Below are 72,089 nucleotides of genomic sequence, written 5' to 3'. Positions count from 1 at the left end.
TCCTTTCTTGACCGATTGGCTATTGGGGACTATGAACTGTGGAAAGATACAAATGATCTTAAATCTGTTAGGGGTTCTAAAAGGTGGCAAGTGCAAGGCACAGAGGCTTTGCATCGTGCATGTCTCATCCCGAACCACATGTTGTTTTTGAATTTGACTATTTCACAAACCACCTGCTTTGGATTGGCTACTACTACAAAATGAAATGCTCCATCTTTTCCAGAATTGGAAGAGTACCCCGGTTGGGATAATAACACCAGTATTTCTATCAGGGAATTACAGACCCTGTTGCAGAATTCTACTTTTAACATATCCAGTTTGGATCCTAAGGGTTGGTTAGAAGCGCTGATTCTTGCCAACTTCGATTTCTGGGTTTAGCCCTGGGCTACACACAGGTTAGGGTGGATCCCCATTTTGACAGTGATCATTCTGTAACTACCTATTCCGTAGGCAAGCTGTGTCAGATTTGGCTCAAACACTCCACTTTAGCATCATTAAAGCTTCATTTGTCTAAATTGACTGAAGATGTTGATCTGAATGACTTTGTCAAGGGCCCTGCTTCTGGCAGATCCAAAAGATGGATATATGCTATTTACAACGAAGTTTGGAAACTGTCCCAGATTGAAGCTGCTTCCCGCTTAAGAGCTACAGATCAAGCAAATTTAGAAAAAGTGCTAGCAGTTGCAAATAACAGCATTAACACACTTTCTTTCCGTATTTACACATTAGATAATATTGTTTCATCTGTTGTTGATATTGTGCAAGAGGATATCTCTGTTTTGTACCATGGTCAAAATCAATTGCGTTCCATTATGCAGTTTGCATGGACTTTATAAACGTTAAAGGCAGGGAAAGTGCCTTGGGACTACATGAACACGTTCTTGATATTTGACCCTTTTAATTTGACTGACAAACAGCAAGTTATGTCTATGAAAGATGATACTTTTTTACATATTTAATAGTTAGAACCTTTGCTGTTTTCTGTGGCCAAGACAAATTCTGATGTGTGGCTTGTACATGGGCTAATAACATTACCTTTCCCTCTGTTCAAGTTCGAAGCTTGCATGAAGTACTATGCTATTGGCAGGTATGAACCTCTGGGTACCGCTTATTTCCATGAAGCTTGTTCACTACCATTTACCTATAGGTGCCTGAGGGAGGGAATGGAGGTGTATTTGAATGGTGAAGATTGCACAACAACACCTGATCACTCGTTTGTGTATAGGAATATCCAATTGCATGGCTCGTGTAATCAGAATGCGCCTAACTTGACCTGTGTCTGAAAAGGTACACCGACGCCTGCTATCACACCCATATTCACATTACTAGCAAACGGTAGTTATTTACTTTTAAATAATGAAGATTGTTGTGGGATACTGGCAGGAATTCCTTACATAGTTACGGTCTCCCAACGTGTAGATTGTTGTAAAAACGTAATGTTTCCTCCTCCACATGGGAAGCTGGATGTTTCCATCTGACCGTTGATTCCAACCTTGAAAGCAGAGTACAACAAGATGAGTCGAATAAGAGCTCTTTTGTCTCAGAAAGAGGTTGCCCTTACTTCTGCCTATGAAACATTTGTCCTTCACGTAGTAAACACCTGCACAGAAGTGCATGTCTTTTTAAATACCGATCTGCCCCTGCATTTCGGGGAGTTAATTCACACTATCTTTAATGTCTCCTCGACCACAGGGTTGGCTCACTTTTTTAAGTTGTTAGTAGTGGCCTTGTGACTTCTTTCCAAAATATATTTGGTGTGTTCCCGGCATTTTTTCTTTTTAAAAAAAATATTTTTATTTGCATTTTGTTCATAACTCAACAGTACAGTCATGTAATTAGCAGTGCTTAACCCCCTACTCCCCCGCCCACCCCTCCACAATCGGACTTTGCTGTTACGTTTCATATCATACTTGTTCAATGTCTGTAGATTCGATGTGCAGTAATCTCTTAGTGTCCCCTCCAAGACTGTCCTGGAGGTGCCCATGTAGGCTTGTAACTTAGTACTGAGCTTGCCTCCCTCACAGCCCCCCATCCAAACCATGATAATGGTGCCACCTGGTCCAGACCTTACGGAACTTCCTTGGGCACCCCCTAGCTTTATAGGTCACTCTCTCGGCAGCCATGTAAAGGTCCAAACCTCTTCTCCATTCCTCTAATTCCGGCGGTGCCGGTGACCCCCAGTGTTTCGCTATGTCTCTTTTGGCTACCACCAAAGCCAGTACCAGAAAGGTTAGGAGCGGGCGCGGTAGGTCCACGTAGTTAGTCATTCCCAACAGAGCAAGCTTGGGTTGCTGGTTAAGTGGGACCTCCAATACCTCTCTCAGTTCCAGAAAGATGTGGGTCCAATAGTTTTGCATCAAGTCGCACGTCCACATAATATGATAAAAGTCTCCGTCGTCTCGGCGACATCGGAGGCATTTAGTGTCTTCTATTTTCCCCATTCTATGGAGTCTCAACCTGTCATAATAAGTCCTGTGAAGTATATTATATTGGATAAGGCGCAACCTAGACTTAATCACCACCTCCCGGGGATTCATCAACACTATGTCCCAGTCTAAGTCATCTAATTCTCCCACCTCCTCTTCCCATATCTTTCTAAGTTTTGCCAGGTCTCCTAGCATATTGTTGGTTAAGGTTTTATAGGTGAGTGAGACCGCCTTCCCCTGGATCCGTTCCTGTAGGAGCCGACCCTCCAGTGGTGCATATTCCGGGAGCCCGGGTAAGTGTATATTTTGTGCCCGCCAAGCGTGGCGCAGCTGCGTGTATTTGAAGAGCTGTGAGTGTTGAAGCCCAAACTCTGACTTTAGGGCCAGAAAGGATTTCAATTCCCCCTTGGCAATCGCATCTCCTACGGTGGAGATTCCAATATCGTCCCATAGTTTAAATCCCCAAAGTTTGTGAAGTTCAGTCAACCACTTGTAGTGCCATAGCGGTGTCTGCCGGGTGGGTTTCTTCTCCCAGCCCGTGCGTTTTGTGGCCTTGTTCCATGCAAGTAGTGTAATAACAGTCGCAGGGAGGAGTGGCTCCCGTCCAGCACCCCCATACAGATAGGACAGTAAATTATGTGAGGACAGTTTGTGTCGTTCTAGAGCATAAGTGGGGTGGTCTGCCTGAGTATGCAGCCAATCATTAATCTGGGTCAAGTGTTCCGCCCAGTAGTAGGCTTCCAAATTAGGGAGCGAGATTCCTCCACTGTATTGGTGTCTCTGGAGAGTAGTCAATGCTATTCTAGGTTGCTTACCTAACCAGAGAAAAGCCCTCAGATCTGAGTGGATTCTAGGCAATTTCATTGCTGGGAGCGGATAGTATTCGTTCTGTAGGGCGTACAAATATTTGGGGAGAATAATCATCTTGTACATAGCCACTCGCCCTAAGAGTGTAAGTGGAAGCTGTCTCCAGCGGTCCATCTCTGCTGTGGAGTTCTGTATGATCCTCTCCAGGTTTTTCTGGAGCGATAGTTTCCTGTCAAGGTTGATGTAAATTACGAGATATTGAAAGCCCTCCGTCGTTGTAATTAGTTGCCCTGGCAATGTCGGCCAGTGTTCACGGCCCCCTGGGTCATACAGTATAGATTTATGCCAGTTTATTTTGTATCCGGAGTGTCTACCATAGCACTCCAGTTCCAGGAACAGCTCCGGGATAGTGGTGTCCGGGTTGGTAATGTATAAGAGTACATCATCTGCATAGAGGGATATTTTCTCTTGTGCGGGGTCTGTATCAGCTCTTATAAAGCCAGTGATTCCTGGATTTTGTCGGACCCTAGCCGCTGGTATCTTGATGGTAAGTGTGAAGAGGAGGGGGGACAGAGGGCATCACCTGTCGGGTCCCTCACTGGATCTGGAATTCACGTGACAATCTCCCATTCACTCTCACCCTAGCTCGTGGCATGGTATAGAGGAGCCGGACCCAAGTGTGAAACTTAGGGCCGAAGACAAATTTATGTAAGACACCCTCCAAGAATGGCCAGTGGACCGCGTCAAAGGCTTTCTCAGCGTCGAGGGAGAGAAACCAGTGCGGTAGCTCTCTTTCCCTCACTTCCTGCAACCAATTGTGGGTACGTCTAAGGTTCAGCTTGGTGGCCCTGTCTGGCAGAAAACCGGTCTGATCCCAGTGTATGAGATCCGGGTTCACCGACCTCAATCGGAGCGCCAAGATAGTCGCCAGGAGTTTCACCTTCGTGTTCAGGAGGGAAATGGGGTGGTAGGACGCACAGTCCTCTCGCGGTTTGCCCTCCTTATGTATTGGAATGATTGTCACCATGGAGAGGTCTGGAGGGAGCCTCCCCTCCTGATAGGCCCCCATGAAGAGGCTCCTCAAGTGGGAAGCCAGAAGGTCCGCAGTACACTTGAAAAATTCCGCCGGAAAACCATTTGGACCCGGTGTTTTACCAGGTCTCAGTCGAGCTATGGCCCCAGAGATGTCTTCCACTGTGATATCAGCCTCTAGTGTCTTAAGGGCCTCAGGATCTAACGAGGGAAGGTCAGTCTGCTCCATATATTGTAAAGCCTCCTCGCAAGTCCCTAAGTCTCTGGCAGTGTAGAAGCGTTCATAGTGCGTAGCAAAAGTCTCAGCAATGTGTGCATACGTACTAACAAGCATCCCTTCTGCATCTCTAATGTGGTCTACCCATCTAGCTGCCCGTTCCTTTCTACTAAGCCACGCCAGCAGTTTACCTGATTTATCCCCCACGTCATAAAGGCGGTGGAGGGTGGCCAGGGCTTGAGTCTTTGCCTCATCTGTCACTAGTTCTCTATAGTGTTTCTGTTTATCAATCAGTTTCCGAATAGTCCCAACATTTTTCGAACTTAAGTATTGTTCCTCTTAGTCCAGGATAGACCGTTCCACTGCAGCTACTTAACCGTGGAGTTTTCTCCTTTCCTCCCCCAGTCTATTCTGTATCCTGTCCCGCATTACTGGCTTCAAGGCTTCCCAAAGGGTCACCCCTGAATCAACTGACCCTTCATTTTCAGCGAAATAGACCTGCACATCTGCTCTCACACCTCTCAGCACATTTGCATTTTGGAGATCCCAAGCAGCAAGGCGCCAGGAGGTCCCCCCATTACCTCGAGTCCGTCCCAATCTCACTAACAGTGGTGAATGGTCAGAGATTCCCCTCGCCTTATATTCCGCAGTGGCTTCCACAGTCAAGTGTTGTCTGGACATGAATATGTAATCCAGTCTCGAGAAAACCTTATGCGCTGCCGAATAAAATGAATAAACAGTCTGGCTCGGGTGTAACCATCTCCAGACATCTGTGAGTCCTATGGTAGCGATCAGCTGGGCTAGGGGGGTCCAGTTCCCCCCCCTTAGACGGCGTCCCTGACCGGTCCTTCTCTATTTCCATTACATCATTAAAGTCGCCACCTACTATTTGAATGGTGTCAGCCGTGTCTAGGAGTATGTTGGCCAGTGTCTTGAGCGTGTTTGCCTGCAATTTGGGCGGCGCGCATACCGATATAAGCGTATATGTGCGTCTGTGCCATGTTCCCTGGACCCCCACATAAGTCCCCCTAGGGTCCACCCAGGTGCGTGTAATACAGAACGGGGTGGTGTTCTTTATAATGACTGCTACCCCTCTCGAATCAGTCGTGTAGCCCGCGTGTGCCAGAACTTTGTGGCGCCCCCTGGCTATGAAGGGACAGTTATTTCCCTTGAGATGAGTTTCCTGTATGAAAGTTATATCTGGGTCTAGTCTCTTAAGGTAGGAGTTCACCAAACCCCGTTTAATCTTATTACCAAGCCCGTTCACATTCCAGGTTAGGACACTAACTGTCCTGTGGTCTGTAGGTCGTGTGGCTACTGCACTCGCCATTCCCCGGTACTACTAGAACAGTGTGGATGGTATCTGGTGTAGGAGTGTAGTGTGGAGCACTAAATCACATGACTGTATTCAACCAATTGTTCCCCCCTCCCTCTCAACCAGCTTCCCCCCAACAGAACTGTACAGAAACCCCCATCCCCATCCTCCCCCTCCCCACCTTTTCCTCCCGTCCATCCCATCCGTGTAACAGTTAACTCACAGGACTTTCAGGTGGTAAAAGTCTGTCGCCCTCCCAATAGGAACTCCAACTAAACTATCTCTAAGGCTCTATATGGAGTGCCCACAGGGTCCTTTGTGTCTTGATTACCAGACTAACAGCATGACAGGATTCCCTGTGCCGTGTGGGGCGATAGAAGAGCCAATAAAGCAACAAACAGTGGGATGTGTCAACACAGGAAGGAAAGTGCTTGTAACTTGCGTTCCCCCAGAAAGATGAGCTACTGTTTCGGATATCAGTTCTATTCTTCCTCAGGATTGGGAATCTTGTGTTTCAATGTCCTGATCGTCCGACGTGCCAGTCGCACCTTGTTCCAGCTCTCAGATTGCTGTGACTAGAGGATGCAGGGATTGTTCAGTCGGTTCTTCCACATCTGACATACGGTCACTTCCCTCGCCCTCCGCCTCCGCACCTGTGTGATGTGCCAGACAGCTGAACCTGGATACCGGTACCAAATCCTCGTCTGCTGGTGTGGTTGGGTTTTGTCTCCCATGGCCAGTCGCGGGGTGATCCGGATATGGAGTCAAATGCGAATGTCTTCTCACTCGCGGATTCTGAAACCTTTGAGCCTTGGGCGTGCTCCTCCGGAAACTGGCGGCCACAATTTCGGATCGTATTCTGCGGCCTTCCTCTTCGGCCTCTCGTAGCAGGGGGTGCTCCTCCAACCACTGCCAGGCCTCCTCCGGTCGATTGAAAAAGTGGGACTTGCCTTTGAAAAGTACTTTCAGTTTTGCCGGGAAAAGCAGCATGTACGATATGTGCAGATCTCGCAACTTTACTTTCACTGAGTCGTAGGAGCGTCGCTGTTTCTGTACATCCTGGCTGTAATACGGGAAGATCATGATATTCGTGTTTTCCAATCGTAGTTCTCCCTTTTTTCTGGCTTCTCTCAGGATGAGGTCCCTGTCCGCAAAATTGAGAAAGCGTGCAATGATCGGTCGCGGTCGCGCTCCCTCCGGCGGTTTCACCAGCAGGGCCCTGTGCGTCCTTTCGATGACAAAACAGTTTGCAAATTGGGCTTGTGGAAACGTTAACGTTAGCCAGGAATGTAAGAAGGCCGCCACATTCGTCCCCTCAATGCCCTCTCTAAAGCCCACAAAGCGCAGGTTGTTGCGTCTCGCCCTATTTTCGGCATCATCCACCCTCCACAGCAGCTACCTGTGTGATGCTTGTAGTTCCGCCATATCTTTACGGAGGGTGGTGAGGGAGTCCTCTGCTTCACCGATTCGGGTCTCTGCTGTTGTCACTCTCTCATTCAAATTCCGGAAGACTTGGCGCAACAAGAGGACTTCAGAGCCCACCTTGCCTATTTTAAGTTTCAACGCCGCTCTAGAGTCTTGTATATCAGTCCTAGAGGCATGGATCGCCTCCAAATGCATGGCGGTTTCATTGCGTGTGCCAGACGCTGCCGGGATCATCTCCTTCTGTGCCCGGGTCGTGGCATAGTTATCGATGGTTTCCTGCCTCGCCGGTCTAACCACTGGGTCTCTCTTCCCCATCTCGACTTCCCACCCTGTATAAGAGTGCCTTAGGGGGGAGGGAGGGGAGCTCGCCCGAGTCACGTCCAGGCCAGTGGGCCACCTCGGGCGGGGAAGCAGGGTGGGTGGAGAGGATGAGGGACCGAATCCACACTTGGGTTTCTTTCGTGGATAGGCGGCGAGGCCGCACCACGTTCCCGATCTCAAAGCCGGCAGCGAGCTCCCGCCCTAGGTGTCAGCGGCAATGGAAGGCCTTCCGAAAGTCCAGCTCGCATGATTTCAATGGGGTACCCCCCTTGTCAGCAGTGGCAGCTCGCAGGCTCAGTGGGGGCCTTTCGTCACTATCAGGCGTGTCTCGGACAGCGGGCCTCTCCTGGAGGGGCGCAGGGCAGCCGGGGTCGAGACTCCGGGTGCACAAGTACTGCCGCAGGCTAGACCCCGAAGTGGTGTGGGCCAAGGTCTGTGCGTGGAGGGGACTCCCTTTCCAACGTATCCCCTGCCCGGCAATCGCACTCAGCCGGTATTACCTCAGGCCAGGAGCCTCAGCGGCCGCACATAGGGACCAGAACCAGGGCCACGTCGGTGCAGGTGGGGGGAGGGCCACCGGTCACTAACCGGCCCCTGCAGGCGTCCCTCAGTCCAACGGACTCACGATGTCGTGGCCCCCTCAGAGGGGGGTCGCCGCTCTTGGAAGTGCCCCCTCCGATCTGCGGTGCGCCTCGCCGGAGCGGGTCTCAGCCTCCCCGCCTCTCTCAGGCCGCAGGTCCCGGATCCCTCCGCAGGGGCGGCTCTCCCGCGGCCCCCGTACAGCCCGGAGCGGGGCCCGGGCCAGGTGTCAGATCACCGCCGGAGGCTCACCCAAGTTCCGCGGCCACAGTCAGACCCGTCCCCTCCGACAGCATTCCACAGGGGGGGGCGGGGGTCTCTCCGCTGCCAGCAGGGCCCCTCCCGTGATCCTCGGATAAGTGGAGACACCAACGGCGGCAGGTTCCGAAGCCGGGGTGGAGCTAGTCTCGGGCTGTAGGGACGCACCCGTCCGCCATCTTAGGGAAGGGGTTTTGCGCTAGCGAACTTTCTGTGGCCGATGTCAGCCCGTAGTCGACAGGAGTCCTCTAAACCCTTAGCTCCACAGGTGCAGCGTCTGGTCCGGTGGTTGATTTTCGGTGCTTTGGAAGTTTTAGTTGTGTGTTACGGCGGATTTAGTGCAGGTCACCGGGAGCTACAGAGAAGCACGTCCTATCCAGCCATGCTGTTGGCCACGCCCACCTGTTCCCGGCATTTTTTCATTCGATTTTCTCCAGCCTCTTTGATGGATTTCGGTTGATGCTCACTGTGGTTGCCGGAGTGCTTCTATTACTTTGTTTATTTCAAAATGGATGCACATCCTGTGCCACGAGACGATTTGCCCCGGCTGTTGCTGCACCACAACCGAATGCTTGATTACTATGGAGTGCTGCCTCTGACTACATTGAGTGCAGCTTATGGATTATTACTATGGAGTGCTGCCTCTGGCTACATTGAGTGCAGGTTATGGAATATCGTTTCGATTTTTCTTTTTCACATGCGTCCAGCCTGTCTTTCATTGCCTGAGCTGTGATTTCGAATGGGCCCTGGATTTGTGTCTCTATAGTACGGTGTCTCCCAACGCAGATTATGATCAACTAATGAGCCCCTTAGTTGCTCATGAATTGCTTTGTTATGGCGGCGGGTTTATGGCCTTTGCAGCGATGCATGGAGTCCTGGGACGTTGGAATACTTTTGCAGCGGCGCATGATTTCTTGGCATGCAGTTATATTGAAGCTGATCCGAGTTGTCCTCTCATGGTACAAGAGGCTCCGGTTCTTGGGGAACGTGTATGTTCATTCCCATTATTAAATTGGATGGCTGAAATGTTTGCAGATGAGAACAATGACTTCCTGTTGGAGGCTGCTGCAACGTACTTTGCATATACACTATTGGAGTGAGGTACATTTCCTACTCTCTGTTCAAGACTGACGTCACATGTTGGACTTCAGATTCTTTTTTACTATTTTTAATTTTTTGGGCCTATTGGCTTTATTGTGCCCAAACGTGATTACTAATTTGGAATACTGATTCGGAGTTTGCTCCCGTTTTTTATATTATGGCAAATTTGAACTTGATTGTTACTCTCGAACTTGAACTCTGCGTCAATGCTTTGCCCACATTTCTTATCCTTGCTCCAATCAAGGGAGGGTGTAGTGGGTCTGAGCCTTACATTCCTAGAGTGTTAAGTTAGTATGAGCTTATTAGAAGTTTAAACGCCATTTTACCTTTTGCTTTCTTTTGCACACGGCACACATGTTAGATATTGTTTCGTGTTAGGCTGAGTGTTTTTGCTTCACATGAGAATAACTTGTTTTTCTACATTGCTAGACTTGCTTCGTAAGCTTAGTCGGAACAGTGAGTGCTGAGGCCTTCAAGGTTATCAACACTGTTGCTGTTGTTCACACTGATCAGTGCACGTTCTAGACATAACACATATGCAGCTGTGGACAGCTCAGATACTAGCGCCTTTAATAATACACTGTGTAAACATGATTGAACACACTTGGATAACATTTGTATCCTGAGAGCTTGTGCAGAACTCGATGTGTTTCACTCCTGCTAATCTCTGAGGTATGGGGTCGTCTATGCAAGCCTAAGAGACCTTCTTTAGTTATAAAATAACCTACTAGCAAGGGAGGGTGAAATATAGATATATATTTAACCTGTTTCCATTTAGCATTATAACATTCTTTCTCCCTTTGTATTTTATGGAATGGTAACTATGCTGATAATCTTATTTCTTGTAATATGTCTACTTGTATTAGCTAAGATGCTCCACCTGAGATCACGGCATTAAAATAAAAATGTTACCCTTGCTCGTGTCTCCCTTACTCCCTGTTCTGGACTGGTATGAGAGTATAACGAAAGAGTGCTCATGTTTTCCACCTTACCTGAGTTATCCTAAGTTGCATGTTCTGGGTTGTCTAATCATTGACTTTGCTATAGGAGTAAGAGCTAATGAGACACTGATGCTAGTCTGGTTGGGGATGTTGGGTACTAAGGTGAGTTTTTGGTACACCCTAATTCACTAAGGTCCTGAGTCTCTGTGCACAGTTCTGTGACTGAGCAGAATCCCTGCAACAAGTGTTGGGGGGGTGTATTAGTTCTAGCTCTGTTGGCCACAAGGTGGAGTCCCATGTGATGTGCTCTTACTTAAGATCATGATTCCAGTCTTATTGGTTGTCAGCTTTAGACCGTTGGTCTTTATCCTGTGAGTGATTTCAGTCATACAGGTATTGAACTTAATGAGGTAAAGAATGAGTTGAGCATCATTGGTGTAGGTGAGGACGTTGATGGCATGAGAGCGTAGGATGCTGGCTAGAGGGATCATGTATGCGTTGAAGAGGGGTCGGCTCAGGGAGGATCATTACAGCAATTCGCAGTTGAGGTCGTAAGTGTCCGAGGTATATGGTGCCAGGCTGAATAACTGGGTCCTTACATTCAGGGAGGAACGTATCCTTCTGAGTGTGTGTCATTGGATTCCGATATTGTGTGGCCATTCAATAAGGATGGGGAAGGAGACTGTGTAAAATTCTGAAGAAAGGTGTAGGAGGATGAGGGCCGCCAAGTCTCCTCTGTCCAGAGTCAATGGGATGTCTTCCATGGCCATGAAGATGACAGGTTCCATGCTGTGGTGTTGAGGAGTTGTGGTTGTTGAGGTATTCGGTGAAATGTTAGTTGATGATTTGATTTTCTCCAATACCATGGCCAGGTATTACAGCAGGGAGATCGGTCTGTAATTGGCAAGCATTGAAGGGTCCCCAGAGGGATTCTATTGCAATGGGAAAACAGTTGCATGTTTCAACGTATTTGGGAAGGTCACAGAAGAGGTGGAGGCACTCAGAATGGGTGTAAGCATGGTGCTGATGCATTGCAGTCCTAAGGAGTAAGTGTGGTGTTGGCAGGGATCCGATGTTGTCTATAAGTGCTTCTGATGTGATGACAAGCCATATGGTTACCATCGGTTCTTTGGATAAGATCAGTAGGCATTTGGCGAGGTCTGTTAGGTATGGTTGCAGGCTGAAGTTGCTATAAAGGTTAGATATTTTGTTGTTAAAGAAGTGAAAGAGATTGTTGCTAAGTTCCTGCGAAGGAGTGGTTGAGTTGGAGGTAGCCGATAGAGCAGTGAAATATTTCACAATGGGGAAGATTGCTTTACTTCTCTTGGTGCTTGCATCAATGCATTCCACCAGAGCGATGAGTCTGATGGTCCAGATTATTTGGTGGTAGCATCTCAGGACAGATTTGATTGTGTTTCTGTCTGCTTTGTTCTGGTTCCTTCTCCAGTTGTGCTTCAGCTGTTTACAAATGTGTTTTATCAGTCTGAATTCCTCTATGTACAAACTGGGCTTGGGTCTAGATGTTGTTGGATTTTTGTGTTTAAGGGTGGCCGGGGGGTCGGTGCAAGATATAATCCAATTGCTGAAATTGTCTTGAGACTTGCTATGTTTGAGTCAGTGGATGTTGAGAGCGGTGTTCTAGTCCTTGTCAGTGATGGTGTTCCAGTTTTAGTGGGCTGGGCTGGTGGTGAGATGTGTGTGTTGGGCCAAGGTGGGGCTGCTGAACATTAAAAGGGTATGGTCTGTAGAAGGAGCTGAAATGGGCTCATTGACTCAGATTTTTTTTTTTTTTTTTTTTAAAGGTTCAAAATATGCTTTATTCGATATTCAACAATGAAATATCATATAAGCGAAGAGTTTCATACAATATCATACAAACATATAATTACAAAAATAATTTAAAACAAAGAATTTGGTCAATTCATTAAAATAAGTAAATGGTAACCAATTAAAAAGCAAGAACTGGAAAACCAAACTTAGAGTGATAACTTAAAAAAAAGGAGCAATCAATTAGGCCTTGATGATACATATATACAATTATTAAGAACAAAATGGGCTTTTTCCATTTTACATGTCTGAGTAGAACACATGGTGGCCAGAGTCCCCTTTCACCAATTGTTATTGTTCATTTCTCTGGGACCTGGGTAAAAATCGAACAAGTCCCAAGTAGAAATAGGGGCATCACCGGGTTTTGGTTGAGAATGTCTTAAAAAGGGGACAATGTTCCTGTGTTTAAATCTGATCAATATCAGATCTCCCGAGATGTCTTTAGGCAGTCTGCCTAACCACCCCACCCTCCTGACGCTCACAATTCCGCCATCTAGGGCGGGCGGCAGCGGTCTATTGTTGTGAAGCCAAAAGATGGTCTTATTTAGCAGCTCCTCGGTTGTTTCGTGGTTTCCCTGACCGAGTTCAGGCACCCCGGAAAGAACGGACACGTAGGGGGCAGCTTCAGGGGGTAAATTAATTCTATGCCTTCTTGGCTGAGGATATCGAAGGGCTTTAAAAGGGGCACTAGTGGGGTTAGGAGCGTTATTATGGCCCCTTGGGAAGGGTATACTGAGGGCAGGGTCAATTGTTCGTGCTTTTCTGAGTTCAATAGGAATAGGCTTGTCCGGGTTTATACTGAGCGTGGAACGTGGGGAAACAACCGAATTTGCAGTAGGTGGATCAGACCTTTTTACTATTAGTTCAACACTGGTCAACCTGTCTCCCAACTCCTTAATTTTAGTGACCAAGGGTAACAAAGCAGCATTCAATAATCGCTCGAATTCGGCCAATAGGGTCGATTGAAAGGGGGAAACAGGATTATTTAATGTAGACCCTGCTTTATGTGGCGTTAACAGATTTGGATTGGCAGGGAGGGATGGGGAGCTACGACACATTAGATTAACATTTAATGGAATTTCCTCATTGTTAAATTGGATTAAATCAGGGGATACAGGCACAGTCTGGGTGGTACAGTTTATGAGATCATTGTCTTTGCCCAGTCTGGGGGGAGTTAATGTATCAGGGACATAGTTAGTGCCGCACACGACATTGAGCTCTTCCCAAAAAGACATCATGGGAGGACTATGTATGGCCCGTCGACGACACTGGACAATGGAACATAGATAAGTAAACTGTATGGTGTCTCTGTACCTCTTATGTTAGGACCAAATGGGGTGGCCCGCCCCGGCCTCCTCTGGCCTCGGAGGGCCACAGAGGGCCCGCCCTTTGCCCGGGCTTAGCCCGGCGCCCGCCCCCGCGCGCGTCCCGCGACGCGGAGGGAGCGTCCTCTTCAAGTAGCGCCTCCGGGCGCGCTGTGGGCGGAATCAGGAAGTGGGCGCTAAGCTCCCTGGGAGCTGTAGTCTCAAGCCGCGAGGTGGAAAGCGGTGGCGGCGAGACTGCAGCGTCAGGGACCCAGGAGCTACTGTGCCAGCATTCACCCTCCGGTAAGAAGCCCTCCGGCTGGATTTACACCCCCGCTCCACCGAGGGAGCGTCCTCTTCAAGTAGCGCCTCCGGGCGCGCTGTGGGCGGAATCAGGAAGTGGGCGCTAAGCTCCCTGGGAGCTGTAGTCTCAAGCCGCGAGGTGGAAAGCGGTGGCGGCGAGACTGCAGCGTCAGGGACCCAGGAGCTACTGTGCCAGCATTCACCCTCCGGTAAGAAGCCCTCCGGCTGGATTTACACCCCCGCTCCACCGAGGGAGCGTCCTCTTCAAGTAGCGCCTCCGGGCGCGCTGTGGGCGGAATCAGGAAGTGGGCGCTAAGCTCCCTGGGAGCTGTAGTCTCAAGCCGCGAGGTGGAAAGCGGTGGCGGCGAGACTGCAGCGTCAGGGACCCAGGAGCTACTGTGCCAGCATTCACCCTCCGGTAAGAAGCCCTCCGGCTGGATTTACACCCCCGCTCCACCGAGGGAGCGTCCTCTTCAAGTAGCGCCTCCGGGCGCGCTGTGGGCGGAATCAGGAAGTGGGCGCTAAGCTCCCTGGGAGCTGTAGTCTCAAGCCGCGAGGTGGAAAGCGGTGGCGGCGAGACTGCAGCGTCAGGGACCCAGGAGCTACTGTGCCAGCATTCACCCTCCGGTAAGAAGCCCTCCGGCTGGATTTACACCGATTTTGCTGAAGTTGGTAAAAAATAGGGTCCAGGAGGTGTACAGTGACTTGGGTAGGTCTCTTTAATCATTGGGTGAGGCTCAGACTTCCGAGGTCTTCAATGAGTTCTCTTGACTTAGGTTCAGCGTGATCTTCCAGGTGGAAGTTCAGGTCTCTGAGTAGGATGTTATTGCTAACATCAACGGTGAGTAGTATGACGAAGTTCATGATGGCATTGGTGAAGTTGGTGCCACTGTCCTGGTGGTCTGTTGACAAGAGTGCCAATTAGTTGGCTGTGACGTAGAGTGTGAACAACCGGTGTTGGAGGATGACAAGTCCATGGATGTGGTGCAGCTAATGGTTTTCTTGTGGATAATGAAGATTTCAACTCCGCGCTTTTGAAGTCTGCCTTGGCAGGCAGTCTTGTAGCTGCGAGGGGTGCTATGGTGAATGGTGAAGGGCGCAGACAGGTGCAAATGGACTTGCCTTTGGCATGTCAACGGTGAATCCACTGTGCATGTCTACTACTCATCCATGATGTGGCAGCCATTAGGTATGCCCTGGAAGGAGAGAGAAATAATGTCTTTTCCTGTGCAGATGGATGATGGGAAATCTAGTGAAGTCACTTCCTGTGCGGACGAATGATGGGAAATCCAGTGATGTCAGTTCCTGTACAGATGGATGATGGAAATGACTCTATTTTTGCCTTGATTTATTGTCCAAAGCAAACATTATTGGGGTTCACAGTCTGCACTAATGATGTGTACTGATGTGCCCTAACCTGTAGGGAAAAAACTGCCTTAGTGGTCAGTACTTACAGTAGGGGTGGGCAGAATTTGCCTAGTTCCCTACGCAAAGCTCCGCGAAACGGTAACAAATCACCGGGAGCACACAAAAGTTTTGCAAACACGCGGAATTGCTTGTTCTGCCCGTTCGCGATGCTTTTTTCCTGTTGGCAAATGCTGTCTATGTGCTCAGGGAGAAATATCTCACGAACACGCATTTTGAAAGATCAAACAAGCAAAACATTCCGCGAAGCCTCCGAATTTTGGGAATTTCTGCATCCTGCGTGGAATGTGAAATTACCCAAATTCTGCGAGCCTCAGAATTTTTGGCAATTCCGCATCCTCCACGGAATGTGAAATTACCCAAATTCCGCAAATTCTGCAAGCGGAACGGAATTTGCCGCCCAGGCCTAATTTACAGTCCTACGATTCAAAAGAGGAGTTCTGTGAATTTAGGAATATTCAGTTCAGCTCTGAAGGACATGTCAAGGGATATCCAGAGTTCTGGGCAATGGACTTTAGGCAATCTGTTACCCTCCTAGTGAAGATGAGGGGAGTGGATTTAACATGGGAGGGCTGGGAAAGCAGAACAGAAGAGGCGGTTGGGATTGTTAGAACAAATGCAGCCACAACTTCATTTAAACCTTGTTTTTTTCCGGTAATGTTTTCAATCACATACAACCTTCAAGAGTGCCTTGAGCCCATCCTCTGTGTTAAACCCTCATGGCCTGGCCTCTGGCTAGGCCCACGGCCCAACTCTCTGCGGACAATCAACTCCAATACCAGGCTCTGTGCACATCCCTCCACAGGCAACAAACCCTCTGCCCAGGTCCTGCACTCAACTCTTTAATGGCAGCCAACTCCCTTTGTGCATGCAATAGGGTTGGACACAGCCAGGCCCTATATCCATCCTTCCATCTTTCCATGAGCAGCCAACCACCTCTGTCCAGACCCTTTGGCTGTGCACATTTGGGCTTGTACACAGGGCGTGGCCGCTGGCCAGGCATATCACCCAGCGCACAATGCACACAGCTGTTGGCCATGCAGGCTATGCACCCATCCTGCCGTGTTCAGCTAACATTTGCTGCGTTCAGTCTTTGGCCATGCACATTAGGAGTTGGCCACAGGGCCTGGCCTTTGTCTAGTTTCTGTGCCCAATCTTAACTGGCCAGCCAGCCACTGCTATGCATGAACTTAAATATCCACAGGTGGTTGGCTGCTACATTGTGGGCAGCCAACACTTGCTGCACACAGCCTTGGGCCTGTCCTCATGATCGTATCTACAGCCAGACCTTTCTTTCTTATTAAAAAATTTGGATCCATAGTTACAAAACAGGGATATTGGTTGCTGAGCAGGCTTCATAGTTCAGTGGTGCAGTCCATTGCAAGCCTATTCATTGCTGCAGAGGATTGTTTGCCTCTGACATCAGCCTGTGAATTTTTCCCTAGAATCACAGGGATCTGCGGCTCCCACATCAAAATCAACATCTATTTTCATAATTTTGGGGCTCCCTCACATGGGCTTAGAGGTCGGTGTGTTTTCATCTTGCTGCCTTAGCTTCCATTTCATTTGATTTGTGAGGACTTCAGGAGCTGAGTCCTGAAGTGGCAGTCGCAACATGTTTTCCCAGTATGGAGGCTAACCAATAGCATCATTTTGATTCTGTGGTTCCATTTTTGATCTCACTGCTCTGAAATCGCAAACGAAAAATAAAAAAAGATCCAGCAGCCAGACTGGTGAGAATGTTCTACATTTTCTTTGCCCGTAGAGGTCGATCTGCAGTGATTTCCCTTCTGAACCAAAATTGGTTCTCGCTTAGTTTTACATTTTAAACTGCCTCTGTTTGCTCTGTAGAGCCATTTATTACACATTTGTTTTTGTAACAGTATTTTTTGTACAAGGTTGCCGGGATTACCATATTGTACTGTTTTTTTTTGCTTGTTCGGCATCAGTTCCTAATGTTTAGACATAACACAGTCACAACACAACAACACAATTCATTTTATTATGATTTGGAATTCCAAGGAATTCCACATAACATTACAATAAAACATTAATTCATAAAAAACAGTATTAAAAAGTACAAAGAGTTACACCATTAAAATCTTATCTATGGGAGATAAATATTAAATGAAAGCAGCGGCAAGACTTCTATAAAGTACCGTATAAAGTGCACATGCCATCTACAATATGCAGACGTAAAGAAACCATAATTCTTATCCAGGCCTAATACCTGAATCAACCCTTTTAGCTTAGCCCAAAATTACTAAAATCATATACATTTATGCAATTATTATCCAATATACAGGCAGTAGTTAACAAAGGCAATTAAAATATTTCTTATGTCGAGGACAGAGAACAGTGTTAACAGCAGATGATTTATGCAAGATGATAGTAAAAGTGCAAATATATCAAGATAAAGTGCTAGTGCATCGACACCCTAATCCAGGACAGAACTCAGGATGATTATCTAGCAACAATTTAGCCAAATTAACTCGGAACAAAGAACTGAAAAATTTAAGTAGCAAACAAAATTTGTTAAAACACACTACTAAACAATGATACTTATCTGATGTTGCAAGTATTAAAAATTCTTAAAGTGCTTGAAAAGTGCTAAGACAAGGGAAGTTATACAAGGTACTACATGAACCACTGTACCCCCTACTTATAGAATTTCTAATATATATTTAAAAATTCTTTAAAAAAACAGAAAATCTTAAAACATATCTGTTTTGACGGGGGATGCAGAAGAAAGTTGCGTGCCTGATCTGCTGTTGAATTATTATAATGTAAAAAACCAGGCCTTAGAAATTTGTGTCGCATTGAACTAAGTGCTGGGCACACAATCAAAACATGATTAAAATCTTGGATGCCTCCATTGCATAAATCACAAATTCTTTCATTTTTGGGGATACCCTCCCAAGCTCCTGTTACGATCCTCAGCGGCAACAAATTCATTCTTAGGAGTAAAATCACTCTGCGTACACCATGTTTCAAGTTCCAAAGAACATACGGCTGAGGATTTTTTACAATTGAACTCTCCGCTAAGCACTCCAGTTTACCATTCCCTCGGCATATTTCCAGATCTCTTTCTCGTGAGATCACATATATGGTTTTTTAAATTATATGCTTTAATTCTATTTTGTTTAAACCTGCTGCCCCTGTTATGTCCAAACCAAAGGTACTTAAAGCTTTTAAATAGTTTCTAAAAATTACACTTTTACACAATAAGTTATCAAAAATTTCCTTGTGCAGAGCTAGCCTTAATAGATTTTCTTGACCATTTATCAAAGCATTACACCACCTTAAAGACCCTGCCAATGACAAAACATATGTTGAGAGGAGGCCAAAATCGAGCCTAAGAGCCGCAATTAATGCGGTGTGACTCAGGTTACATATTTGGCGCCAGATTTTGCCTTCCACTTTATCGAACTTAGCCCACTCACATTCGTCAATTGTTTCACTAGCATAATTCAAGGTCGGCGGAATCTTTATTTTGTACACTGCAATAGTATGTAAAAAGTGTCTTTTCCCGCATTGCTTATACAAGCGGTTAATTGCCGAAGCTTGTGAAATAGCTTTACTTTTGCAGTGATCTAAATGTCTGATAGCAGAGCACCTATTTGTAAAAAAAAATCCTAAATAGGGATAAAATGTCACTATTTCCATATTTTCATCTCCCAAATACCATTTCAGATTTGATCTAACCTTACAGCCTTTCTGACTAAAAATCATCACCTTACTCTTAGAAGTGTTTACTTTTAAAAAATATTCTTTAGTGTACCTGACCAGCTCCGTCAAACGTCTTTGCAACCCAATTGGAGTTAGATCCATGATGATTGCGTCGTCAGCATACAGTAAACAACTTAATTTTAGATTACCCACTTGTGGAGGGTCCCCTGTACTCTCCCCTACCCGGCTAGGGAGGTCATTTATGTAGATTGAGAAGAGTAAAGGGGCCAAGAGGCACCCCTGCTTCAGCCCATTGTGGGTAGTGATTTTCTTTGATAGGCCTTGAGTCCCCCCCAACAGAACTTGAGTCCACGTAGAGGAGTGGAGAGCAATTATTACTCTTAACAAATTCCCTGGGATCCCCATCCTTATCAATTTCCTCCACAGCGTCCCCCGGTCTACCCTGTCAAACGCTGTGGAGAAGTCAATGAATGCTGTATACAGTGGTATCCTCCGCCCCGCAGGATATTTATCAATTAAGGTTTGCAAGACAGAGATGTTGTCTAGGGTGCCACTATTCTTCTGAAAACCAGACTGTTCAAGGGGAATCAAGTTACTACCGAATACCCACTCTTGCAAGTGGACAAGGATGCTTTTGGCAAACAGTTTTCCCGTTGCGACCAAAAGGGAGATTTGCCTATAGCTTGAAGGTGAATTTTTAGGGCCTTTTTTATATAGAGGTACTATTATACTGCCCTTCCAGGAATTAGGGATATCCCCGAACTTATAACAATGGACGAACAGGGGATGTAACACCCTTGCCCAATCGCCGCGGTCTTTTTTTATATTCGCTACAGGGACATCATCCAGCCCCATTGCCCCGGAGTATCTCGCCCCCTTAATGTATCCCTCAAGTTCGCTCATTACAGGTGCTTCTACCTCTTCTACGGATGATGAAATCCCGTTAAACCCCTCAACCCCAACATCTGTAGGATTGGGGGCGTACAATAGGGATATATAAGTAGACCATTCAGATTCAGATATCAACATGGGCTGGGATTTTACTCTACTGTCACAGTATTTGGCAATCAATGCCCAGTACTTACTAGTGTCCCCCGAGGCTGCCACTTCCCGAAGGTTAACCCATTTTTCGTCTTCAGAGGCCCTGCGAACTGCAGCTATTTTTCTTTTCCGGGCCTGTTTTAATCTGTATATCTCTTTTTGTCTTGATGGCCATAGGTCTGTAAATTGCAATCTAATCAACCCTTTTATCTTATTATTAAAAGTTTTAATTTCATTAAGAGGAGTTACTCTGGGTGCAGCACTCTCACCTTTCATCTTTATTCCCAGCTTTCTGACAGCAGTCATGACTCTTTCATACCTCACAATCGGGTTCTCCCAGATTAAACTGAACGCAATGTTCTTAAATACCCAATGTAGATTCGGAAGGTTCTTATGTGACCAACAAGTACGACCATTACTTCGAGAGTATGTTACTATCTCTTTCCTCTGGTTCCATAGTTCGGGTTTCTCGAAGTTTAAAGAAATCTTAACAGCCAATATATTGTGGTCACTCAAATTAGTTGGGAGAACCTTAAACTGGGAGCATACCCCAAACAGTTGAAATGACACTGCCATATAATCGAGAAGGGAATTTCCATGTGACCCGTGAAAGGTGAAGGCTGCAGGAGAGTCCTCTGGGAATCTGCCATTTAATACTGTAAGGTCAAGATTTCTTACATTTTGCAACAGTAAAAGGCCACGTTTATCAGATCTTAAATTGGAAGGGAATACTGCCTCTGGGATAAACCAAACCTCCTCCTGGTCCAGATTGGAAAAGGATGCGATTGAGCTATTATTGATTTTGGCATTAAAATCTCCTACCATCAGGATACGAACTCTTTCATCATTGCTACATAACTTTTGCACAAAAGTGCAAATTGAATCGACCAGTGGGGTGGACGCCTTCCCTGGAGGAATATATACATTTACCACATACAGAAACGATGCTGATTCCAAGTTACCTTGTTCTAATTTTAACTTTGCACAGATACAACAATTTGATGGATGAATGAATATCTCAGGGTCCCATACTAACTCGCAGCTTAACAGAATGGCTAATCCTCCACTTGCATGCCCCTTTGTAGATTTTTTAGCTGCACTACAATACACGTAGTAGTTCTCTAACTGGAACTCTTCAGTTGCCCACGTCTCTTGGAGGCAGATTATCTTGGGGTCTAGGTATGCTAGGGAAGTAAGCTTAGTATTTCCTTTTCCTAGCCCCGCCAAATTCCAGGACACGATTGTTCCTAGTAGGCTACCTCCGCTCTATGGGGATGGTAGTAGAAGATTTAGCCCCATTCAAGGTGCCTGCGATCCAGCTCCATTTTCACACCTCATCTCCACTATCAATGCCAAGGACCTCATGACCCTCGGGTGCTACTACCTTTATTTTTCTAGTACCTAATCTCCTCCCAACTGTAATTTCCAAACCCTCAAATTTAGTGTTCATATTCACACCCTCATGATCATTTACTTCTCCCTCTTGCCTAGAATAAGAAGTTTCAAGACGCTTCAACGAAGCACCCTGGGTAGAGGGGCAAACAATAACACATAACAGTCACACTGCTGCATCTCCAGCACAGCGTCACGACCCCTTGGGGGCCAGAGTGGAGAATTCCAGTAGAGAGTACTTGTTCTGGAGCGACCACAGGGGTATATTATCAAGGGGGTTTATCTCTGCTTTTTTGGCTTTAAAAGCCAAGAAAGCGGAGATAAAATCATCTCCCTATTACCTAGCTGTCGCTAACACCAGTTAGCGACAGCTAGTAGGAGATAGCGACCATCTTGGGCCCCACTTTGCATGTCAGTGATATTTATCACTAATGACATGCAAAGTGGGCGTGCCAAGATGTTAGCGACTGGGAACAGTCGCTAACATCGCTATCTCCTATTACCAACTTTTGGAGATATTCGCGCTAAGCGCGAATATCTCCAAAAGCTAACACCTGCCCTGAGCAGTTCTTAGCCATGTTATCCAATGGGAGGTGGATAACAGGGCTAAGAGCATTAGCTCGGTAATGCATGAATATCGCTGACTTTTCAGCGATATTCATGCATTGCGGCCGAATTTTATCACATTTGCGATAAACCTTGGTAATACCAAGGTTTATCTGCGATAAAAACCGCCGCAGCTCAGCGGTAAAATTTTGGGGCATATTACCAAGCAATAGCAATAATTATCGCTATTGCTTGGTTAGAGACAAAATTTTACCGCTGAGCTGCGGCGATTTTTACCGCAGATAAACCTTGGTATTACCAAGGTTTATCGCAAATGCGATAAAAACACGGCCGCAATGCATGAATATCGCTGAAAAGTCAGCGATATTCATGCATTACCGAGCTAATGCTCTTAGCCATGTTATCCACCTCCCATTGGATAACATGGCTAAGAACTGCTCAGGGCAGGTGTTAGCTTTTGGAGATATTCGCGCTTAGCGCGATTATCTCCAAAAGTTGGTAATAGGAGATAGCGATGTTAGCAAATGTTTTCAGTCGCTAACATCTTGGCACGCCCACTTTGCATGTCATTAGTGATAAATATCACTGACATGCAAAGTGGGGCCCAAGATGGTCGCTTTCTCCTACGAGCTGTCGCTAACTGGTGTTAGCGACAGCTAGGTAATAGGGAGATAATTTTATCTCCGCTTTCTTGGCTTTTAAAGCCAAAAAAGCGGAGATAAACCCCCTTGATAATATACCCCTTTGTCTCTAACCAAGCAATAGCGATAATTATCGCTATTGCTTGGTAATATGCCCCACAGTGCTTAACATGCATCCCTGCATGAACTAAGTTTACGCTCATGATGCAGCCCACCTAACTGCATGCACCAGGTATGAGGTCATAGGCCAATGCCAGAGATCGCAAATATATATCCTTGTGCTTACTTGTTAAGGATACACCTAGACAGATATATCATTTGCCAAGGTTGGGTTGTTTGTCCTATACAGTCTGTTAGTAATGCTAATTACTTTGTTTAGTTGCACCTGCCTAATGATTTCAGCACATTTGCTTCATAATTGACTATGCTAGTTTCAATAAATGTATTTTAAACCTTCTACGTGTCTTTCTTTTGTTTACTAAGGGCATGCATGAGTAAGTAAGTGAGAAAAAAAGGACGGATCTGTTTCCACGGTTCCCTTGGGAACTAGACAGTCATATTCAAGGTTGCCAAAATCACCTGCTACTCTGGGAAGGTTAGGAGTTCAGGGGAGACACTGTGAGCTAGCCAGGAATTGGCCAACAGGAACTGACATAGTAGAGATACCCAGTTCCAATATTCTGATGTCCTGTCATCCTAATACACAGTACTGCTTTGCCAGCAGCGTCAATGCAAGATGACACTACCAACTTTGGTCGGGTATTTATTCAACAGGTCTCCTGAGTAGTACCTTTGTGTGCCCTTAGTACCCTACACACCTCTATAGGAGATGTTCACAGTATTAGGGATTTCTCCTTCACAGTATATTTAGAGAGTACCAAAATTTGGTACTGTTGGTTGTTGAAGCTCGAACCTTAAAAAGGATATCCATTTTAGTGTATTTACACCGTTTCCTTTACTTTATGCATGGCTGCACCAGAGCCAATACCTGCAGCTGACAATTGCAGACCTGCAGACAATGCGCATTTGGCTTTACATGGACTTGGGAATGTCAGTGATTATGTAACCTTTGTGGTTGAAGCCCATGATGCCTATCGGTGGATGCTAACACACATACATTTCATACATATACTGATGTTGCACCTCCTGCTCAATACAGAGCATATCAGAAGTTAGAAATTCCACTTTCTGTTTGGGAGCAACAAAATTGGTTCTAAGGTGCCCTAGAACAAGTGCTGGACCAAGTCTGCATGGGACCCCTTAGTTACGAGGGCGCCACTTAGACAGCAATAGCTGGCTATACACCATAATCTAATGTACGAAATCCCAATGCTAATGAGCTTCTGCCACTATACAATGGTCTAGTGAGGCTATATAGATGTTTAACTCAATATGTTTGTGCACCTTGATGACTGTCCTGGCTCGGGCAGCTCTAGCAGGACAACCACATGTGCCTGCTGTACCTCAAATAAGCCCTGCCATTATTAATGCAATTATGGGAAAAATTAGCAGTAAACGTGATGAAATTCAATTTTTAATAGGTCAGTGAATAAATCAGATTGAAGCGGTGTTTCCCCTTATTGGACCATAAGATAATCATAGGATATTAACTATGTGTCTAGCCTTTGGGATGGTTCCCCGAATAAGTGACTGTGCCAACTTGGGCATAGTCTTTGCTGCAGTCTGTACCCTTACACATGGTATTCTCTCTATGGCAGTCTTGCTGCGACTGTCAGATTGATTAAGATGGAGATTAATACAAAATCAGGTACTGATTAGTAGTGCTGGAGTATGATTTTAGGGCTGGGAGTGATGTCCTATGGGGAGGTAAGAGATATCCGGATATGATCTGCAAACAAAAACATTTTGGGGTCAACTGAGCTAAAACAGTGTCCATGAACAGAGGGCATAGAATGAAACCCCAGGCGTAATTGCTCGATGCAGAGCTCTACAGAGTTGGCCAAAATCTCCACTCGTCACCACTCACCCTGCACTAAATATTTTAAAAATAAAATGTACAATTAAAGTAAAATGAAAGCGCATTTACCTTAAAGTGGCACCCCGAGCTGCCCTCCACCTCGCCGTAATGCCGTACGTCATGGTAGAACTGTGCATGTGCGCATGTGGAGTCCTATCATGACGTATGTCTTATGTAGGGGATTACACTGAGGAGGAGGGCAGCCCAGGATGCTGCGATAAGGTAAGTGCACAGAACCGGTCCTAGGATGCTTGTTTCCAGTCCAGGGAGAACCTGTCCTGGCAGTTCGGGCCGGACTGTTCCTATTGGGCGCAGGGTCAAGACTGATTTGCATAGGGCTGGGTTCAAACTGGAATAGTATGGTGAGCAAAAAAACAATGGATTCAGGCCCAGATCTCTGTACCGGGGTGAACGTATGACATTGTTCTGCATTCTGTCCATCAATTGTTCTTTTTGCATTTGTCTCCCGGAGTGGGACGGGTATGCCCAGACATGGGTCCCATGCTCTCCATGCCACTGGAGCCAAGCTACCCTGGCTGATGAGGGCTGAAAGCCCGTAATCGGTCGTAGGATGCTTGTTTCCAGTCCAGGGAGAACCCAGATCTCTGTACTGGGTTGAACGGATGACATTGTTCTGCATTCTGTGCATCAATTGTTCTTTTACCAACATGGGAGTAGGTCTAGCCCCGGTCATCTGCCTCTTCTCTGCCGCCCTTCCTGTTGCGGGGACCTCACACAGGGGGCGCAGTCCCGCCGGGAGTGTTAAGGAGGTTCAGCACCCCACTTTTATTTCCACTTTCCTTGCCTCAGTTGCGCTGCCATGTCCTGACTCCCACTGCAGCCATGTTGCTGAAGGCCGCAGAGGCGAGTTTCAGTGAGCAAGGGTGGATTTTCACTAGCAGAGGGATCAAGGTATGGGACCCGCTATGCCGTTCAAGTCAGCCTACTGTCCTGATTCTGCGACAGGTTGAAAGTCAGTTAGATGACACCAGAATATGGGAGATCTGCAGGGTATTGAGCGGAGCCTCCGTAGGACACGTCCACTTGGCCATGATGGTTGGCCACGCCCCGAGTTATGAATTTTGAAAGAATAAACTGAAATGTAGGGGCTATTTGGACGTGCTACACTGTGTTAAATACAAAGTTTCAGGATGACTGCGATGGAGTGCTTTTTGGATACAGGGACCATTCTTGGCCGACTGCAAAGTACCTTGTTTCCATTGATGTCGAGGAGACATGTGGGGAGCAGATGAGGCAATGCCACACAGGCAATGCGTTGGCTCTGAACAGTGCAAAGTCGAAGATACATCTGAAATAGAGTTGTGGCACCATGCGGTTGATGATGCATTTTAGTTGAGACTTGCAACACCAGCACTGCGTCGTGGGCGTTCCTTGCAGCAGTGGCGATGTGTCGCCATCGATAGAGATGTGCCATTTCCAAACTGCGCAACAGGGTTGATGCATAGATTTTTGCTGGATCAACACATTATACCCACTTCCAAGGGCCCAAGACCGGGCCCAGGACCAGGTTGGCACCACTTGGCAGTGCAAGACTGACCGATGACATAGTCCAGTTGCTATAGCAGGTTGGTTGGAAGCCTTTGATGTCCCGGAGTGTTCAGAACAAGAGGCAAGCCCTTAGAGTCCCTCTGGTTCCAGGTTCAAGTGATGTGGGTCCAGTCCTTCTCTCCCCGGCAAGAAAGGCAGCAGGCAGCAGGTCAGCACAGCAAGAAAGCAGTTCTTCCATAGCAGCAGTCCAGTAGAGTGGCAGTCCTTCAGAAGCACTGCAGTCCTTCTTCCTGGCAGAGTATTCACGGGTCCAGAAATGTACACAAAGAGGCTGGGCCAGAAGTCCAGATCTTATACCCACTGGTGCCTTTGAGGTGGGAGAGAGACATCAAAGAAGGACTTTGAAGTGCACAAAAATCCTTCCTTCCTGCCCTGGCTCCATACTCACTACTGGGGGTTAAGCAGTCTTTTGCGTGGGGACAGGACACAGCCTAGTCAGGTGAAATTGTGAGGCAGTCACCAGCTTTTACCTCTCATCCTGTCCAGGATGGCCTATCAGGATGTGAATGGCCCATCAAGTCCCACCTAAGCTCCCTTTGTGTGTGACCTTCTGGAGGGAATGCATAAAGCCCAGCTATCACTCTCCTAGAAGTGCAACGGAGGCAGGCTCAGGCACACAGGGGCAAGAGCAGAAAAATACAATATTTCTAAAAGTGGTATCTTTAAGGTTCTACTGGAAAATTCAGCATTACCATTAAAAAGTATTTATCATTACAATTCCATAGGTACTAAACATGACAGCTCAACCTCCTTCCAATTGGGAATTACGGAATATTAGATGTAACAAGGAATCCTCAAAGTTAACCTATCGGAGGGGTAAGCCTCACAGTAGTGAAAAACGAATTGGGGAGGTTTTAACTAGCAGGACATGTAAAACTTAAAAGTACCTTTTAATTACATAGCACCCTACCCTAGGGGCTACCTAGAGCCTAGCTTAAAGGTGACTTATTTGTAATAAAAGGGACGTTTTAAACTGGCAAAGGTGTTTTAAACCTTTTAGTGCTCAAGACGGAATAGTGCTCATATGCTCATGACGGAACCATTCAGTCATGTACACAAGCGCAAGGGATTTACTTCCTTTTTTCCTCTGGGATATATATATTTTTTAATGTGATGACGGTCGTGCGCATGGCGCGCTGGCGTCATTACATTGAAAAGGTAACTGACATTAGCCAATCAGCTAGTTTCAGTTTCAGTGGTTCGGTGCTTAAGGGGATCTCTCAGCCCCCGAGTCCCGAAACCCATTTTGAAATGGGTATATTCAGGCTTTCTGCCCCCCGGCGGGTAGATGGGGCAGTAGCCCCCAATATGCCCCCCGGGGGGGCAATTTCACCCTAGGCACCAGGGATTTCTGTTTTGATGGTTCCGGTGTGGGGGCTGCCCAGAATGGGCATGCCAATGCCCACACCCTTCCCCCCAAAACAATGACAACGTCTTTCTGCCCCCCAAACCCCCCAGGAAGCAGATGGTGACAATAGCCCCTGATCTGCCTATTAGGCACTCGGGATTAGGGTTGTTTTTTGCATGTAGGGGTGGGGGCTGCCCAGAATGGGCATGTCAGTTACCCCAAACCAAGAAAAATTGCACAACCTTCCTGTCCCCACCAGGAGGCAAACACCCCCCAACGGGGCAGAAATCCCACTAGTTATGAGGTGGAGTCTGCCCAGAATGGGCATGCGAATACTCCCAACCCCCCAAAAAAATGCCACAGTCTTTTTGTCCACACCGAGGTGGCAGATAGGGGCAATAGCCCCTGATCTGCCCCCCCAGGGAGGGCAGAAAGCCCACTATGCACCAGGGAGTATTAATATGTTTTTCTCCATAGGGGTGGGGGCTGACCAAAATGAGCATGCTAATGCTCCCACCATAAAAAATATCTACAGTTCCCCCCCCCCTAGGATTCAGCTGAGGGCAATAGCCCCTTATGTGCCCACCGGGGGGGGGGCAGAAAGCCACTAGGCACCAGGGACTTTTTTCTATTATATGTGGGGGTGGGGGCTCCGCAGAATGGTCATGCCAATGCCCCACCCACAAAAAGAATGTGCCACAATCTTTCTGCCTCCCCCGTATGGGGGCAATAGCCCCATCTCTGCCCCCTGGGGAGCAGAGAGCCCAAAAAGGCTCTAGGGACTATGCTGTTTTTTTATGCATAGGGGTGGGGGCTTCTCAGCATGGGCAAGCCAATGCCCTCACCCACCCCACCCCCCAAAAAATAGCATAGTCTTTCTGCCTCTTTTGGGACATTTCGGGGCACTAGCCATGGATCTACTCCTCCCCAGGGTGGCAGAAGCCCACTAGCCGCTGACCTTTATCTTGCAATGTGCCTAGCTGTTTATTTTGGGATTTTTTTCAGTTAAATTTGAGGTTTGCAGGGGATTCCGGGTAGGGAAACTTTGGGGTATCCACACAAGTCACAACTCCCTGGACTCCCCCGGGTGTCTAGGTTTCAGAAATGTCTTGGATTGGTAGTTTTCCTTAGATGGCAGCTGAGCCCGGGATCAAAAACGCAGGTGACTCCCTCACATTACAAGGTATTTTTGTAATTGATAATTTTGAAGTCTCCAAAAGTACGTTTTGGGCCGTTTGCTGTCAGGAACACTAGGCCAACCCACACAAGTGAGGTATCATTTTTATCGGGAGACTTGGGGAATGCTGAGTGGGTGGAAGTTTGTGGCTCCCTGTAGATTCAAGTCCTTTCCATCACAGAAATGTGAGGCAAATGTGTGTTTTTTAACAAAGTTTGGGCTTTGCAAAGAATTCTGGGCAAGAGAACCTGATGAGAGCCACACAAGTAATCTCACCCTGGCTTCCCCTGGGTGTCTAGTTGGCACAAATTAATAGGTTTGCTAGGCATCCATAGGTGCCGGCAGAGCTAGGATCCAAAATTCAGAGCTAGGCACATTGAAAAGACGTAGCGGCAGCACCAATTACAAAGTAATTCTCAGGAGCAAAATGTTGTGAAAATATATTCTTCTTTTTATTAATCTTTTTGTTTTAGAAGTGCACAGGACAGCCAACTCGTTTCGCTCCCCACCTTGGGAGCTTCGTCAGGGCTGAAAACAACGTGAAACATATATATATACATTAATATAACAAAATTACGTTGAGAAACATGAACTGACAATGAATACGTAATCAAAAGACAACCCATTTGTACAAGAATTTTCAATGATGGCATTTGAAAAATACAAAAACAGACACAAAATATATAAAAAAAACTTTTACACAGACAATGAGGTAAAACTACAGTTAAAAAGACAAGTTAAACTAATTTCATTAGTATATTCTAGTTCCAGTTCTAATTATATACATATGTCCCTTTCAAGAGAGGATAGATGTTATATCCTACACAAGTGACTTCCTAATGGGTAAGGGCAAAGGGAAGAAAATAAGATTGAGATGTAAATAAAAAGAATAATTGGCACTAAAACGCAAATATAAACAGGCAGTAAAAGGTTCAGGTAAAGAAAACAAAAAAGAGAAATCTCACCAGAGTCAAAAAGTATTGCACAATCAGTAATGTACTAGTCCAGGCCAACAGGCGGTATATGGCTCAGTCAAAATCCAGATAACAGAAAGTAAACTGTCAATCTCAGCAAGAGAGAAAGAGAAAGAAATAATTGAAAGAATGATGAATATGTAGGGATTTGGCCAAAGACCACCAATCACAAAACACCATCTTAGCAAGAGAAAAAGAAGGAAATATTTGAAAAAACGAGTATATAATGATTTAACCAGAGAACACCAATTACAAAACACAACACACAAAAGTGAGAGAAAGCAAAATCTCACCAAAGTCAAAAGGGTTGCACTGTAATTCGTGCAGAACTATGCGCCGTGAGGACCAATTGGCGTTGGATAAGGTTCCAAATCTGTTAGAATGTATTGAGGCAATCTGTATACAAGAACACAGTCAATTGAATGAAGTTTTATCAGATGAAATGGTGAAGAGTGTATCACCAAATAGAAAATTGACTGGGTGCGAAAAACACACAGGTAGCTATATTATAATAGTCGAAACTCAAGTATTGAGAGACATATAGAGTATCTGAAGACAGCCATAAGGGATTTTAGACAAAATATTATTTTCGCAAGATTTAAACAAAATCAATCAAAAACCAAAAATCAATCTGGAAAGTTCCAAGTCAGACGTATAATTGAAACAATATGTGTACATCTGAAACTAATTAGGCGTAAAGCATAGATAAAATAATATAGAAAGTATATATAACCGTGACTCACATAAGTGTAAGGTACTTGGGTGAATTGCAGAGATGAGATCTTTCTTTAGAGGTTGGCAGGCCTTAATAAGCTGCCAAACCGACTCGTTCTAAAATGAAACAGACCATCTATTGACTGTAGCAAAACACTTGCATACCATATTAGACAAATCATCCTAGAGACGCCCAAATTGAAATGCCAACAACATAGGTTCAGAACATACCTGAACTAGACAGTATCTTATGGATGGAACAACAGGTATGCTAAGTTACAAACCCCACTTTACTAAAAATGGCCAAAGTAGTTATAAAATATCACGCGGGTTGTACGTTCATGTACCATGGTTTAGGAAAATAAAAATAAGGCAAGGGCAAATGACCCAAAGGTCGTGCATTTCAAGTACAAAGCCACCCCCACGTGAATAATACATTCGTATGAACAACATAAAACAGGTATATCTACATCCTTTGGTGCAGGGTGTCAGGACACGACCGGATTAAGAGAAATAAGGCGTACTAACAAAGCTTAGCACTTACCTCAAAGACGTATATCGTCCAGAATGAAAGTCCCATGTGAGACGCCAACGCCATGTTGATACGAGTCAGTGAGTTTTAAACCTTTGGCTCAGTCATGTGTGTAAGTCACCTGATAGTCACCTGATAGTTGCCAACGGATTACACGGGAAGTGTGCAAGCAGTAACGAAGGGGGAAAGTGGGCGGCATATTAGACTACCCAAAAGCCAATCCCGACGATCGATAAAGGGAAGAGCAAGATAGTAAGCGGATGTTTTGAAGCAAGGTGACTTGATTATATTAAAAAATGGAAAGAGTCACATAATTTAGTCACCTAAAATTCACCCAATACTCACATGCGCTGTCCACAGGGAAAAACTCTAACCATAAGCAAGAAAGACGGGCGCCATGTTGGACGTCCAAAAGTCTGTAGCAGCCCTGCAAATTTTGCAAGGGAAATGATATCAGTACATGTGACGATGTGTCTAAGTAATGAAGCGGGGTCCAAGACGGGCGCCATCTTAGGCGTCCCAAAGTCCATAGCCGCCCTGCAAATTTATCAAACGAAATGACATAAGTACATGACCAAACCAAATGGCCGTGTATGCAATTCGAAAATGAGACACAAAATGTCAATACAGCAAATAAATCAATATAAATCTGGTAGCTACTTTCAGCATAAATTAAAACACATACATTTCATGAATAAACAGACAATTTAAGACAGAAAGATACAAAACTGAAGAGCCAATACAAAAATAAAAAGAAATAGACAAAATAAGCAAAAGATTTAGGTATATTGGTCATTAAAAGAATTAAGAACATTGAATATAACTACTTGGGACTTTGGAAACAAAGACATCTGAGGCAATCTTTTTAGATAAGGCAAGCATCTTTTTAAAACAAAACAAATCTAACCATAAGGTAATAATACAGAAATCTCTAATAAGCATCAAAGCTCTGTAGGGGTACACAAAGGAGGGGAATCGGTCACAGGAAATGGTGCATTTCATTGTCAGAGTTGTGTCCACAATCAATAGCCCGAAGGTGACAAATCCACTTTGCTTCCTCCCCCCTTAGCAATAGCTCCCTATTGCAACCTCTCTTATTAACGGGTATATGTTGGATTGCATGAAACCAGAAGGTGTTATCATTTTGATGTTCAGAGTTGTAATGATCGGTAAGTGGATATCTTACGTACCTATTTATGATTGCCCGGCTGTGCTCTTGTATACGTAATTTTAATGGTCGCATGCTGCTTCCAACATATATACGACCACAAGGGCAACCAACGACATAAACAGTAAATGGAGTGTTGCAATTGCAGCATTTAGTTATTTTGAATTTCTGATTACCATTGTATGAAAAAGTGGTGATTTTGTTCTTACCCATATCACAAATAATGCACATCCCACACGTGAAAAAGCCTGCAGGTTTTAAAGGCAGCCACGTGTCTCTGTTTGGGGGCGTGGTAACATAACTGGGGCACAGTTGGTTACGTAAAGATACGCCCCTCCTATATGTAACGGATGGCCTCTCACCTATATGGTCTTTAATGCCCACAATTCCGGTTAGTAGATGCCAATTTCTTCGGAACACATTAAATATTTTATCACTCTGCATAGTATATTGGGTGATAAATCTCAATTTGTTAGAGTTTTTGTCCTTTACATTTCTTTTAGCATTGTCACTCAATGTTGAGTCCCTATCTAGTGACTCAACCCTAGAAATTGCTCTGTCTAAGGTTTTATGATCGTAGCCGTGTTTCAAAAATCTTTGTCTGGTCTCAACCACATTTTCCCTAAAGATGTTTTCTTCACTACAGATCCTCCGTACTCTTGTAAGTTCTCCAAAAGGAATATTTCTAACAACTGAGCCAGCATGCGCACTAGACGCATGCAAGACTGAGTTGCAAGAAGTCTCCTTACGATAGAGTTTACTTTGTATGCGGCCATTCTCTATATAGAATGTAATATCCAAAAAGTTGATACTACTCTTATGAAATGACATTGTGAATTTAACATTGAAGATGTTATCATTGAGATATAAGAAGTAATGCTCAAGATCTTCTAGGGTTCCCGACCAGAGACAGATAACATCATCGATGTACCTCCCCCAAAACACAATGTTATTGGTCCGGGGGAGGCACATCGGGCCCAGGCGTGCTCCCTCTCGTACCACCCCATAAAGAGGCAGGCATACGAGTGGGAAAACCTGGAACCCATTGCGGTACCACTGATCTGTTGCTACCAGCGACCGTCAAAAAGAAAAAAGTTGTTGAGCAATATTAGATCGATCATTTGCATGACCATCTCATTTTGGAAAAAAGTTCAGCATCCTCTCTATCCAGAAAGGACTGGACTGCCATTAGTCCATATTTCCTGTCAATGCAGGTATATAGACTGGCAACGTCCAACGTCACAAAAGTTAGGTCATCCGACCACTTGAAATCCTTCAGCTTAACCAGTATATCTTTGCCATCTCGAATATAGGAGGGAAGGCTAAGTACATGCTTTTGTAGTTTAAGATCTACATAGTGTGACAGGCCCTCAGTAGGTGAGTCCCCCCTGAAATAATGGGCCTGCCTGGTGGAAAGCCTTCACCTCCTTTGTGTATCTTTGGGAGGACGTAGATACACGGAAACGATGGGTGGGCCACGTGCAAAAATCTGAATTCATCCTCCGTTATCAGGCATGAGTCTTTCCATTCACAGAGTCTGCTATTTATCTCATTCATAATATCAGATATCGGGTTGCCCCTGACCTCTCTATAGTTTTGGCAATCATTAAGTTGACGTTTTATTTCATTGAGGTAATCATCACGATTCATAATGACCACGCTCCCACCCTTATCGGCTTCCCATATAACAATATTGTGATCTTCCCTAAGTTTTTTAAGGGCTTCTCTTTCATAATGGGTGAGATTTGCCTTGGTTCCTGAGCTGGGGGTTTCTAGTTTATAAAGTTCCTCTGTGACTTTTTTATGGAAGACATCGATGTTTGGATGGTAACCAAATGTAGGAATGAATTTAGACCTAGGGCGTAAGCCACTATCATCTGAAATTTCCTGGTTAATACCCAGTTCTTCCATAAGGGCCGGTATCTCTGTCTGTTCTTCCTCATCAAGAGTCATCGGACAGTGAACTGCACGGATGGATGGAACGTATGTAAGCTTTCTCCTCTTTTCTCCACTGATTGTTCCTTATTTAAATCTCTATTGGCAAAGAAATCTTTCAACTTGAGTAACCTAGTGAATTTAAACAGGTCCACATGGATATCAGCGAAATTACCCTTCTGGGTGGGGCAAAAATTAATACCCTTGCTCAAAACATTGACATCCTCAGGCTCAAGAACTTTATTAGACAAGTTAACAATTTTTAGATTGCGTATATTGTCATTCACATTTTCCAAATTATCATTATTAGTCAAAAATGCAGTTAGGTCTTCTTTACTTTTGCTACCATCTCGGTTTTTCCTGTTTTGATTACTGCCTTTCCACCTTCTACCCCCCCTCCTGGTTTTGGTTGTTCCCTTTTTTGTTGTAGACGACTTGACATTCTTAGCTTCGCTAATTCTTTTTGGAATGACGAAGCTCCTTCGCCTAAAGGTATGTCATGTAGTGTAACAGAGGAGGCAACACTACTAGTGGATGAGATGGAGACATTACTAAAAGATCGATTGTCTTCACCATCATCCCTATCCTCCCTACTTTCTTTTTTTGTCTTCCGGTATGGACAGGTTGTCAAATGTTTTAGCGAAGGTGTAGATGCGACCCTCTTTATAGTCGCGGTCGTCCCTTTTAATTTTCCTCAACTTTTTTTCTTTTAGGTAGATTTGATGGTTATCCATAACTTGTTTTAAGAAAGCAAAGTTTTTTCAACTAGATCCTTTTCCCCTATTTCCTTGATTTCCTTCTCTACCTGCTAAATTTCCTCTTGTAATTTTTCACCTTTTTTCATAGAGTGCTTTACTAGAATCTCCATCATAATATGTGAGGCTCCCTCTAGGTTGCCCTCCTATTCCTTTAGCAAATTCTCGCCCAGGTCCCCGAAGGTGGGAAAAATAGGAATCCTAAGTCCCCTAGGGACTTTATCATTTTCCAAGTATTGTTTTAGTGTCACACCATCCCACCATCTACTGAGTTCCTGTTTGCGTAGTCTCTCCAGTCTCAAAAACAGAGTCTTGAGGCTGGTTTTGCCGGCTTGCTCCGGCGCTGCGGCCGCCCTAGGGTTACTTGGGTCAAAAAGATTCAATGCCATCTCCTCGCGTCCATCATTGTATTTAGGCATAATGTTATGTAGGTCTTGTCACGGGGAAGAGAGTGCTCAAAAAGTCCAAAAACAACAAAAGAGGATCACCACAGCGGACCAAACAATTAGCACCTCAAACTTCAATAGTCCCTTAAAATGTTCAATGTCATGTGCTGTTAAACCTCCAAGACCTGCTGTGGTTCGGTCTCACTGGGTTCCCAGATAGAAGCTTGAAAAGACAGCTAGGCACATTGCGTAAAAAGAGTTCGTTTTCACTGGAAAATGTGATGTATCCACTTTGCGTTGCGTATCCAGCTAGGTTGCCTTAGGTGCCAGCAGAGCCAGGCTCCAAAATCCACAGCTATTCATATTGAGCAAAAAAGGGTCAGTTTACACTGGACAAATTTGATGTGCCCACAACTCTTTTTGGCCCGATTCCTGTTGCGAGTACAAGGCCTACCCACACAAGTAAGGTACCATTTTTATTGGGAGACTTTGGGAAATGCTGGGTGGGTGGAAGTTTGTGGCTTTCTACAGATGCCAGAACTTTCCACTACAGAAATATCAGGAAAATGTGGTTTGTTTTTACAAAGTTTGAGGTTTTGTAAGGGATTCTGGGTAATAGAATCTGATGAGAGCCACACAAGTCACTCCATCCTGGATTCCTCTGGGAGTCTAGTACTTTAACCTATATAGACTTTCTAAGTTTCCTTAGGTGTTGGCTGAGCTAGGGTCCAAAATCCACAGCTAGGCACATTTAAAAAAAAGGGTCGGTTTTTACCGGAAAAATGTGATTTCTCCACGTTGCCTGTTGGGCCGTTTTCTGTCAAAGACACTAGGTCTACCCACACCTGTGAGGTACTATTTTCATTAGGAGACTTAGAGGAACACATAATAGTAGAACAAGTGTTATTACCAATTGACTTTCTTTGCATTTCTGTCCTTCCAAACGTAAGACAATATGTAAAAAGGAAGTCATTTTGAAAAATGGCCTCTAATTCACATGATTGTAGGGATACCCACAATTTCGGAGATATACCAAAAAAACACTTGTAATACCTCTATATTTTGTGTCCATTTCTGAAATATATAGGTTTACTTGGTACCTATTTTTTACTGTTTATATTTTACCAAATTAATTGCTATATACTCGGTACACAATGAACAACCATTGCAAGACGCACCCTAGTTATCAGTTCTTGGTGAACCTGCAAGTCCTATATATCCCTGCAACCAGAGGGTCCAGCAGATATAAAAGTAAATTGCTTACAACAATCTTCCATAGTTAGAGGAAGTTACACGTGAAAACATTGCCACTAATGCGTATTTTTTCCAACTCAATTTCAATAGTTTTTTTATTTCAATTGTTAATTTCTATAGAAAAACCTTGAAGGATCTACACAAATGTCCCCTTGCTAAATTCAGAATGTTGTCTACTCTTCAGAAATGTATAGTTTTACGGGATCCATTATTGATTTTATACCCATTTCTACCACTAGCTGGAAGGAGGATGAAAGCACAAAAAATGGAAAAATAGACTATGTCCCAGTAAAAAGCCAAAACTACAGAAAATGTTGGTTATTTGACAAATGTCTGCCTGTTCCTTAAATTTGGGAAGATGGTGATTTTAGCACCACAAACCATTTGTTGATAACATTTCAGGGGGAAATAAACGGACGCTTTCTTCTGCAGTACTTTTTTCTGATATTTCCTAGAAAAAAAACATATAAGCTGTATTTTGGCTAATTTATCGGTCCCCTCCAGCGGAATTCACAAACTTTGGGCACCTTTAGAATTCACCGGATGTTGGAAGTAAAGGATGCACATTTGGCGTGGAGACATAATGTGGACAAAACGGTACAAGGGCCTCATTACAAACTACTCCGAATAGCCATAAAAAGGCTAAGGATGCAGGGGGGTGGGGGAGAGGCCTAGCAGTAAAGGAGTTATATGCTAAGTCAACATGGGAGTGTAAACTGCCCACACAGACTCTGCAGTGGCAGCCCTTGGACTTGTTTTAAAGGGCTACCTAAATCTGTGGCACAATTAATACTGCAGGCCTACTAGTAGATTTAATTTATAGCCCCTCGGCACATTTAGAGTAAATTAAATGTGCCAATTGGGGATGTCAATCAAACCATGTTTAGGGAGAGAGGACATGCACTTTTGCACTGGTTAGCAGTGGTAATGCACAAAGAACAGTTGATGGACAGAATGCAGAACAATGTCATACTTTCACCCCAGTACAGAGATCTGGGCCTGAATCTATTTTTTTTTTGCTAAGCATGCCATTCCAGTTTGGACCCAGCCCTATGCAAATCAGTCTTGACCCTGCGCCCAATAGGAACAGTCCTGCCAGAACTGTCAGGCCCGGTCCTCCCTGGACTGGAAACAAGCATCCTAGAACTGGTTCTGTGCACTTACCTTATCACGGCATCCTGGGCTGCCCTCCCCCCCCTCGGCATAATCCCTTACATCAGACGTATGTCATGGTAGGACTGCACATGCCCAGTTCTACCATGACGTACGGCATTACGGCAAGGAGGAGGAGGGTAGCTCAGGACGCCACTATAAGGTAAATGCGCTTTCATTTTACTTTAATTGTACATTTTATTATTGCTTTGTTCGCCCTAAGATGGCAGGGTATGCACAGACGTGGGTCCTTTGCTCACTTTGTCACTGGATTCAAGCTAGCCTGGCTGATGACAGCTGATTAGCCAGGAAACGGTCCCAGGATGCGTGTTACCGGTCCAGGGAATACATGGCTTTGGCAGTTCGGGCTGTACTGTTCCCATGAGGCACAGGGTCAGACTGATTTGCATATTGCCATATCTGAACTGGGGTGGCGGAGTGAGCTAAAGAATGATGATGGATTAAAACCAAATCAGTTAAATGAGGGTGAGTACTGGCAATGTTCAACACTCGTCCATCATCCCCTTTGGTTTTGCTTTGTTCGCCCTTAGTTGGCAGGGTATGCCCAGACGTGGGTCCCTCGCTCACTTTGCCACTGGATTCAAGCTAGCCTGGCTGATGACGGCTGATTAGCCAGAAACCGGTCCCAGGATGCTTGTTTCCGGTCCAGGAAAGTCATAGCTTGGCACTTCGGGCTCGACTATTCCCATGAAGCACAGGGTCAGACTGATTTGCATATGGCCATGTCTGAATTTGGGTGGCGGAGTGAGCTAAAGAATGATGGTGGATTAAACCAGGATCAGTTGACTGGGGTGATTGCTTGCAGTGTTTAACACTCCATCCATCATCCCCTTTGGTTTTAGCAGTGGTAATGCACCAGAGCCCAAAGCCAACAAAAACGAATCCAGCAAAAAGGGGGGTGGGAGTGAAGGCAGAATGTTTTGGGGTGACCCTGTAGAGAGGGCCATTTCCAACATGCCCCCTTGACACAAAGTACATAGCTCTTCTTTATATTATATGTAGGCAATTTGTTAGCATGAAACAAGTTTTGTACTGAATGGAAATTCAACTACATTTTGCATGGGTTAAGTCACTTTTACTGACATTGCACAGGTGCAAAGTGATGAGAAATCTAGCCAATTTTTTTATTTCTCAAAATAAACTGTGTAATACCTGCACGAATTATGAGTATAATGTGCAGAAGAAAAATGTGCAATTTCACCCACCCGTACTAATAATTGTAGGAAAGTGGATTATAATTTGGGGTGGAAAGGTGTTCACATCAAAGGATAAGGCCATCACCTGCTAGATGTGAGGCAATTTAAATAAAATAAACCTGTGCTCAATCCACGGTAACATAACACTTCGGAGTCAGGTTTAAATCAAATGCAAAGTATTGAAGCATTGAATACACTGTAAAAGAGACACACAAAACACAATAAAAGTCAGAAAACAATTTGAAAAAAACCTGAAACAGTTAATGAATGAAATAAGACCACAATGACACAAATCCAATAAGGGGAGCTAGAGATATGAATTTTTAAAGATTTAAGGGGATATTTACAAAAGCTTTGCAACACCCTGGCACCACACAAGGTAACGCAAGGGCGAAGCTAAACCTAGATGAGATTCGCCAAGCCACGTGAGGCCACTTTGAGTGACACTGCGGTGCTTAGTAAACCTTGAGTAACGTAAGACTGCTCAAGTCACTGCCTTGCCTTACTCTGCCCCAGGGAGGTGTACCATGGGTGAAGCAACCAATTTCTAGCCTCCACTAGAAAGATAAAGAAAGTAAGATGGGGGGCCGCTCCTTTTCACATCTAGCGGCTAAATCGTGGAACGCTCTCCCCCAGTCTTTAAGAGAGATACACAACCTCACTGCCTTCCGTAAACACCTGAAGACATATCTTTTCAACTAATGTCTTGACTGAATTGTCACTCTTGGTTCTGAAGCGCTACGAGGCCTCCGGGTAGTATGGCGCTATACAAATATTCTTTCAAGCGCAAGTGTTCCCACGCATCCACCCATTCATGTTGGTGTATTTCCAGATTTACAATGAGTGGTAGACTTGGAAATGTGTCCAAATGCTCTGCCTACCCATGGGAGGCATAACGAGGAGAAATAACATTATTTCTCCTCATTTCTTCTTGTTTCTATGTGTGCTGCAGAAAAGAGCCTTAAGGGATTGTTTTTGTGCACAATGGTACCCCTTCCAGCACAAAAACATTCCTGCCTACACAGGGCCGGACTGGGAGCCGAAACCGGCCCTGGCAAAGTGCTCGGCCGCCCCCCCCCCCCCTCCCCCCGGGAGGTTGGGGGGGGTGCGACCGCGCTCTTTGCTAGTGCCGGTTTTCGGCCGATTTTGTTACAGTGCCGTTTTTGCAGCTATGCTGCAAAAAACTACCCTGTAACAAAACCGGCCCCCACCCTCGCGGCCGACCGGGGGATTGCCCGGTGCCTGCAAAGGCCAGTCCGGGCCTGTGCCTACATTGCTGGCACCCTTGCACCATGCTGCAATGGTGTCTGCTTTGGTGCCAGGCAGCACATAGTGCATCAGCGCAAGGAGAGTACAGGAATGTGCCAAATAATGTTAAATACGGTGCAGTCTCCCTGTCATGCAACGCAGTGCTTCAGGTATCTTGCTGCGCTGCATGACATTTTGATAAATATGCCCTCAAAGTGAAAAAGCACCAAGAAAAATAAAGCGCCCAATGTAAGTCAACGGTCACAGTAGGCCGTGTCCTAGATGTCCAAGGTGTAAGGGAGTATTATACTGAAATCAATAGTGTCTTCCCACATCTAATACTAAAATCTAGTTGAAGCAGGATCTTCATCTGTCAAAAAGGGTTATTGTGATAAGTTGCACTGCAGATTTTACATTTCCACAGTCTGGCTACACAAGGTAGGCCTGGAGCCATGTTTTCTTTGCCAGTGTAGTGGATGGCAAAATAGGTGCTGCAGTTCGTATGTGAGATTTAACCTTCCATGCCTTGTGTGTATTTCTGCACTACGTACTGTGGCTTTATTGGAAAGGTAAAAGTATCAATCTACTCAGGGCCGGACTGGGAACAGCAACCAGCCCTGGCAGGCTGCTTCTCCAGTGGCCCTGGGAACGGGAGGGTAGGGGGTGTTAGTCGTTAAGCGCTTCTCCCGCTTTTCATACAGAGGGCCGATTTTGCAGCACTGCTGGAAAACTGGACCCCTGTAAGAAAAGCGTCCTCCTGCGGCCACAAAACCGGCCCCCACACCTCCGGTGAAATCCCCGGTGCCCGCTACGGCCAGTCTGGCCCTGGTCCAGCTTTAACTCAATGTTGACATGTTTTATGGATCAGAGCACCTACACTAGGCACTAGATACCAGTTTCAAATTGTTAAGAGTTCAAGATTACCAGAAGGTGAGTTGCAAAAGAGAATTTGAAATTGGGGGTTGCCATCCTAAAAGCTGTCACTTTACAACAATAATACAGACAGTTTAGGAGTCTGCAACTGAGATAACATGAATGACACAATTCCCACAAAAATGGCCTCCACACGAAGACAGCAAAATATGTTTTGCAGTTCATTCACAGTGATTTGATTCTTGACCGAAGAGGTCATAATAAGGGACTGCCTAGCTTGTCTTTCCTTTACAGAGTGGTTGCTTCATTTTCACAGGGGATTGTACAAGAACACCTCGAGGGGCAAATTGAATCTGAAAGAGTTCTTTTAGCAGCCCGAAGAATGACATCAAAATGTATATTGTTCTTCTGTTTAAATCCAGGACATAAACATTACTTTGATGCCACCAATGTTTGTTAAGCAAAAAGCACATTTACTGACACATAATGCCAGCACACAGACCTTTGGGTGTTATCTATCTCACACAGTTGGCAAATCCCTGCCTTTGTGCTCCATCATTGAACACTTAGACGCGCTGTTCCATTCATTTTTAATTCGAGTTGACGTGACAGATTATTCAAGCTTATAAAAAGAGAAGCTTTTTTCATTTGAAATGTATCCCATTCCTCTCCTCTGGGCATGTTTATTTGTTCCAAAGCCGGAGCTGATGTTCTCAGTATTGTAGCATCTTTTTCAACTTCACTTTTCTTCTGGGCAGATTCGTGACCGTCTTTCATGGGCAGAAAGCAGAGCGTTGTAGAATGAACCAGACACATTGACAGTGGCGGCAGCTCTCAAGGGGTGTATCCACACCAGACACCTCAGTTGTCCCTGGTATAAAATGGAACTGTGCAGTACTGACATCTAAATAAATGCATCAGATACTAGCGTCATAAGCAGCACTTCCAATAGCAGCCAAACAACACACTAACAACAGCCAAACTAGACAGCACATTTTAGGAGTAAACAACAGTTATTGGTGAGTTAGAAAGCTAAAGATGGCACATTGGACACCATCACATCAGCCAATCATGCGGCTTTGACAGGCCCCATAGTCCACGCAGTGTGACTGGTAGCATGGGGCAAGCCACTCATCACATGACTTACTGGAAGATGCACGGCAATTTAACTTGGGTAGCTGGTGTCATGCTGTTAGAAGGCCAGACATCCTATTCCACATCAGGACATTGTAGCATGTTGCGTGCAGTACTAGGCCATGCTGAGCGGGCACTGGGGATGCAGAGCAAATAAAACAAACGTGCACACTTGCATGTTGCTCCATGACTTAGCACGTAGGTGGGACCTACCTATTTTATTAACTCGCTCTGACCTCCAACGTGGGTCACGGTGTGCTTGCATGTGTGTGTCAAAGTACCAAGGTGTTATCTTGCGCTGTATTACATGTCTCCAAAATTTTCAACAAAAGAAAATGGTTGTGTAGTTCAGCAGTTCTTCTTGGGTGTCCTCACACACATAGTCCTTGAGTCTCCTCGATTTTGTAATGCTATGCCTCAAGTTGTATGGGTGACTCCTAGCTGGGCGGAGTGGCGGGGTTGGCTTGGGTGTCTTTGCAGATGCAGCCTATCCGGGCAAAGGCAGAGCCACAGCCTGTGGCTCCGGACTGTAATTGTGGTGCCCAATGCCGGGGTCCTGGTCTGCCTCATTGTTCCTCAGAGCAGGATTTTGGGTTCCTAGGTATGGTGTTTTTGGCTGATGCCATTTGGTGAAGGCCGATATGTTTCTCGTATGCAGTCTCAGTTATTCCTTGCAGTCACAATTGTGCCCTTCCTGGCAACGATTTGAAGTGGGTAAACTTTGAATGTAAGTCGAAACCTCCCACTGGGCTGGCAATCACGCACTAGGACCCAGTCTCCTTCACAAGCGTCTGAAACTCTGGCCCTGCATGCTCGGCTGGAGTTATTCCTCTCTCTTCTCTGCTGTGAGGAATAATGCCTGTGCCAGCCGAGCATGCAGGGCCCCTCTTTGCTGAGAGTGTCTGTTCTTTCAGATCATAAACCGTTGAAGGAAGTTTTTGATAAAAAGGATTTAGATGCAATCTCCTCAAGAATTAGAAAATGGATTGTATCCTTACAGGAGTTTGATTTTTCTGTTGATTATATTCCAGGGACTTCTAACAAATCTGCTGATTGTCTCTCAAGGATGGTGAGTAAGGAGAATTTTGTAGAAGAAGTAGAATGTGGTTGTTCTGATGATTTCATAAATGTATGTGAGATTACAGAAGGAGCTATTGAGGAGAAAGAATGGAGAGATGAACTTGAGAAGGATGAAGAGATAAAAAGGGTGATGTTGTCTTTAGGTAGTAATTCTCGTTTAGAGAAACCGTGGGCTTTAGTTTCTGATGAGCTTTCTACAAATTCTGGATTCTTAACTCGAGGTACAAAGATGGTACCACCTCTGGGTATTAGGAAGAAACTTTTGTCTCATGCCCATTCTGGTCATCTTGGTATTGTCAAAACTAAAGAAATTCTACGCTTGCAATTTTGGTGGCCGGGCATGGATTTGGAGATTGAGAGGTTAGTGAGGGATTGCCCAGAATGCTGTGCCAGTGATAAAATATTGAAAACTAAGCAGATGCCCATGGTTAAGAGAGTTTTGCCAAGTCATCCTTGGGATGAGGTAGCTATTGATATAGTTGGCCCTTTGTCAGGTGTTAGTGATACCCCTTATTTATTAGTCTTAATGGATTTATACTCTAGGTGGATAGATGTGTGTGCTGTTAGAGAGATTACTTCGGAAGAGGTAATAAAATTTCTTGATGCCATTTTTAAGAAAGAAAGTTTTCCTAATAGTCTTCTTTCTGATAATGGACCACAATTTTGTTCTAAGTATTTTGAAGAATATATGAAGAAGTCTGGTATACTACATAAAAAGTGTTCTTTGTATCATCCCGAGACTAATGGTGCAGTTGAGAGGGTTAATAAAACTTTGAAGGAGGCTATACAATTGGCAAGGTCATCTAATCTAAATTGAAAAACAGTTTTGCAAGAAAGAATAACTACATATCGCTTTGCGCCCCACTCAACAACTGGGAAGTCTCCATTTGTGTTGTTCAAAGGGAGGGCTCCCAACACTTGGTTGTGTCCTGGTTGGATGGATCTCAACAAGGGCATGGTGAATAATGGAATTGGTGAGTGGCGTAAGAAGGAAGAGAGGAAGTTAGAAGAAAGAAAAATATATTTTGATAAAAGAAATGCTGTGAGTGTACAGAAGATACTAGTGGGTGATCTTGTTCGAATAAGAGCTCCTGTTGGGTGTAGATCTTGGTCAAAATATACTGAGGTGAGAGCAGTAGTGAAAGTATTTAGAAATGCCATTAAAACAGAAGATGGGAGAATTTGGAACAAGAGCAGAGTGGTTGTGGTCAAGTCAAGAATCCCGTTACATGACTCTTTGTGTGAAAGACAAAGAGTACATTCTGCATCTTCCAGTTTTGTCAATGGTGCAAATTTGTCCTCATCTTCTTTTAGGAGTCAAAGAATACGTAGACCTCCTATGTATTTAAGAGACTATTTACCATAGATGCATATCTCTATTTTGTTTGGATACATTTAGCATACATTGTCATCATTGTTGTTTAAACTCTCTTTAGGAGGGAGATGTGTGATGTTGTTATGCATTTATCATTAGTATCTGTACCTTTAATAGATTAGAGTTCTAAATGTTTGTGTTCCAGTCTCCTACGAGATTCTGGAATGCAGATCTGTCCTGGAAAGAGTTGAAGATTTTCTCCTGTGGCTGAGGCTTAAATAAAGCTACTCTTTGGATTTATGAGCTTATCTGCTTTTATTTACATAATAAGACACCACAATGGGCTCTGAGGTCTATGTTGTTGCATGGGGTAGGTTGTGCGGGACAGCACGTCTGAAATACAACATCGGTGGGTGCTCTCTGAGTCGTGTTGTGGCGGGTGCGACTGTAAACCCCAAGGGTATTGTGGATTGCCTCTTCAATGACAACTTGTTTTACGCAGGCAATGAATATGGCCATAGAGTGTGTGCATTAGTCTTTCCTTCTCTCCACTGGTTTGGGGCCATCGGGGTATGAACTTCTTGTGTTCATTGTTTTGATCTTGTTGATATTGTTTAAAATCCAGACTATGATGCAATGTCCTTTGTCGCTCCTGAGGGTGTGAGGGATCATGACGGTTACGAGGATCTTATCGAGGCATTTCCTGGTATGATCAAATTATATTTCCACCATTATCTCTACCATTAGGATTTTGGAATATGCATTGGAAATTACTAACATATGTCGGTCATCAGGCAAAATGCCAAAGTCTATGCTGATGTCGCACCATGGTTTGTTGCTTGGGTTGTCGTTCAGGATCAGCGGTGGTCTGTCTCGAAATTGGCTAGCATCAGTGGCACCATGCAACTGAAAGAGCATAAACATTTCCTCTAAAATTAAGCATTACTAATGGCAAACCTGCCCGGAGCTTAAGAAATGATACGCAGACATTTGGTGCTGCAAAATGAAAACATGATGCTTTGATATTCACAGGCTTTAGTCAGACGCTTTCTACCTAATCAATTATGTAACCCATGTACAAGTAATTTATAGCTTGACTTAAATGTGTTTAGATTAGATTTTTGCCTCACTATGGAAATGTGATTTTAACTTGCAAAAATGTTAAGTGTGAATTAGTGGAATATAAATTGTATTAGAATTAAAATTTTATAATGTAGAAACAAAGAGCCAGCTCATGATTTAGCTCTTGCTCTGTAAGTTCCAGTTGACCTTTGAGATATGCAAAGGATTTTTTTCTCTCTCCCTGGAAAGGGTGAATGCTTTTACAGCATGTAAACTTGGAGCCTTCTCTATTTAGTTGCTGGAAATGTTTAAACAAAGCCACTGTTAATTCTTTGCTTTTGACAGAATAGAAAACACATGTATTCTAAAAGTGCATTGCCATGTTATGTTTAATGTTTCTTGCGTAATTAATAAGTTGTTTTGCAGCTAATGTTATGAATATAGTTATAAATAACATGTTTCTTTAAAGGAAGGCTAGGAGATAAACTTATTTTAAGTAAGATGCAGAAGGATTACACCTGCCTGATGTGCACAGAAAGCAGAGGGGAGGAGGTGTCCTTTTGGAGAATGCTGGATTCCAGTTGGATACAGAACAAAAATCACACCACATGCGTTGTAACATTATTTTTTATTCAAACGTGTCCTCGTTTAGGAGTTTCAGAACCCATGCAGAACCCTTGCAGAGACCTTTGCGGGAGACAGGCTCAGACAGATTTGGAGATGTGAGACTGCCGAGTTCAGACTTTGATACAGAACTGAAGGACGCAGCTATGATTTGCAGATGCAGGTGAGTTTAGACTTTGATTGAGAGCAGAGCAGAGGCAGATGAAAGCAGATTAGATGCAGGCTTGGATCCATTCTGATTTTATTAAAATATCCAAGCTTTATGGTTTGACTAACTGGCTTTGCCAATGCTTATTTGCTCTATGCTTCCATTATTAATTATTGATTTAGCTTAATGCTAATCTAACTCTTGCTTCTCTTCTTGAACTCTTCATAAGTTTTGACTGACATCATTTGTGCCTCATTTTCTTAGAATAGGGATTGTTTCCATTATGGAACCCACTGTATGAAACTTATGATATGCTCTTTGCTAACAATATTTTTCCATTATCAGTTCTGTAACCTGATTGAAATCTGACTAATGAATGAAGAGTAAGAGAATCTTAAAGATCAATTAGAAAGTAAATCTCTTTAAAACTACTCACAACTCTCATTATCGGCTAAAATGTTTATTTGCATTTGATTATTTGCCCATGTTTATGAAGATGCTCTTCTGGTCAAAATACGGTGGCCAAGATCCGTCACCTTGATTGAGTGGAAACAAGGGTAATGGTAATTAAAGGTAATGGTGCCACATTTTCTACACTTTTCCAACGAGAGATTACCCTGAGATTTCCGCGATATCAGTTTGGTAGCTGAGGTAAAGTTTACACTTTGACCAAAAGGAACAGAATTTAGATTAACGGCCTAAATGGAGCTTCAAAATATTTCCCCAAGTTAGAATAAATGCCCAAGCCCCCAAAAGTCCTGATTCCTGATTCCCTTGTCCAGAACTTGAAGGCTGGCAAAGCGGTATTATTAGGCAGTCCAAGAAGTCAATTGCTGAAGAAGGTGTGAGTATTAATTGGTAGCAATGTGGTGCAGTAATCTTTGATTGCGGTAATTGCATTCGCGGTAATTGCATTGGATTAGATCATAGTATGTGGTAAATGCATTTACGGTAATTGTGTAGGATTAGAGCATGGTGTGCTATAATTCCGTTTGCGGTAATTGTGGTTGCATGGAATGTGCTAGACTGCGGTGATGATATGATAGTGTGATGTCTTGTGGAGTTTGAGTGAAAGTTGAGTGAATTTGGTTCCAGGCCAGATGTGATCTAAGGATTGAGATTTGAGTTTCAGGTCCCAAAGTGGCCTAAGATCCCAGTATAGATATATTGAAAGGTGTTGAAGACACCGAGATTGTGTTTGTCTGACCAGAGAATTGAGGATTTGTCTTTAGACGTCATCAACAGATCCACCTAAGAGAGGGAACTTTGTGTGAATGGAACAAATGTGAATTGTGTAATAGACCTTGTGCACAAAAGATAAACTATATTGATTCAGGTGATTTCACGCTGGTTGAGGTTTCACAGCTAATTTGTATTCTTCAGTTATAGAATTCTATTGATCTTTTAGAAAGGCAGACAATTACGATATAAGATGACTGTGTGAGTGGATGTGTATGGAGAAATTGTGAAGGAGGGTGAACTGCTGTGAGGAGTGAGGGAGGCGTCAGAGTGTGCCACGTTGTGATAGGCCTGTTGTGTGATTACTGTATTGAGATTAGTTGAAAGTCTTTAAAAATCTAGATTGTACCAGGATTGGAGGGAAAAAATGACATTTGCGGAATTAAATCAAAACACTGGATTGAATTATTGCAAAAATGAATTGTGTTAAAACCTTTAAGAAATTGTATGGAGGTAATTTGACAAATTTGATTTGGGTCGATGATGAAGTACCACCTGATGGAACGCCTGCACATTTTAAATGTTAACAAATTGGACTATTTTCAAGTTTATGGATTTGCCATTGGTGCAATTTTTTTGAGAAAGAGTCCTTTGAGTTTTTCCAAAATAGGGTACTTCGGAAACGCAAATTATTGACAGATTAAGAGAAATGTTATTGGAAATAAAGTCACAATCTAGAGCAGCACAATTTGAAGCCTTAAGCATGTGGGAATACACAGTGTAAGAGACAGGGAAAGAGAGGACCAAAGGGTAAAGGATCAGATACAGGGGAAGGAAATTAAGGATGTCAAAATGCTTTAAACCGATAGTGATTTAAGCGATGAAATATTGGATGCATTGTTAACTGAGTGTCCACCACCTTATGTTGTCCCCGCTACAAATTCTGATCACCAGTATGTACCACACATGTCTACTGCTTCTGTTAAACCACGAGCTATACAGTTTGAGAGAACTCTACAGACATTTCGAAATACCTGTTGACTCAATACCGACATTAATACTTCCAGGTGTTACGGCTCCAATTGTGACTGATTCGGTACAAATACTACAAACTGTAGCTGCACAAACATTGCCCCGACAAATTTTGACTGTCCAAATTAATACAATCCTAATTTAAGATTATCTAAGAACTGTAGAAGGAGTAATTACATCAGGGTTTACCTAAATATCTCTGAATTCACAGATTATGAAACAGAAACTACTCCAGACAGTTCAAGCATTGAAAGATAGAGGAGGGATTGTCTTAACAACACCAATAGCCAAGGGAGATACACATTTATTTGAAGATGGGATTTTTTGTCAATGACTTAAGGAAGCAGCTGGAATTAACAAGCATTTGCAATATAATAGGTCTCGCATCTGCCTACTCTTACACCAGCTCCCACCCACACAGTGCACCAGGGTTGTATATTGGTGCTAGCCTTGTCCATCTTACAGGGAAGAGGTGGGGGGTGTTACAGCGCCCTCATACCCACTGTGAAGGGGGCTTCAAGGGGTGTCCAGCTGCCACCACTGAACCACGGTTAAATGTGCCATGTATGCCAACTGTTGCATGACATGTAGGAAGCAGTGAAATAAAAAAGTAAATTTAAACCCAATCTGTAAAGGGTCTCCAGGGCCATTGGGGAGATTAGGTGACTATTTCCAAGAATTACACGATGATGAACTAAGCTGCTGCCGGGATTGAACCATGAAGCCATGTCATGTTGTCCCTTTAAGTATTTCTCTTAGAATTATCTGTACTCTGTGTTCTGTTGTATCTAGGATTCCTTTCCTAGCATCTGTTGCCAGTTGCTGAGGAAGAAGTCCTGTGTAGGATGTTACTTACCTTGCTCCTGTGCTTCTTTCAATAAACTACACTTTTACTCATTGAACCACAAACAGTTACCTTCAGCGCGCTCCATTCCTCACGCGCTTCTGGGTTGCTGCCTCTACTGCTTGTGACATCACCTGCCTTCACGCAGCACCCCATGTGATACGTATTGACGTCTACGCACAGCAGCCATTTTGAATCGCCATAGCAACTATTTCAGCTTCCTTAACGAGCGTAGAGCACGGAATTCAGCGCTAATTTTAATTTTTCACAAAACGTTCGCTTTGCTACCAATTTCGATTGAATTTGTATATTAGTTAATATAACCCTTAACATTTTTACCCTTTTTGTCAAGTTGAGAATATTTGTAGAGAAGATATTATACCAGATCATCAAATCGACTTCAAGTAAGCTTATTCTTCATCCTAAAAATAAAAAATTTTTTTTTTTTGCTTTCTCAGTTAATTAAACTTAATATTCAACATGTCTTCACAAAACTTAACTATTCAGTCTCCACAACCTTTTTGGCCATCGGGTTTGGAACCATGTATGAAATGGCTTCAATGGAAAGCATATTTTATGAACTTTATTGATACCATTGATGAAGACGGTAAAATGAAACCAGAAAGGAAAAAGAAACTATTTTTACACTCGTTTATGAAGAAATGTCTAAAAGTAGCGGTGGTGGAGATTCTAATGTTTTTGATAATATTTTAAAAGACTTTGGCAGTCACTTTTCTCCTAAAGTATGTATAGGTATTACTCGCTATAAGTTTTTTCGCAGGAAACAACGACCTGGAGAAAACATTGATGTATATATTGCTGAACTTAAAAAAATAGCGGGAGATTGTAAGTTCGACCATCTTCAAGAACAGTTTATAAGAGATGAGGTGGTGATGCACGCTTCAGATCCTTCTATTCAAGACAGACTTTGGATAAATGGCGATTCAGACCTTAAAGATATTTTAGCCATTGTTTGGAAGGCTGAGCTGTCAGGCCGTAGTGCAAAAGCAATTAAAAATGAAGAGAAAACTGTTCTTGAACAAAAATCCACCATTGATCAAACTGTTTCAAAAGTTCAAAGCAAATCTAATTATAAACAAAAATTTCAAACAAAGTCTAAACCTACTGATGTTAAAAAGAAAGATATTTAAGATGTTTCCGATGTGGTAGCAGCTCACATTTGGCTAACTATAATCTTTGCCCAGCAATTAAGGAGAAATGCTCGAATTGTGGGTTAATTGGGCATTATTCAAGGGCTTGTAATAGAGTCAAAAGTAAAAAGGTTAAAGTGGTTTATGATTCTTCTTCTGATGAGGAAGAGGATTTATCTAACAAAGTCATGCATTGTTTTGTAGATGATAATTGCATTAAAAATTTAATACCTTGTTCAATGGAAGATGATTGCATCCCTAAACCCATTGAAAAAGTTTACATATTTAATATTAATGATTCTTGTAAAAGAAATATTTTCAAAAAACCTATTTGCAATATGCTTATTGGTGGAGTTCCCATTGATATTTACGCTGATTCTGGTTCTCCATATACCATCATTAATGAAAATGTCTGGAATTCTGATTTTGCCTGTGATCTTGGAAATGATTTCTATACACCTGATATTTCCCCAGAAGGTTTTTCTGGTGGTAAGATTGACATGATTGGCTTCAAACCTTTGAAATTCAGGTTCAAAGGTAGAGAGTCTTTCAGCAAATTATATGTAGCCAAACTTGGACCTTCGGTTCTTGGATGGAGAGACCAGAGGGATTTGGATATTATATTGAACCCTAACAGTCCTGATCCTGTTTTAGTTGTCAATGAAGGGGTGGAGATTGGAGAAACTATGCTTAAAAAATTTCCAAAAGTCTTTAGTGGCAAAATTGGCAATTTTCAGGGATTTTCCCATCACATTGTTCTAAAAGATGATGCTAATCCTAAAACTTTCAAAGCTAGGAATATTCCTATTTTGGTTCGCAGTGATGTTGAAAAAGAATTAGAAAAACTGGTTAAAGAAGACATTATTGAACCCATTGAGTCCTCCAATTGGATTTCGCCAGTGGTCATCGCAAGGCGTACCAATGGCAAAATCCGTCTTTGTGTTGATCTTCGTCATTTGAATGAGAATATCGTAATAGATACGTTTCCCTTACCTAAAATTTCTGAAATGCTATCGTCAATTAATGGTGCGCAGTTTTTTTCAACAATAGATCTTTCTGCTGCATATCATCAGATTTCTCTTGATATGGAGAGTAGACAACTTACAGCATTTATTACTCCCATGGGGTGTTTCCAATTTAAGAGAATGCCTTTTGGCTTAGCGTCAGCTGCTGCCATTTTCCAATGCATAATGCATCAATTATTTGGAAAACACTCTAAAGTAAAAAAAATTCAAGATGACATTCTTGTATATGGTGAAGATAAAGAAGAACACAATTCGATCCTTGAAGAGGTGTTAGGTATTCTTGAAGGAAAGGGATTGACCATTGAATTTTCTAAATGCAATGTTTTATGTTGTGATGGTGTTGCTACCAAACCTAAATTGGTCGATGCTATAAAAGAGGCTCCACCTCCGACTAGTAAAGATGATGTTAGATCATTTGTGGGAATGGTAGAATTTTATTCAAAATTTATTAGGAATTTTTCTAGCAAAGTTTTTAATATTAGGCAGCTTTTAAAGAGTAAAATCAGATTTGAATGGTCTGCCTCCTGTGAAAATGAATTTAATAGTATCAAGTTAGACATCATCAATGCTCCTGTTTTATCTCCTTTTGATTTAGATCTTGATTCTATAATCACAGTTGATGCCAGCAACAAAGGTCTGGGCAGTGTTCTCTCTCAAATAGATAGTCGTGGAAAAGAACGGATTGTTGCATTCGCCTCAAGAGCACTTTCTGTTCCTGAGAGCAAGTTCTCCGTCATAGAGAAGGAAACTCTAGCAGTGGTCTGGGCTCTTGAGCATTTTCGTAGTTTTGTGTGGGGAAAAAAATGTGTAGTTAGATCTTACCACAAACCTCTCACCAAACTCCTTACTACTGAAGGTCTTTATAATGCTACAGCTAGAATAGCTAGAATGTTTATGCGTTTACAGGATTTTATCATTAAAATTGAATACTTTCCTGGGAAAAGCAACGTTATCGCTGATTTTCTTTCCCGCATGCCTACTGACTTACAAGAGTGTGAGATGAATGAGTGGGACACTTTCCACATTGATCTTATTCATGATTCTAATCCTTTCTGTATTGAGAAAAAGATATGGAGAGAAGAATATTTGAAAGACAAGATTTTAATCTCTGTTATTTCATTCATTCGGAAAGGATGGACAGAGAAGAAAGAGTTGTTACCTGATTTCAAACCTTTTTGGGAGGTTAGAAATGAACTTACTGTTTGTGAAGATACTATTTTTCGGGGTGACAAGGCTATTCCTCCCTCATCCTTAAGAAATAAAATTGTTGAATTGTGCCACAAAGACCATTGTGGCATTGTTAAGACTAAACAAAATGTCAAACAATGATATTGGTGGCCAGGAATTGATGTACTTACAGAAAGAAATAGTACGAGAGTGTATTACATGCTCTAATTCAGATAAAGTACTCAATACTCTTAAACCTGACATGTGTGAACCTTTAATACCGGAAGGTCCCTGGCATACTATTGCAATGGATATTATGGGGCCTATTGGGGATAGTCATAAATTTATAATTTCTATAATTGATGTTTTTTCTAGGTGGCCCTGTATTACTATTGTTGATAAAGTTGATTCCTCATCTGTTTTAAATTTAATTGATAAGGTTTTTATTGAAGAAGGTCTCCCTAACCAGATCATTAGTGATAATGGTGTTCAATTTACATCCAAATTAACTCAATCTTATTTTGACAGAGTTGGTATTATCCATAAAACTACCTCTCTATATAACCCCAGTGGTAATGGACTATGTGAGAGATTCAACAGAGTTCTGAAGAATGCCATTCAAATTGCTAATCAAAAAAATGAGGATTGGGAAACTTCTGTTTTCAAAGCTATTTGGTCTTATAGAACCAACATTCATGATGCTTTAAAAATGTCACCTTTTGAAGTCATGAGAGGTCGTGTTGCAAGAACCAAATGTAATCCCAATTGGTTACACAAGAAATCTTGTTTAGATATATGTATGAGTAAAGTCAGAACCAATGTTATTGATAAACACCTAGAATATAAAAAGAACTTTGATAGTAAATGTCGTACTAGCACTGTAAATGTTGATGTTGGAATGTGGGTTAAAGCCAAAAAACCTTGGAAAGTTCGCAAGGGGGATTCCCAATTTTCTGAACCTCTAATGATCAAGAAAGTTTTACGGAATGCTGTTCTTTTAAGAGATGGTAAAGTGTGGAATCTTAAAAGAATTGCTATTTACAGAGGGAAGAAAAATTTGAAGGAAAACTCTATTGTTCCTTCTCATTTTTCGAACAATGTACCTATGCTCAATCTGTTCATGATGAGGATCATGGTGGTTTTACTGTAACAGAAAACCTTCCCATGTCTGACATATGTTCCAGTTCTCCTGAAGTTACAAGTGATATTAATGTTATTGATTCTCCTACCAACATGTCTGATATATGCACTTCACATGATGTTATTCCATGTAATCAAGTTTCTAGTTTTACATTCATTGAAAAATCCAATTGTAACAGTGATACAATTGGAAGCCAGAAACGTGTTTGTTCCAAACCAAAATGGTTGCAGGATTTTGTTTGTTAATTAATTGTTTTTTTATTTCTTTATTTATAAAGGGGAAGATGTGTCATGTTTTCCCTTTAAGTATTTCTCTTAGAATTATCTGTACTCTGTGTTCTGTTGTATCTAGGATTTCTTTCCTAGCATCTGTTGCCAGTTGCTGAGGAAGAAGTCCTGTGTAGGATGTTACCTACCTTGCTCCTGTGCTTCTTTCAATAAACTACACTTTTACTCATCCTTATGCGTGTAGTCAACTTTACAAGCCACTGCTCGACACCTCCCCACAGAAAAAAGTACTGTGTGTTCAACTTGCCCATCGTTAATACCATATCCTGGAGCTGATTGTTTCCCTACGGACAGCAGCAGGCTTGATACTTATTATCCATGCCCCCATCATGGCCCGACTGTAGCACACCCGTATCCACTTGCTGTTCTATATGTTTACTTCTACGTTGCAGTGGCTCATAACTCTAAAACTGAATTTGCATATTCCATTTACTTGGACACAGCTGATGGGAGCTACAACCTGGATGTAATTATATTTTAAGAGACGTGCAGCTTTAATCCTCCCCGTGTATCATTCCCTTTTTCATACTGTCTACATTTTGGCGATAAAAACTAAACAACCGCCTCACTTATGAATTTTTAGAAAGCCATGTGCTGGGTTTCTGGACAACATAGAGCCCTCAGAAACATTTTAGTAAACATGTCGTGAGACGCTGGTTCGTGGTATGCATGTATGGAAAAGTACATTGTTTTCCCTCTAATCAGCCTCTTGGTTGTAAACACCGATGAAAGGAACGTCTACATGGAACAATACCATGCAGCACTACATTTAACCCAAAGACGATACATTACTCAGGACAAAACACACATGAGTGACAGATAGAACAGATCCCATATACATTCTACAAAGTGGACATACTTGACATTATATACAATAAGACATCAAAAGAAGAAGAACATACTATAGAATAGATATGCCCCGTTGGACTGCTGTGCGACTTGTTCTATGTAATGAATCAAATGTGTCCAAATTTTTCTTGAAATCGGAACCTATTATTAGTGTCGATTTTGCACTACTGAGGGATCCTAGGTGAGGTCAGAGGAAAGATGTGAATGTTCTTAACTGAGCCATCTAAATTGGGCTTAGATATTCAGTGCTTTTACGCAGTATGTTTCAATATGATAAATCTTGGCCTCAGAAGATGTCTGTTGACACGTTTTGACCTTCGTGGTTGGACCGGGACAAAGTTTTGATGGAAGGTCTTCTCAGGGCACGGGATTTATGGAGGACACTTGGGGGGTTCCTAATCATGTATCTTGGAACCGCATCTTGGATGGAACAGGAGATAGGTGATCAGGTGACTTACCTTGTGTGAGATCCTTATTCTCTTTTTCCTTTTATTTTAAAAAAGGGATGAGGGATGTTTGCGATTTTCTCCAAGGCTCTCGTTTTTACCTTATCGCTGATGCAGAAAGGGCCGTTAATTCCCGCTATAGTGTGGGCAGATTGCACCTGATATTTATTGAGGCACATTGATGAGCACAGTTGTCAGGGTGTTGCTAATGGTGGCTTGGCAAGTGGGGCAGATACATCGTATCAGTTGCCCTGGCATCAGGTCAAATGATATGAGCAAGATGTCATCAGCATTGTAGCTGCTGTGCCTTGGTCCTGGTGTAGATGCTGCATTTTCTTGAGCCAACATGAGGTTTCTATAACCACTCTTTTTCCTTGGTAGAGAGGCATGGCCCCAAGGGGGCTGGCAAGCAATGTAAACCACCACAGACTTTGGCAAAGTGGTATGGCCAAAGGCACACTGAACAGGTTTTGTCTCTGGCCAGGCACTCGTGGAGTGGGTGGGGGGAAAGCCGGCTGTACCCACATTGGCCCTTTGGGGTATCTTTCCCTGGGGCGAGCCTTGGATAAATGTGGACAACCTTTGCAGGATAGTGCCTCCAATCTCTCATATGAAGTCCATATTAGATGTATAGTGGGGACGTGTTTCAGAGTCCTTAAAAGCTTGTGGAAAACGATGGATCTCCTTCCTATAGTGGCCAGGAAGATGCTGATGCATACCCTCCTTACATCTCGCCTAGATTATGGCAACATACTATATCTTGGCACCACAGCTAAATGCTTTAGAAGATTGAAGGTTGTGCAGAATGCCGCCCCATGGCTGGTGCTCATGCAGCCTAGGAGGGTGGCCTCCAAAAGAGCCTTGGACACCCTGCACTGGCTACCAGTAAAGAAGAGAGTGATGTTTAGGGCGTTGTGCATATGCCATCGCATCATTCAGGACACGGGTCCTTCTTATTTGAGGGATCTTGTTACCTGCTATGTGCCCGTAAGGTCCCTGAGATCGAGTGGGACTGGCCTGTTGCTAGTGCCGAAGGTGAAGAAGGCCAGAATGGGAGGCAGGTCTTTTCGGCTCTTGGCAGCTCAGAGCTGGAACAAGCTCCTTCCGAGCCTCCGGATGGAAACTTCTAAATTAAAGTTTAGGAAGGCTCTTAAAACCCACCTGTTCTCATGTTGATTAGGTGGGCTGTTCTGGACGTGGTTGAGGCGCTGCCTCTTTCTCTCACCGTAGCGCGGGGACACGCCCGTGTGGCGTAACCATGCGCTTTATAAACTCCTTTATTATTATTATTAATATTATTATTATTATTATTATTAGTGTATGGTGTCACTCCTAGATATAGAGCATCCTATGCATTTGTTGGCACCATTCAGTGTAAAGAAAAAAGACAGTTTCTGCTACTCAGACTAACACTGCTAAAAATGACCAATAGCCATTACAGAATGTTCCTTTGTTCGATGATTTCAGCTTGGGTTTTGAGATATATTGGGTAATTATCAGTGAAAACCTCCCCCTTCAAATAATGCTCTCTCACCCCATCCCTTAATTTTGAGAAACGAATATTTAACAAAGCAGATTATTTTTTCGAAGGAACGATAACTACAACAAAGAGTCTTAGTGCAATGAAAGTATTTCTTAATAGATTATGTGCATTTCTTCACATGCAGTTCACTATCTTCAGAGTGAATTATTAAACAGTTTAAAAGTCGTTCTAACTACAGAGAAATTCAACAGCCTGTCAAGCATTTCGCATATTCAAATAGTTCTTCTTTTTTAAGGGCAAATCTTGAAGAGATTTTCTGCGCCTTTGTCTTTTCTTATGAAACCTACTTCGTTTGAATTTAAGTTCGTACAGAAGTATTTTTTATTTCTTTCCACGAATTCAGCAATCGCTATTGTATTTACTGTCATTTGAAAGGACTTCAAATGATCTTCACCCCTAATAAGTGCCCCATTGTGTTGAGCATGTTTCCTATTAAGACGCCATTCATGAACTGATATTCCTGGCATTAAAGTGGACTGGCATAAGGAGGCTATTTTATATGTATTGTGAGGATTCAATAATTTATGATAGCACTATCATGGAATGGGCACTCAACGTGTTCTTGCTATTTTAGTGAACCTGGTAGATGGTGGTAGCGTGTAGAACTTTGTGGGTGTCCTAAGCATTAGGGTATAGCTGGCACATATTAGGCATCCTCAGCATTATAGTAACTTTGTCTTTAGGTGGCCTTTTGCGGATTGTTATCAGCTGTATGGCTATTACAGTGAATTCGGCATAAGACAACGCTCCCTAATATGTTATGGGCTTGCTATGTGTTATGATTTCAAAAGCATAAATTCTCTTCTCTGGCATGTTGTGAACACCAATAAAAATAAAGGAATCAATCGTGAACTACAGCTTGTCACTGTGGTACCCCTGAAATAAGATGGCCTCCACTTGGCAAATTGTGGGCATAGTAGCCACTATGGAGGCCCTCTGTGACATATTTGTTTTAACGTCACCATATTACATATCCTTTTATTATCATCATCATCATCATAAATCTTTATTCCTTTGTTCAAGGAAATTATAAAAGAACAAGGTAAATATCCATAAAAACATGCAGATAAAACACATATGCATTAAAAACAACATAAAAAAACAAATACAATAAAAATAGACTAAAATGGACACCTGATACATTAGTAAAAGTTTAGTCAGGTTTTGAGTGCCTAAATACTAAGACTGTAAGTGCATGAGAGCAGCTAGCACTTGGGTAAAATTCAGAGTCTTCAACAATGGAATAAAAAACTGTTTTTGGGCCAATTGTAGTAGTTACAAAACATAACAAAATTTAAAGTGTCCTACGGAGACCTATTGTTGCAGCCGTAGTGCGTTTGGTTTCGGGGGTGGACCCATCCGCAGGGTGTGGCCATCAGATGATGTAATTGGTTAAATAGAAATCTGGCCAACAGAAACCACTCTCACCTACTGGGTACCTAAACTAGATAGTGTTCTACACACTGAACAGATTTTAGCAGCATGTGTACTTTCACTAGGGGTTTCATCAACTCGGCCCCTTCTCCGGTTAATATTCCCTGCTCAAAATACAGCTCTTTTATACCTTGTAAATCCTGGGATGTCAAGGAATGGTGAGTCAAATAGATGTCTGCTCTCCCATGGGCAGCAAATGCAGCCTTAACATTGGCAAACCAGGGAATTATGTGCGTGCTGTATAGCGGCAATCAATCTGAGAGGATTAATCAATTGAGCTTAAGGTCCCCCCTAGTCCAGATTTTTTATACAACAGAGCAGGGGCCTAAGAGTGACTATGTCGGCTGGAAGCCAAATTCCAAATTCAGCATGTGCTGAAAATGCTGGGCTGCATTGTGGTACTTGGACAAGTCGCATTAGAAATTTGTTATTTAGCCACTTGAATTATGACTGTCTTCACTTACTCCCAGATCTCACTACCATACCAGATCAAGGACACACATTTAGCATTGTAGGTCTTAAGTGGGACTTTCGGGGATCAAGAATCCAACCTTCGAGCAAAGCTTACCACGGCCCCCATAGTTGTAACGCACTCAGCTCTTTTCCCCTCTAACAAGGGGCTGCCAGTTGTTCTTGACATCAAATAGCACCTGTAAATAAGGAAAGGCTGCAACTTTATCCAAGGTGTGGTGGCCCACCTTGAAGGTGTTAGTGCTAGTAGACCTTGGCTCACTACCATGACATAAGATTTAGTGAAATTGACAGCCAGTTCCAGGCTATCCATTAAGGTTACAAACTTATCAAAGGGGAGCTGCAGCCCCCGGGCTGTGCTGGATATCATGTCCTCATGTTCAGCATATAACAATACCGAGAGCAATCTCAATCATATCATAGGGCAGTCAGCCTGGTCCGAAACAAGGGCTTGCTCAAGCCTATTTACATGCAAGGTAAAGAAGAACGTTGCAAAAATACACACCTGTCGCTTCCCCCTGCTAGTTGGAAAGGACCGAGTGCAAGCGGAACAGTACGAGAAATGCATGGAGGCCAAGGTGTCAGAATACAGGTCTGCCAATAAAGCCACCATATTATCCTCCACCCCTGATTCATTCAGCAGGGCTCACAATTTAGCGGGATAAACCCTATCGAATGCGGATGTAGGGTTCATGAATGCTAAATGAAGGTATTCGAGCCGTGTAACAGTATACCAATTAAATAAAAGTTCAAGCATTGGTCAGAGGTGGACCTCCCTGACCTGAGCCATATCGGACGTCTGTAAGAATAGTGTTAGCGTCCGACCAAGTCATCAGCCTATGGAGTATAACCTTCCCAAGAACCTTCACTACTGTATTAATCAATGATATGGGCTCAAAGCATTCAGGGTTGTCTTTGTCACCCTTCTTGAATGCGGGCAAGATCACCACCATTGATCAACAGGGCGGCACTCCGCAACGTGATGCCGGGTTCAAGACCTGAGACAGAAGGGAACCCCAGTGCTCATCATTCATCTTCAACCGGTCCGGAGGGACACCACTGGGACCAGGGACCTTATTTCTGGTAAGGGCATTTATACCCTTGATTAGTTCCTCCATGTAAAAGTCCACTGGGACCTTCCCAAGCTCTTGAAATAAATGTCGGGGCCTCTCCCTCGCCCAACTCTCCAAAGTTATAGACTACTGGAAAGTGGTCCACCCATTGTTGCTCAGAAATGTGAGTGCATATATGTTAGAAAGTCATCCTTTTGCCCTGTTTACCCCCATTTGTTGCTGAATGATGCTGGTGTTAACTGATACAGACTGTACCCTGGGCTTTGCTAACCAGGCCCAAGGCCAGGGCTATGTTTACAAAAGTATATGTAATAGGGTACACTTACAATTGGCAATGACAGGCCCTATAAGTTCTTAGTAGATAATTGGGCAAGGGGGTGCAAACTGTCTATACTTCCTGCACTTGAATGTGTGAGCTGCTATGTACCTGCTGTCCTTTTAAAGGCAGTCCTGCTTTGCAGCCTGTCTTTAAAAGTAAATTCTCACAATTGGTATTTACAGGTCCTGTTAGTCCCTAATATGTAATAGGGCATGGACGTTTAGAAGCCCAGCAGGTTTCTTGCACTTGCATGTGGGCAATGCTGAGTGCCTGCTGTAAATTTAAGGACAGCCTGGCTTTACAGACTGCCTTTACTTGTAAATTGTGTTCAAACTCAACTTTTTTGGTATGGGCACTTAATAAGTGATATTCCACCTCAGTTGTACATGTTAGGTACCTTCAGGGTCTCCCCTAAGGATCCCGGGGGTGGGAGTTCATTTAAATATAAGCCGGGGCCTTATAAAAGATGTTTTATATTCCCTGGTGAGGGAAAACTGCCTATTTCATTTCCCCCATTATAGATACTTAGCTCCATAGGCTAACTAGCATTATTTATGTAGAGATAAATATTGCTAGGAAAGGAGTGACATATCACTCAAGAATTTAAAAGATTGGTTTTGATAAATGCAACTTGCCACTGGGGAATTTATTATAACCAGTTCAGAAGAGAATTTATGTAACTTTCTCTTCTGTAAGCCAAATTTCAGTTTTTTAGTGGTCTCTGCTGATTGGTCAGCCTTAAAAGGCAGAGGTTATATGATGGAGAGAGCTCTGCAGTTGGTGACCACGGGTCGTGAAGATGGGGCTCAGTAAATCAAACTGAGTTCAAAGAAAGAGAGCAGATCAGTAAGGAATGCCAGGCCCGCCTTCCCCCACATCCTGTGCCCCAGCCAGATGGCAAGTTTAGAACTGAAATTTGCAGAGCTCAGGGGAGGAGAGCTAATGAAAATGAGCTACACTGTGGGTTGGTTTAACTAGCTTTAACTCCTCTGGAGAGATTTCATCTAGAAACAAAAGAAGGACTGCCCTGCTGAAATTTGAATTTGCACCCAAAGACCTGTATTTCGAATTACTGTACCTGCTGCACATTTGGTACTACAGCCATGGGGACTATGCCTTGCTTTAAGAAGGATTAAGGAGTGCAGCTACAGCTAAACAGAGCCTGCCTGCATCATCTCTACCAAGAGTGCTCATCCCGGAGTGCGTCCAGTGGACGGTTAAGAATTTGGTCAGGTGCATTGTGGGAATCGTAGTCCAGACCTTCCAAATTTCTAATTTCTAATTTAAAACACTTGTAGAGCGCGGCGTACACCTTGCGGTTTCTTGGCGCTGGAGGTTCAGAACTGAGGGAGAAAGACCAAGGAAGGGTGGAATAAGTGTTAGGCGGGGAAAGCCTGGCTGAAGAGGAACGTTTTCAGGTCTCTGCGGAAAGAGAGATACTGAGTAGCAGAACGGAGATTGTCTGGAAGTGAGTTCCAGAAGGTAGGAGCCAGAGTTGAGAAGTTAGAACCGCCCCATTTTTTGCGTGAGAAGCGGGGGATCTGAAGAAGGGACTTGGAGGAAGACCGAAGATTTCTAGCGGGGACATAGGGTTTAATTAGTGCGGCGATGAAGGCGGGGGCAGTGCCCTGGCGGGCCTGAAAAACCATGCATCCTATCTTAAAAAGGGAGCGTTGTTTCACGGGGAGCCAATGAAGCTCTTTTAGAAGGGGGGTGGAGTGGTGATAGCGTGGAAGGCCGTATATCAGCCTGGCCGCCTGGTTCTGGATGGTTTGGAGTCTACGCAGGCTATACGCTGGAATGCCATGATAGAGGGCGTTGGCGTAGTCCAATCGTGAGATTACCAGGGCGGCTATGATGATCTTAAGTGCCTGGGGAGAGAAAAAGCGGGAGACAGAGCGGATAGTTCGGAGAGTGAGGAAACAGGAGGAAACCACGGAACTAATTTGTGAGTGAAGAGTGAGCTGATTATTCATTTTAACACCCAGTGTCTTGACCACAGTGGAGGGGGATGGTGCCGGGCCAAGAGAGGGGGGCCAGAAAAGAGAATTCCAGGGGCTGGATGAACCACCAGTAAGAACCAACTCGGTCTTGTCGGGGTTCAGTTTAAGGTGGTTGTGGTTCATCCAGTCCCTGATAAATGTCATAGTCGACTGAAAATTAGAGACCGAGAGAGGAGAAGGGGACAGATCAAAGATGAGCTGGAGGTCGTCCGCATAGTTATAAACAGTGACCTCCAGCTGCTGGAGTGCATAGATAAGAGGAAAGATATAGAGATTAAAAAGTAAGGGAGAGAGAGAGGAACCCTGGGGAACACCACAGGTGACAGGGAGAGGGGTGGAGGTGAAATCGCCCAGACGGACCGCCTGAGTGCGGTCCCTCAGAAAGGAGGAGAGCCAGACCAGAGCTGATCCCCCGATACCGGCCGCCTTGACACGGGCAAGTAGGATGGTGTGGTCCACCGTGTCAAAGGCGGCGGAGAGATCGAGGAGGACCAGTGCCTGGTGGTTGTTGTCATCCATACCCTTTCTGAGGTTGTCTAGGACTGAAACTACGACCGATTCGGTCGAATGCCTAGGGCGGAATCCTGCCTGGCGAGGGGCCAGCCCCCCATTCGCCTCGGTGTGAGCGCTCAGTACCGCGGTGACATGGCGTTCCATCACCTTGCCCAGGAAGGGCAGCAGGGAGATGGGACGAAAGTTAGCCGAAATGGACGGGTCCGCTCCGGGTTTCTTCAGCAGAGGCACTATAGTGGCGGCCTTGAGTGCAGGGGTCACGACACCCTGAGCCAAGGAGCTATTGAGAAAGGCGATAGGGGGATCAGGGCAGCTAGAGTATATTTGCTGTAAGATGCGTGCGGGGCAGACGTCCGCCGGAGACCCCGACTTAACTTTAGGGAGTATGGCCAGAAAAGATTCCTGAGTGAAGGGAGGGATGAAGGTGAGAGGGTTTAGGACAGTGGGGGGGGAGGGATCAACAAAAGCAGACGAGGGTGAAGGTATATTGGCCTTGATAGTTGTGATTTTGTCCAAGAAATAGTGATTAAGTTGATCACAGAGGGGCTGGGAGGGAGGGATTTGGGACGAGGTTCGGTCCGAGAATGCCAGGTCATTCACAATGCCAAAGATTACCCTGGGTTTGTTATCGGCAGACGTTATTTTCGTAGAGAAGTGGTCGGTTTTTGCAGCCAGGATTGCTGATTTATATTTAGCCAGTGATGCCAGGAAGTGAGTTTTAGATGAAAGGCTATAATCTTTCCTCCACTGCCTCTCCGCCCGTCGGGTGCTCAGTTTGAGTTCTTTTAGGTGGTCATTAAACCATCTATTGGAGTCCTTGAGTCGACGGATTGAAATGCGACGTAGGGGAGCCACTGAGTCACAACCTCCCGCCAGCCAGGTGTTTATGGCCTTGGCTTGAAAGGCAGATGATAGGCCAGAGAAGGAGGGAATGGAATTACGGAGCAGGGAGGTCAGGGAGGGGAGATCCAGCCTGTTCCAGTTCCGTGCCCAGGTGTTTTTGGCACGCGGTGTTCTGGAAATAGGGTTGTGGGGGATGGAGAAGGAGATGAGGGCATGGTCGGACCAGGGGCATGGAGAAACAGCCACCGAGGCCAATGGAAGGTTGAGCGACCAGACCTGGTCAAGTGTGTGCCCGTGGGAGTGGGTGGGGTCAGTTATATGTGAGATGAAGTTGAAAGATAGTAAGGATTCTGTAAATGCCTTTGAGGCCGGGCACTCGTGTGGGTCAGCGGGCCAATAATTAAAATCCCCCAGCACCAAGACCGAGGCATAATTGACCACCAGATTGGCCAGTAGGTCTTGAAAAGCTGGTAGAAATGAAGGTGAGGGCTGAGGAGGACGGTACACAAGAAGGCAAGTGATGGGAGGGGAGGATAGGAGGGAGCGGACTACTAAGAAGTCAACAGGGAGCATAGGGGGAAAAGGAAGTGATAGAAAGTGCAGATCGGACCTGGCGATTAAGGCTACCCCACCGCCAGCCCTGCCCGCCGGGCGATCGGCACGTAGGGCCACGTAGGAAGGCGGAAGGGTAGCCAGGAGAGCGGGGAGGGAGGAGTCGCAGTACCAGGTTTCGGTCAGGAGCAGTAAGTCCGGTTTCTCAGAATCGAGTAGGACGTACAACTCGTGTTGGTGCTTGACCGCTGACCTGGTATTAAGTAGGATGACAGATAGTGCTGGGGTCGTGGGGCAGGGATCGGCGAGGGGGGGGCAGGGTGACAGGGGGGTGCGTAGCGGGGGAAGCGGAGGTGTAGGGAGGGTAGGGGCAAGGCCTAGTGCAGAGACGAGTCTATGGACGGAATCCGGGAGAGGCCAGGGGCCTTGGAGGGCGACGAGGTCCTTAGACGTGTAGGACAGAATTTTGGCATAGTGACGTGCCCCTGGCCCCGTCCGGCCGCGGACGGGCGCAGACGGGCTTGACTTATGCGCGACTTCGGCGCGAAGTCGGCGCTCCCGCTGCGCTCGTCCGCTGCGCGTACTGAAATGGCACATTGTTATAGATGGCCGTAAGGGCGGGAAGGGGGCGTGGCCTGAAGGTGGGCGTGGCCAGCCGGCAGGAGGGCGTCACGTGAGCGCTTGATCCGCTACACGGAGCCCTCGAGGTGCAACAGAGCAAATAGCAGCAAATAAAGTTTTAAAATCACAATATTACACAGTAAAAGATAGCGTCTCCCGGCTTTCCGCCTCAGGAGATGTGAACCCAGCGAGCGCTCGAGAACTGGCGCTTAAGAAGGGCGGGAAGGGGGCGTGGCCTGAAGGTGGGCGTGGCCAGCCGGCAGGAGGGCGTCACGTGAGCGCTTGATCCGCTACACGGAGCCCTCGAGGTGCAACAGAGCAAATAGCAGCAAATAAAGTTTTAAAATCACAATATTACACAGTAAAAGATAGCGTCTCCCGGCTTTCCGCCTCAGGAGATGTGAACCCAGCGAGCGCTCGAGAACTGGCGCTTAAGAAGGGCGGGAAGGGGGCGTGGCCTGAAGGTGGGCGTGGCCAGCCGGCAGGAGGGCGTCACGTGAGGGCTTGATCCGCTACACGGAGCCCTCGAGGTGCAACAGAGCAAATAGCAGCAAATAAAGTTTTAAAATCACAATATTACACAGTAAAAGATAGCGTCTCCCGGCTTTCCGCCTCAGGAGATGTGAACCCAGCGAGCGCTCGAGAACTGGCGCTTAAGAAGGGCGGGAAGGGGGCGTGGCCTGAAGGTGGGCGTGGCCAGCCGGCAGGAGGGCGTCACGTGAGCGCTTGATCCGCTACACGGAGCCCTCGAGGTGCAACAGAGCAAATAGCAGCAAATAAAGTTTTAAAATCACAATATTACACAGTAAAAGATAGCGTCTCCCGGCTTTCCGCCTCAGGAGATGTGAACCCAGCGAGCGCTCGAGAACTGGCGCTTAAGAAGGGTGGGAAGGGGGCGTGGCCTGAAGGTGGGCGTGGCCAGCCGGCAGGAGGGCGTCACGTGAGCGCTTGATCCGCTACGCGGAGCCCTCGAGGTGCAACAGAGCAAATAGCAGCAAATAAAGTTTTAAAATCACAATATTACACAGTAAAAGATAGCGTCTCCCGGCTTTCCGCCTCAGGAGATGTGAACCCAGCGAGCGCTCGAGAACTGGCGCTTAAGAAGGGCGGGAAGGGGGCGTGGCCTGAAGGTGGGCGTGGCCAGCCGGCAGGAGGGCGTCACGTGAGCGCTTGATCCGCTACACGGAGCCCTCGAGGTGCAACAGAGCAAATAGCAGCAAATAAAGTTTTAAAATCACAATATTACACAGTAAAAGATAGCGTCTCCCGGCTTTCCGCCTCAGGAGATGTGAACCCAGCGAGCGCTCGAGAACTGGCGCTTAAGAAGGGCGGGAAGGGGGCGTGGCCTGAAGGTGGGCGTGGCCAGCCGGCAGGAGGGCGTCACGTGAGCGCTTGATCCGCTACACGGAGCCCTCGAGGTGCAACAGAGCAAATAGCAGCAAATAAAGTTTTAAAATCACAATATTACACAGTAAAAGATAGCGTCTCCCGGCTTTCCGCCTCAGGAGATGTGAACCCAGCGAGCGCTCGAGAACTGGCGCTTAAGAAGGGCGGGAAGGGGGCGTGGCCTGAAGGTGGGCGTGGCCAGCCGGCAGGAGGGCGTCACGTGAGCGCTTGATCCGCTACACGGAGCCCTCGAGGTGCAACAGAGCAAATAGCAGCAAATAAAGTTTTAAAATCACAATATTACACAGTAAAAGATAGCGTCTCCCGGCTTTCCGCCTCAGGAGATGTGAACCCAGCGAGCGCTCGAGAACTGGCGCTTAAGAAGGGCGGGAAGGGGGCGTGGCCTGAAGGTGGGCGTGGCCAGCCGGCAGGAGGGCGTCACGTGAGCGCTTGATCCGCTACACGGAGCCCTCGAGGTGCAACAGAGCAAATAGCAGCAAATAAAGTTTTAAAATCACAATATTACACAGTAAAAGATAGCGTCTCCCGGCTTTCCGCCTCAGGAGATGTGAACCCCAACAACCATCCATGAGATTCCAGACCTTTGGATTTGTTTTTTGGACACTTTGAACTTACACGTTTTCTTCAGGAGGCACCTCCTAAAGTTTGGAGGTATTTTGAGAACTTTTGGGAAAAATACCATAAGGTCACTGACCCAACACAAGAGTCAAGCCAACTGCTACCTTCAACCATGACCCAGCCAGGATTACAGGTTTGTCCTGCTGAGAGCTCCGGAGTTCTGGATGGCCAGGATTTGGCTAGGGCCTCGTCTAAAGTCAAGATTGTGAACCCTCTCCGAATCTGGCATACTGAGGTGTGTGTGAAGGTAAAATTTTGATCGGGCCTCCTGCTTACTATATCCAATCAGGGCTGCATCGCGGTCCGCCTGAAAACTTTGTCCTGGTCAAGCGGGGCCAGATGTCCCAAAGTGGCACTACATATTTTTAAGCACTATAAAGTGGTTGATCTTTAAAAACCATATCTCCAGTTCCATTCACTGGATTATTGTCATTTTGGTGGTATTTGTTTATAAACATATTTAATACTTTTATAAAAAGGTGTGGGATTTTTATTGTGTGTTGTGTCTTACTTATTTGATGCATTGGTGTTTTCAAATAATTCACACTTCCATCTCCCGAAATAGGCCTGACTACTCGTTGTCAGTTACCAAGGGTTGAGCAAGGGGCTAATTTACTGAGACCTCTACTGGACCCTGTACTATGTTAGTGGACTTATTAATAGTGTAGGTACACCTTTACCCTTACCAATAACCCACTGCCCAACAATAGAGCAGGGCCTGTCTCATCTGCAAAACATGGCCTGCTCACTAGCCCCTGATAAAGGGAACTATCTCCCTTCTCATTTGCCTGGGGTAATTCCTCCCAGGCTACTTCCTGCAAGATGTGTTTACATTTGGCTAAGACCTGCTTATGCACCTGCCTGCAGGCTGCCACAAGGCTCCTATCTCTTGGGACCTGCTTCAGGGCCCCCTTCCACTGCCGGAGCGACTTGGTGCATGCCTTATCAAACCATTTCGTATCTTGCCCATCCACCTGATTGGAGAGGGAAGACAATAAGGGTCATATTACCAAGGCGGCGATAGGATATTATTGCCACTTTTGCACCCGTTTTTGCCCAAAAAGCGGCAATAATTTCATCACCTTATCAGCAAAGACACACTATCACGTGTTTTGCTGATTTAGCGCCCCTTTCAACAATGCCCAGCTTTGCATCTCTAATGAAATGCAAAGTGGGCGTTCCATGCCAAAATAACTGGAGAAATATCGCTAACCGTCATTCCTCCAATTATCAAGCTGCACGCTAACAAGCAGAGTGTGTAGAAATGTAGCGGTAACCATAGTTAACGCTACTTTCCTAAAGTCTGCTTGTGACCTGACTTAGCCATGTAATCCAATGGGAGGTGGATTACATGGCTAAGATCACCCTGCCCTATCAGCAAGGTTTCGATGGTAGCAGTGTGAATATCGGTGTTTTATAGCTAACGCATGGATTCCTATCGCTTGGGAGATGAGCGTTGCTGATAGCACGCTATCTCCGCAATAGAATCCAGCAATAGCCTGTGATAATTATCCTCTCGCTAAAAGCGTAGAGTGATAATTATCGCAGGACCTTGCTAAAATGCCCCTAACTTCTTTACTTTGAAGATGATAAACTCAAATGCTTACAGAACATCCTTCTCGGTGGCATCTGGGTCCAGGAACATGGATATCTCTTGGGCCACTTTAGATATGAGTGAAGCTTTAATCTGTGCAGGTTCCACCGGAGACATGTTAGGTGCTTGCCTTGATCAGCAAGGCAGATACCTCTAAGAACCCCAACCTGTGGAACAGTGAAGTCCATGAGACACACAAGTTCTAAAAACAAGATGATGTGACTACTAAAAGCGGTACAAAAGGTGGTGGTGATGGACGGAACATCTGAACCAATCAAACACTCACACCTAGTCAAAAGATCTGGGTTTGATGCATCACCGTTCTTTAGCCCACTCTGCCACCCCAGTTCAGACATGGCTATATGCAAATCAGTCTGACCCTGTGCCTCATGGGAACAGTCCAGCCCGAACTGCCAAGCCATGCCTTCCCTGGACCGGAAACAAGGTTCCAAGGACCGGTTTCTGGCATTCCAGCCGTCTTCAGCCCGGCTTGCTTGAATCCAGTGGCTAAGTGAGCAAGGGACTCACGTCTGAGCATACCCTGCCACACTTAAGGAGGCCAAAGCGGTACAAAAGGGGGTGGTGATGGACGGAGCATCTGAACCAATCAAACACTCACACCCAGTCAAAAGATCTGGGTTTGATCCATCACCGTTCTTTAGCCCACTCTGCCACCCCAGTTCAGACATGGCTATATGCAAATCAGTCCGACCCTGTGCCTCATGGGAACAGTCCAGCCCGACCTGCCAAGCCATGCCTTCCTTGAACTGGAAACAAGCTTCCGAGGACCGGTTTCTGGCATTCCAGCCGTCTTCAGCCCGACGTGCTTGAATCCAGTGGCAAAGTGAGCAAGGGACTCACGTCTGAGCATATCCTGCCACACTTATTGCAAAATCCCCATAATTTCACCTTGTCCTCCATCATCTTCAACTTCTATATGCATCTATGCATCCCACTGGGACTCTCCTCATCAATAACAGCATAGCAATTTGCCAATACACTTAAGTAACACAGCCCTATTTGAAAGCCTCCTCTGCTCCAGACATTCAAACACTGCTTGCACCTCCTTCAGACCTGGATGTCCAACAATAGGCTGTAGTTCAGCCCTACAAAGACATCATTCCTACTAGTCATTAAAAAAACACGCAACATCTAGTCCAAACCAAACACCCAATGTCAAGTCACACACATTTTCCCTGGACACCCAATTCCCTCATGTAACTCATCACCCAGACGTCCTGGTACCTTCTCTACTAAATTAAGGGAAACAATTTAGCCCAGAAAGCGACCTCACAACTGCCATTTTACCTCTCTTGTAAGTGTATGCTGGCAACATTTGCTTCCCTAGTCAATGGCCAAAAGAAATATGAACTCCACCCTTACCCTCAAGGAACTCCATTATCTCTCCTTTCCAGTCCTTACCATCTTCAAAATCAGGTGCATCAAGTAAACATACATCAGGACTGGTGATCCCACCTTTCAGGCTCACAAGAACATAGATTCCCGTAGTTCTTGGTACATTTGCAGCCAGAAAACTACTGTACTGGAGGTAAATAAAGGCAAAAAGTAAAAAAAAATGACAAGGCGATGGACCTTCTCTAATTATAAATTGAGGATCTGGAATGATATCCATATATCAATCGTAGGTGGATAGGGTACATTTGACTAGTCATACCTGGGATACATTACTGCCCGTAAGAAGTCCCACAGTGAAGCAAGACGTCTATGGAAAAAAAAAATCAATATCATAAGGAAAATGCTGTACATTATCCAATAGTAGAGGGAGTGCAATCATTTTTTATAGACAATCCTACCTAGGATAGACAATGGGAGAGCTGCATCTCTGAGATTGCGTCGTATAGTTCATCTTGTGGAATGCGATGGTCAAGAGCGTTTCGATCTGAGGTATGTAGGGCTAGTAGAAAGGTCTGTTATCAATGGATTTGAGCATTCGTTTTCTGGGATGGGTTGGCAGGCATAGTGGCATGGTGGTATATGTCAAAGGTGTTTGTAATACCCATTATATCACCCGTCATGTGGCGGTCTAGGCACTTTATTCCTAATAAATTCGGGATGCCTGCTCTTTAGTTGACAATAAATACACCAGCTTACCCTTTTGTTCCCCAGGTTGGTAAAGTAGACTCTGCAAAGCCATCCAAACTTGTCTGGCCATGTGCATTGTGAAGTTGTTCAGTTGAGGCCCGGTAAATTCGAGTTCCTGGGCGAGGGGCAGATCATCTGTGTGTTGCTCCCTCAGCTCCAGCTGTGCCAGCCACATTTCTATGGTAACCATGTCTGCTTCCCTCTTAACCGTAACATTTGCCATGGCACTCTGCCTTGTCATCAGCTTAAAGGTCTGCCATAGCATGATTTCCAACTAGACTGAGAGTATACTCATTTTGAAGACTTCCAGAGCATCTTTCCTCAGGTATGCCTCTAGTTCCATATGTAGTAGCCATCAGGTGCTAAAGCACCAGGTGCCTCATGGTCTGTGTCCTGGGCTATATAAGTTGAGCAGCACTGAGTAGTAGGCCGAGATCCCGCTCAGCAATATATCCCCTCCTTCCACCTCTTGTGTGTCAACTGCAGGGTGGGCAAATTATCTATGAGAAAAACACGTTGTGAGCACTAGAGAAGAAAGTACAAGAGGCACCCACCAAACATCCTTCAATCTCAGAGAGGTAACCCACTCTACTAGTTGGTGGGATCTCCGTGTGGCCGATCTATGGGAGTTCCATGTGTCTTGCCATTTATCCATGGCTGCAATAAAGTTTTCTCCAATTATGAATCTACCAGAAGTCGTGTTGGGGAGGAGGGAATAAGTTGGTTGAATATGTGATCCAGTAATTTTGTAGGAGCATAGACCGAGAGAAAGTGTCATTCCTACCCGTGTACTGAGCCTGAAATCAGGACATATATGCCTGGGTGGTTCGGTTTTGTCTGCTTGTCTATCATGAAAAAGGTCTTGCTGTGGAGGATTGCTACATTCCTAGAACCTGAGGTGAAACCTGAATGGAACACTCTATTTATTTCTGTATCGGCCAAGGAAGATGCAGTGTGTGCCCATTATGTCTCCTTTAGAAACAGAACACTTGAAACCCTTGGATATCGTCAAATGAATTACATGATCACCCCTCTTTTGATTTTGTTGTATAGCCCAATAACATTTCAGGAAATAATCTGGTACCCTTTGAGAGCTGCATTGTCAATGAAACTATACTGTATGCAGACGTTATGTCTGCATAACTACTTTGACTAGTTAAAAGCATAAGTTGACAAACGATAGACTTGTGATTTAGGAAATTAGGCTGCACAACGTCCAACCCATCAAGAAAGCCTGTTTAACTTAAAAAATCCCCTTATTTTTTGAAAACCACCTGAAACAAGTTTCTCTGTTAACCGAAATATTAGTGTTATGCCATAAGGAAGATTCTGTGAAAGTACACCATTCTCTTTGCATCATCAATTACATGTGACAATGTACCTAGCAAAATATTGTACTACTAGAATATTAATAGCTAAATACAGGTGTTATTATAGATAAAATTGCAAAACAATTGGGCAGGTACATATATACAGGTACAATTGCATTGTAAGGCATACATATTTTGTCAAAATACATAGATGTGTAGTTACGAGTAGTACATTTATACATAGCTCCATTTCTTTACCTTCCTGATATTTTGGTAGGCGTTATTCTGGCTACAACATTTTGTTTGGTA

Source organism: Lissotriton helveticus, chromosome 7 (genome assembly GCF_964261635.1).
Source record: "Lissotriton helveticus chromosome 7, aLisHel1.1, whole genome shotgun sequence".
In the NCBI taxonomy this organism is placed as follows: Eukaryota; Metazoa; Chordata; class Amphibia; order Caudata; family Salamandridae; genus Lissotriton; species Lissotriton helveticus.
The sequence above is the reverse complement of the archived record's forward strand: the minus strand, read 5'-3'. Positions refer to the sequence as shown.